Source organism: Sphaerodactylus townsendi, linkage group LG02, assembly GCF_021028975.2.
Source record: "Sphaerodactylus townsendi isolate TG3544 linkage group LG02, MPM_Stown_v2.3, whole genome shotgun sequence".
NCBI lineage: Eukaryota > Metazoa > Chordata > Lepidosauria > Squamata > Sphaerodactylidae > Sphaerodactylus > Sphaerodactylus townsendi.
The window spans coordinates 168,795,426-168,867,010 of NC_059426.1; the positions used below are offsets into that span (position 1 = coordinate 168,795,426).

Consider the following 71,585-nt stretch of genomic DNA (forward strand, 5'->3'; position numbering starts at 1 on the left):
CGAGAAGCCCATGCACGCTGCCCTCCGACCTCCAAGAGGTTGGAGGACAGTGAGGCGAAACCGGCCAACAACTGATTTAAATGAGAGAAATAACATGGCGTATTCCCAGCGGTGCTGTTAGCATACCCGTGCAGCGAGGAAGATGCTTTGTTCCCTCAAAAACCAACCCGCTGAGGGTTGTTTTTTGGCGACTGGCACCGCCCTGAGGAGAGGAAGAGCAGCCGAGGTCGGTGCTGCTTTCGCTTTCCAGCAGGTTGCCGCCTGTCTGGGCTGTGACCTGGGAAGTGGCGTTTTTTACCGCCCCAGGCGACGTTTTGGGCATGCGGAAAGAGCCTTGGGTTTTAGTGTGCAGTGACCTTTGATGTTTACCAACAGCCCACTTTTTTCAAACGAAAAATGCATTTTACCACCAGTGATAGAAAACCGGCCATCTTTAATTAAATCTTTTTTAAAAAAAGAATGCGTATGCAGGCAAGCTTCTACACAGAAGAAACAGCAAAACCTTGATCCATGGAAGAGGCTGAATTCCCACTGCTCATAGCGGTTTGAGGGCCCTTACTAACGGTTTCATCGACATCCTCCCATGACTTCTGTGGCAGCAACGTTTCTGGCGGCTCGTTAAGCGTTAATCCGCGTTCTGGCGGGAACCACCGGATGCAAGTGTAGTTCAGACCCGTTATCTGATTTCGGCTGTTCGAGGAACAAGGTTTGGAACCTGGAGTTGTTCCCGCTTAAGAGTGTGACGTGCGTTCGCGCAGCCAATCAGATTGATTTGACCCGCTGCCAGTCTACTTCGGGTGATGGAGCGATCGTTTCTGAGCATATTACAGACCACAAGTAGCGATGCGCTGGTAACCCGGTCGCAACAATTAAGCACCACCAAAGAGAAATAACGCTTTACTGTAAATGACAAGTATTCATAGTGGTTGCACTTCAGCGTTACTTCAGGTTTTAATGAATTGCATGGGTAGTGTTTCTGGAAATTGGCTAACGGGTCTGTAACTAATCAGATTAGAGACAATGAAGCGTGATCACATGGCTGTGGGGATTGCAACGATGCCTGCACCCGGGAGTCTCTGCTGTGTGTTCGCTGTGGTGGGGAGGGAGAAACTGCGATGAGGAGAACACGGATTCACAAGGAACAGGTTTGGATCCGCTTGCAATTTCAAGTGGGGATTCGCCCAAAAAAGACCTTTATTCAACAGATCTTAACTTCCTAGGACTGTGCCATTCAGAACGCTGAGCTGGGACTGCTTTTGATTGATCCAAACAAACCAAACTTCACGACACATGGAAAACTGTAATGCAAGAGAGGTGGCTAGGCTATACAGGGAAAGTATTCAAAATACTCAACAGCATTAGATTGTCGGAGGTTATGGAGCCACTAAGAGTTGAGGAGACAAGTTAGAGGGGAAAAAATGGGGTTTTGCCTCAGAGGGGGTTTGGGGAAATGACACAGAAACAGGGAAAACTACCCTTACCTCACCCCCACCTTGGGGTCTCTTCCAACTCTATGATTCTATGCTTCCTAAAGACACTTGTCGGGGCCCCGAAAACCACAACAACCACATTGGGTACCCCATGTACTCGCGGAGGTGATACAGAGCAGGAATAGAGCAGGTAACTTGCGTTACCTTTGAGAAATAGTACCGTTTCCCCCAAAATAAGACAGGGTCTTATATTAATTTTTGCTCCAAAAGATGCGTGAAGGCTTATTTTCAGGGGATGTCTTATTTTTTCCCATGATTTTGCGCCCCCCACGTGACGATGAATCCATGCACAGGGAGACTGTTGCTTAGCGAGGGGCTTATTTTTTAGAGCAGGGCTTATATAACAAGCATCCTCCAAAAATCCGGGAAAATCAAGTGCTAGGAGCTTATTTTCGGGGAAACAGGAGGGTAGGTTAGGGACTCATGAAGGGATTGAGGGAGTTATCCCAGTGGTGGGATTCAAATAATTTAACAACAGGTTCCGGTGGTGGGATTCAAATTATTTAACAACTGGTTGTTTACAAGCACCATTTTAACAACCGGTTCTGCCAAAGTGGTGCGAACCTGCGGAATCCCACCCACTGAGTTATCCCCAAGAGCGAGAATAACCCGTGGCTTCAATAGTGCTGAGGCCAGCTCGGGTTTGAAGGAAGTCCCGAGTGAAATCAGTCTTGCTGTCTCTCTCAGCTAGAAAACAGCCTGTCGGTTCATTAAAGGGGGGGAGGGGTGAAATGATAACTTTTATGACATGCAGAGTTTCTTCTTTATCTCTTGCTGCCGAAAATAACTTGGTAGGATCTCTTACGCATCCTCGTGCCTGATCCACTCCAACCGGCTTAAGCGTTGAAAGGCCCTCGTCTAAGGAAGAGACAATAAAACTTATTCTTTTGTTTGTGAAGTGAAGGCTGTGTTGGCTGGAAGGCAGAGGTGGAGGGAAAGTACTAGAGATTACTCTCAGCATTCCTACTCTCTGCCTCTCTCAGGGATCCTTCTGGTAATTAATGCGTGTGTGGCGTAGGAGCAGCAGTGGCGTAGGAGGTTAAGAGCTCGTGTATCTAATCTGGAGGAACCGGGTTTGATTCCCAGCTCTGCCACCTAAACTGTGGAGGCTTATCTGGGGAATTCAGATTAGCCTGTGCACTCCCACACACGCCAGCTGGGTGACCTTGGGCTAGTCACAGCTCTACAGAGCTCTCTCAGCCCCACCTACCTCACAGGGTGTTTGTTGTGAGGGGGGAAGGGCAAGGAGATTGTAAGCCCCTACAGTCTCCTGCAGGAGAGAAAGGGGGGATATAAATCCAAACTCTTCTTCTACTGTTTAGTGCTGCCACTTTGCTCCTGATTCACGTTGACCTGAAGAATCGTTTTCCTCCAAAATGTCCCACAATTAACCCTCTTCTTCAGATCTTGCAAACAGAGAGCTGCGGCTTCCTTTATGGAGTCAATCCATATCACGTGTTGGGTCTTCTTCTCCTGATGCCTTCACTGTTTTTCCAACTTTGCTTAACACAGCCACAACCCAGCATGGTTATTTGTTCCCATTGCCTCACTAATCGCTTGCAACCCACACCATAACTAAAATCAGCTCGGTTGCTGCTAAAGGAAGGCTTGACAGGAGAGGGTGGGGGAATCGAAAAAAGCACTGCATATTGTGCCAAAATATTTCCTTGTGCCTGTGCTGGAATTAAACATATTCCTAGCAGAACTGGTATACACTTTTGTGTGCTTGCATACAAAAGCTGGTATCACAAAGGCTGATTACCCACTCAGGCTGTTCCCGCCCTCACCCAGCTCTGGCACGAAAAGTCACGCCAGAAGTGCGCTCGCTTTCCCCACAGAAAGTGAGAATCATGCAGTGGGCAAGAGGAAGTGCGCCAGGACAGGAAATCTTGACCCGAAGTGCCTCCTCTCGGCGCACCGTGAAGAGGAAGCACGCCGGGACAAGATTTCTTGCCCTGACACACTTCCAGTTCCACAGTGCACCAGCGGGTAAGCAGCCTGTGGTGGAACGGGCTTGCATTGCCTGGCAGGTCCTATTCCACTTCTAAGGGGTGGACCAAGGAGCAGCAGTGGCGTAGAAAGTTAAGAGCTCGTGTGTCTAATCTGGAGGAACCGGTTTGATTCCCAGCTCTGCCGCCTGAGCTGTGGAGGCTTATCTGGGGAATTCAGATTAGCCTGTGCACTCCCACACAAGCCAGCTGGGTAACCTTGGGCTAGTCACAGCTTCTCGGAGCTCTCTAAGCCCCACCTACCTCACAGGGTGTTTGTTGTGAGGGGGGGAAGGGCAAGGAGATTGTCAGCCCCATTGAGTCTCCTACAGGAGAGAAAGGGGGATATAAATCCAAACAACTCCTCCTCCTCCTCCTCCTCCTCTTCTTCTTCTTCTTCTTCTTCTTCTTCTTCTTCTTCTGGTGGATTCTAATCTGAGTGACAGAAGCTTATCTGGCGAAACCAGATCTGTTTCCGCACTCCTACACATACCAGCTGGGTGACCTTGGGCTAGTCACAGCTTCTTGGAGCTCTCTCAGGCCCACCCACCTCTCAGGGTGTTTGTTGTGAGGGGGGAAGGGCAAGGAGATTGTCAGCCCCTTTGAGTCTCCTGCAGGAGAGAAAGGGGGGGGATATAAATCCAAACTTCTTCTTCTTCTTCTTCTTCTTCTTCTTCTTCGCCTCTACCAGGGGTTGCCACCTTTTCCTGGAGAGGGCTTGCTTACTTTCTGGGCAGATCGCTGCCACCACCTGGCCGTTTGAGGAACTGCCCACTGGGGAGGGTCAGGGCTCCCCAGCTTCCTTTGCAACCCTGAGGCCTGGGCCTCAGTTTCCCCTGTCTTGGGTTCCACAGGGCAGATTGGAGGTCCCGGAGGAAAAGTTGCTTGCCAGCTGCCAGCCTCCCTCCCCCCTCCTATGTAGATAGCGCACCCAAGACGGTGGAGGCATTCGTGGTACAGAGAACTGTTCCCCGCATCTAAGGTTCATAAAGTATTTATTAAAAACAAAATGGTCACAAGTATGCACTGCACCAGATCGAGCAAGGGTTTCCAAAACAAAGGAGATATAAACACAAATCCTCTATCCCTCTCTCTAAACATACCCTAGCAGTTGTTGGAAATAGGGCAGGCCCTCAAAGCTTAGACGGTTACAATTCTCAAAGAGTTCCCATTACCCAGAAGGCTGAGTGTGATTCCTGGGTGAGCACATGGCCCCAAAATGGCTGCTCTCTCCAGAGTCCAGGCAAGAGGTCTGGTCCCTTCAGTGTCCCAGCAGAAAGAGAGCGCCCCTCTCTGCTCCCAGAACTTTTATCAGTTCCCTGGTCCCACCCTCTTTTGACCTGGTCAGGCTGGATCAAGATATCTTTCCCCCCTAGGTCAGGTAGCTCTTCCTGATGACCCCCTGGTATTTTCAAGTCCTCCGAATCTATGGCCCCTTCCTCACACGCAAAATAATGTGTTTTCAAACTACTTTCACAACTGTTTGCAAGTGGATTTTGCCATTCCGCACAGCCTCAAAGAGCACTGAAAGCAGTTTGAAAGTGCATTATTCTGCATGTGCGGAATGAGCCTATGATACCTGATTGGAGAAGGGGAGGGGGAAAAAGTGTGGGGGGGAGGAGCCATTCCTCCACACAGTCAAATAAAACTTTGTTGGTCTTAAAAGTGCCAACTGACTCAAATTTATTTTCTGCTGCTTCAGACCAACATGAACCTAGAAGAGCTGGTGATCACACCCTAGTAAATACAACCTCCTCCCTCGACCTCACAAATATAAGGAAAAAGGAGGCTGGGAGATTGTATGTAAAAGAAAAAAAACTCTTTTAAGGAAAAAGTATTAACCTAGGACCAAACCCTCTGAGAGCGAGTAGTAACATTTGGGTTAAGAGTTCAGAATGGTCAAGGCCTTGAAGGGCCATGATACTAAAATGCTGCATTTTCTCTTCTCCCACCAGTAGTGCCTAGTTGCATACTGGGTTAGGCGGCAGGCACGGGCCAGTGAGAAGCTACCAAATCACCGATCTGCTCGGCTTGCTGCTTTCACTAAGCCTCTGCAAAAGCTGACCGCGGCTTTTCAACTCCCATTTTGAAAACACATCAGGGTGCTACAAAAAGAAAACGGAGACAGCTGCATACATTCCATGTTACTTTATTTAGCTCTCGAGACATTCTATGATAATTGTGTCCGTAACAGGGACTCTGACCCATACTAGTTAACATTACTGATTCCAGGGTGGGTGTAGAAACAGCCTCGGCCTTACTCCGCAAGCACGTCCCCCTAGATCCCCGCACAACACACAGAATCCTCTCCCACAAACTTACACCGATCGACACTACCATTTCTAAGTATTTCTGCTGGTTTATGTAACTGGAATGTGGTTGTCTGTTTGGAACATGCTGCTGGGTGAATTGGAGGCATACTCCGCGGTGAGCGTTTCTTTCTTTTTCCCCAGATGGTTTGGGACGACGGTAAGTGCTTTTAAACTCCAAGCAAGGCCCAGGGACTTCCTCCGTGGTATGCTAGCTGTGCTGAAGGTCATGCATCAACGATTGGTGATCCTAGATTTTTCTGGAGGGGGGTGGGCGGGAAGGCGTTCCCATCTGCAACAGCCACCTGGATAAACATGGGGTAGGGCAGTGATGGTGAACGTATGGCATGGGTGCCAGAGGGGGCACTCGGAGCCCTCTCTGTGGGCACACACACACAGAGTTCATAAGAACATAAGAACAAGCCAGCTGGATCAGACCAAAGTCCATCTAGTCCAGCTCTCTGCTACTCGCAGTGGCCCACCAGGTGCCTTTGGGAGCTCACATGTAGGATGTGAACGCAATGGCCTTCTGCGGCCATTGTCCGTCATGTGGGGGGCAGAAAATCGCCCCCCCTGCCCTCCCACACATCTAGGCTGGCCTTGGCCCCTGAACACGACGTGCATGCACCACAGTGAGCATGGAGGACTCGGCTGGCGGGCCTGGTGCCTGTGCTCTGGGTGGCTGTTCCTGGGGGGGGGGGGGGTGCAGAGGAGGCAGAGATGCTAGAGAGGCACAGAGTGGTCTGCGCGGGACTTGCTGGAGGCTAGAGCAGGCTGGCCCCTGCTCAAGCGGGTGGGGCGGAGGAAGAGGGAGCCAACCGGTTTTTTCTAAACTAAAACCTCAGCATTCAGGTTCAATTGCCAGGTTGGCACTTTGCGATAAATAAGTGGGGTTTGGGTTGTAGTTTGGGCACTCGGTCTCAAAAAGGTTCGCTATCACTGGGGTAGGGGAATGCACCTAGAGGCGCCTGGAAGGGTTAGGGTTTTATACAGATCTTTTTCCCCCCCTGGATCAGATTTTTTATTATCTGTTGGAGAGATTCCTATTCATTTTGGCACAAACCAGTCACATTGCAAGAACAGTGCTTTGGAACATCGCGCTTCCTGAAATGAAAATGCCATTCTGTTGAACTCACGGCGCCTTCCTGGCCTTCTAATCTTTCTGTGCTGCTTCGTACAGGAACGGCAAAAGTTACTCTTTGATTTCAAATCATCGCTGTCCGTGTCGGATCTCCGAAGGACCCATTCGATTCAATTTCAATTTAGCATTGCCGAGCCGTCTTATTCTACAGACCAGCTTACGCTTCGAATGAGTTTGCTCAGGCAAATGAAATAAATGGACGGTTGAAAGATGGAGTCATCAACGAGCTTTCCTAAATCTACCACACAGAACAAACTATTAGCCTGTGGTACCATGCAGCAAACAGCCCTCGTTTTTAAATTCTACTTTTTGGGGGGGACAAACAAAATGCATCCGTGTCACTAACATGCAAATTTAAGATACTGACAAGACACTGCAAACTTCCAAAGGCCGTTCCTACTCTTTCATGCCAAGTTGAAATACATCATGACTTCCCCTAAATCTTCCTACAGCATACATGTTGAATTTCTGGCAGGGGTGGGCCAAGTAATTTTAGCACCTGAGGCAGAAAATCCCCTCCCCGCCATTAGCGATCGTATTAAGATCATTTGATCCCGTTATTGGCGCTCAGAGTCCAGCACGCGGCCGTTATCTCCGGCTGCCTGGTGACAGAAAAGGTCCAGACGACCAAGGAACGTCTGCGATCACATGAAGCTGTTTTGCTTATTCTGATCCAGAGCCATTTCGTTCACAAGCTGTTCGATGGATGACTGAATGGCGGCCTTGACCAGAGAAGCGGCTGTTTCGATCAGAAGTATCTCTTGTTGCTCTGGAGTCCGGCGCTCCTGATTGTTTGCCCCTAAGGGCGACGAAACCTGGGAGGCAGTTTTCCCTTCCCTCGTATGGCCGCTGCTCCCTGCTCTAGAATGTACACCTTTGTCTGATTTTTTGCTCCCTTTCTGTTTGCTGGTGTGAGAAAATGGGAAGAATTCACAGGCCGGGCTGGTCTCCTCTTCGTCCTGGAATTCTTCCGCTTCGGTGATAGTAATAACTATGCCCGCTCCAAGAGACAATTTATTTTCTTCAGATTTCACTTCCTCAGGGAAACAGTTGGGCACATTCAAAGTCTCGCCGGCTAACACGCACGGGCTACAGTGGAGGAGGACTTCCACGGAATGACTTTCCTTCGCCACGTTCTCCTCTCCAACATTGATGTCCTTTGCGGATATTTCCAGTTCCACCTCTTCGGTTTGCCTGTTGATGGTACTTTGCAGTTCGACGACTGTGGGTTTGTCTTCTGGAAGGTCTTGAGAAACGAGAGGGCCTATCTCGACGCCAAAGTCGATTTTATGGTTCTCTGCTTCTTCGGGACTTCCATAAAGGCTTCCATGATGTAACTGAAAGATCTGCTTCTCCTGTTCCGTTTCGAGAACGGTTTCAGAATGGATTATTTCCGACTGGAGGAGGCAGTCTGTGTAGTGGTCAGCGCAAGGTCTCATCTCCACTGCCAACGTGTTCTCTCCTGAGGAGATAATCATGTCCCCGTGGGTAATTTCAACACCACGGTCAGTCTCTTCAGGGCCTCTGGTACAGGACTGTACACTGCTCACTGAATTGTCCGTGACTATGCTCTCGGGCTCATGGTTGGCTTTGTTACTGAAAAGGTTTGTTATTTCGTTTGTTTTCTTGTCCTGGTCTGGCTCCTCCGTTGTTTCGGAAGGACTAGACTTCTTCTTGCCTCTGGAGAACCTCAGGCAGGGGATTCGAAGTCCAGAACTACCCGGTTCCTTCGGCAAATGACACAGGCTGGAATCTTCCACGCTGCTCTCCACTTGAACCTCAGATCCTAACTGATCTTCCTTCTTCAGAGCAAATCTGGACCGCCTTCTCAAGGTCACAAGACGTTTGAAGGCCAACCAGGCTCCTCCTGATGTCCAAGATGGCTTTGGTTCCTCTTCTTCACTGTTCAACACAGTGCTGGAATGCTGGTTGGTGGACTTCATGTCTAGTGACTCAGATCCCTGGTCCTCATCTTTGTCTAGTCCATCTTTACAGGGTTTCTTCCTTTTCTTAAAGCAAAAAACAGAGGCCTTCTTGACTGGGCCTTCATTTGGAGGGAAGGTCTTTGCTCTCTTTGGATCTTCTAATGGCTGTGTACCCTCTTTCTGAACGTCTGTAGTGGCTTCATCCATATTTTGGACTTGCATTCTTGTTTGTGGAAATTAAATTTCTTTTCTGTGGCAATGTATTAGAGGAAAGGCACACTTGGGGCAAAGCTATACTACCCATATATCCATTTTATACCAGCTTCATTGTCATGGCTACCCCCCACTGGATCCTGGGAAATAAAGTTTGTTGACAGTACTAAGGATTCTTTTTTTAGGGACCTCCTGTTGACAGAAACACAGTTTCCAGGAATCTCTGAGAAGAAGGAATCTCTGTCAAGCCCATTTATATGTGTAGTGTAGGCTCACCATTATAAAACTCGATGTACTCTCTCTTCGCAAAGTCTTTTCATGATCTTGAAATGGCTAGAAGCAATCATAGTAGTCTTATCTTACAAAAATGTCTTGGGGAAGACTGAAAAATCAGTGTTCTCTTTTTCTTAATATTTTTGTTAACAAGCAATTTTAATAGCAGGTTGTTTTTTTCTCTCCTGTATCTTACTGAAAAGATTCTGCTCGACGTCTGCAATCAAAAAATTGTATCATCTCCTTGATGGGATGGCAACGGTTTTGTCATCGGTGGCTTGCTCCTTTAATGGTTTAACATAGATTTCTGATCAAATCCTGACCTTGTTCCATTAAGTACGAACCCAGGAGACAAGACCCGGTTGCGATTATAAATATACTTTCGAATTAAGGATTTTCTCTGAGACCACAAAAGAATATCTCCAGAAGCTCTGCTCCTCCACCAGCTGGAGACATTTCTCCACATGTACTTCCTTGTTTGTTTCTTCTGGCTTTTAGAGTCCTTTTTCCAACCCGCAATCTTTTTTCTTATCAAGCGTGACAATGTGCTTCATTAATGCGATCGCTTTGTGGGCATCTGCAGGGAGAAAATAAGAGGAAAAACAATATGCTAATTGTATTCACACAATAAATCTTTCAAAGCATTACTCTGTTTTGTTAAAAAAAAATCAAATTCAACCACACGCTACATGCACATCCAAGCCAACTTTCTCCATTTGCCAGAAATAATCTCTACCTTCTATTGCAGGGGTCTTCAAACTATGGCCCTCCAGGTGTTCATGGACTACAATTCCCATCAGCCCCTGCCAGAATGGCTAAGTGGCAGGGCTAATGGGAATTGTAGTTCATGAACATCTGGGGGGCCATAGTTTGAAGATGCCTGTTCTATTGTTTGTTACCTGTCAATAATTGTCCCCATTTCTGCTTTTGGGGAAACACACAACTGCTTATGTTTATTTCTTTATGTATTTACTCATAGAATCTCACACTGCCTTTTTGCCCAATCAGGGCCACCAAGGGGATTAACAATTAAAAGCAAAACATAGTAAAATTCTCATAAAACCACTTTAAAACCAGAATTATATAAAGAAACACAGGCTCAGCAATGAAAACACGGTGCAGAAAAGAGCAGTCTGGCATGGAAAACTGCAAGGGCTATATACCCTGTTTCCCCGAATATAAGACATCCCCGAAAAATAAGACATATTAGAGGTTTTGCTGAAGTGCGAAATATAAGGCATCCCCAAAAAGTAAGACACAGCAAAGTTTTTATTTGGAAGTATGCCCGACGAACAGAACACAGAAAAATAAGACATCCCCTGAAAATAAGACATAGCGCATCTTTGGGAGCAAAAATTAATATAAGACATTGTCTTATATTCGGGGAAACACGGTATTGCTGCAGGGTTTTTTCCCCTCTAGGATATCATTTACCAACAGAACAGAAAATTAGAGGTGCCCAGCTGGTTCACAACACTGGCCCATCCTGTCCAACCTCCTGTGCAACACTGGCCCACCATGACCCACCAATTACCCTGTAAGGTCAACAAGCAGGACATAGAGGCTTCCTATGATGTTACCTCCTAACATTGATATTTAAAGGTTGACTGCCTTTGAATATGGGGGCTCCCTTTAGTCAACTTGGCCAGTAGCCTTGGACAGGTCCAATCTCCTAGAAAACAGACAAGGTACATAGAGAAGGTACACAAATTCAGCACACAGCAGAAATAATCCTTTACTGAGTCTCAGTGGATTTTGATTGCTTCTGTTGCAATTTTAAAGGTTTATGCACTGCTTTTTTATTGGTACTGCTGCCTCATTGTTTATATTTTTTTTGTTTGCTTTCAGCTACTGATATTTGTCATATGATCCTGACAGTTGCCTCAAACATTTTTCCCTTCCAGGACAGTGTGCCCTATAAGCACTGCAAATAAATAAACAGCGGAGGCGGCTCAGTTGGTTCATATTCTAAAGAAGAATCTGCAGCTGGGCTTTTTCCGTGGCTCACTGGTTTCTGCGGCGCAACAACTTGAGCAGAACAAGCAGGGCGACCTGAATATCCCATTGGCTGTTTCTCCAAGGCCCATTAAACCCTGTTGTTTGGAGCCACGCTACATTGCGGAAAGTGCCATGTTTTATGAAGGAGCAACAGAATCGCACAAGGGAAGCTTATTTATAGTCTTGCTTCGCCTTCCCATGGCAACTGCAACATGAATCATTAAGCCAACGCAATCAACCCATTCAGTAGATCTGTGAGCAACGCCGGGGGCATGAATCCCCTCAGCCAGGGCTGCCGGTTCAGATCACAACGGGGGCAAAGAAGAGGTTGCAGCAGAAGGGCAAGATCCGCAGGGAAGGCTGGATCTTAAATGGATCTGCAAAACAGTCTTAAGCATTAATGTTTTTAATACCCTTAAAAAGTACTCTTTATCAGCTACTGCCATGTGACTAATAGCTAGAAAGCAGTTTGGACTGTTGGCACCATATGCAGTGACGAAGGGAGGAGAAACTGTGCCTGGGGCATGAACTGCCTGCGACCCCCCCTGCCCCCGATACGTGATGGCAATGGCGGCGCCCGGGAGAAGCCGCCCCAGATGTCCCCATTGCCACTACGCGTCTGCCCATATGCCTCATACTGAAGCTATTTAATATGCGCAAGTTGAATCCATTTAATTGTCATTCCTAGGTTGATTCCGCACTTGCATTATCGACCTAAGTTCGAGCTGCGTTCAACCTAAGTGCTCCGCACAACCACTGGGATCGACGTGGTTTTGTACCAGCACTTTATATGGCCATGTAATGGTCAAATTTCCCGACTCCGGTTAGGAACTGCTACTTTTCAAGGGAACCCGCGCTCTCGAACTCCAGCTTCGATTCCAGTAAAGTGTGGAATCTCTGGTACCAGAGGAGTCCCCATTCAGCCAATCACAGCTGAGTGTTTGGTGAAGCGATACAGCTGGCCAATCAAAAGCACGCGAAGATCCTCCATTCCTGTGGCAGTTTTAAAAATAATGTGTGTGGGGATAGAAGCGGAACATGGCCGTAGAACAGTAGCCAATTGGAGCGGGCGGCGAAGAGCTGCACAGGATGGTTCTGCCCTCGAGCTGGGATCAAAGCTGGATTTGTGTAAAAGGAGGAATTTGCCATGGCCTTAGAAAATAAAAGGCTTTGTGGTAATAAAGAAGTCCATTTATTAAGACATCTTAGAAAGCTCAAAGTACCGCGCAGTGGCATGAGAATGACACTTCATATGCCAAACACAGGTTATAATACCAGGCACCCCATCCCCTTCCTGCTTCCCATGGGAACAAGGAGGCTTTCATCTCAGCGCCGAAGATGAAGTCTTCGCGCGATGCATCTGGCCCATCGCGCCGGGCTGTGGAGATAACTCCAAAGGTTACTTCGCCATGCAACACCATTGAATCGCTTTACACTCTGCACTCCCCTAAAGAAAACCCCTTCCCCAGGTTTGCATGCGGAAGGCTGGCGGTGGAAAAAAGCGGCTTAATAAGGAGTGGGGAGAGCTTCAATGTTTTCGGAATAAACCCATTGATTATGCCAGAGGAATATCCCACCCAAGAAACTAAATATTGCAAAGCGGTTCGCGATTAAAGCGGGGAAGTCAGGATAAACGTCAATTTTATCGTAGTGCTTGTGGCCCATCAATAATAGTCCGGAGGGAACCTCTCCGAATTAGGTCGAACCTGATACAGGCATGTCGGAAGCGGGAACCTCCTTGAAGCAAGCTGGAATAAGGAAGACAGGATGGATGTTACTGAGAGGATTAAGAGCAAATCTAAAGCGGGCAGTGACATCATTAATCACTTTAGTAATCTGAAAAGGTCCCACAAAATCTCTTGCCAAGGAGTTATGGAAAAATTTATACGCGATCTCTGAGATTTTGTTGGCGAATACCCAGAGACCCACCAGGGAACGCACCGCGGAAATCTGGCGGAGGTGTTTATCCGGCTTGCAGTTTTTTAAAGGAGTCCGCTTGCTTGCTGTAAAGGCGGTCTGGAACCCGACTTCCATCCCTCGACTAAGGGATGAAATCCATTGTTAATGAAATTACTGGGGAGTCCAAAGCTGCTGCGCGGGTAGTTGTTAACCTTGGCCCGGAAAGGCGATGGAACACTGTAATTTCAAAGGGTTTTCTTTGTGCCTACTATGAACACGCATTGTTGTAGGCGTACTCCATAAGCAGCGAGATAAGCTACGCCACCAATTGTCTTGGTGGTAGTTCAGTTGGTAATAACAACGTAAATACTGCTCCTACCGGTTCTGTTACGTTCTCTCCGTCCTGCGCCGTCACTTTGGTAAAGCGTATGGTGAGGGGAAGCGCGTGACGGAAGGCGCTCTAATAACCTTAAAGCGCTTTCCCAGAACTTTGAGGATGAATTAGGGGGCAGCGGTCGAGGAGACCACCTTATGCCTGGTAGGAATGGGACGGTAAACATGTTAGAATAAACAGCAAATAAACAACTTAGAATGCCAGCAGGAGGGATGGAAGCACATGGCGGAATGAAATGGGCTTGCTTAGAGAATGAAGTCTACGCACCACCCATAAAAGGCCAGCGTTGCCATGACTTTTCCAGGGCAGAATCTGTAATAGAAATCCATGGAGATGAAGCTTCCCAAGAAGGGCTGCAGGAGAGGTTTTGCTGAACAGTGCCTTATGGGGGCTTTCAGGGATGGCCTTGGCTTCTGCACAAAACCGAAGGCAGCCTTTAATGTAAAAAAACCCTCAATGTCTTTTCGCGTATGCGCCACCAGAACTACCCGAGGGCTAAGTGCAGAGTTTTCAAAAAAGCCAAAGAATGTCCAGCGACCCGAATAAAGGCATGGTAGCTTAGCAAGAACTGCTGCAGCGGAGGAGACGCGGCATTAACATTCCCCCCCCTCGCCATGAAGCTCCATTTCTCCAAAGCGGTGGGAGTCCCCTTCAGTTAGCTGGAGGCTCATGCAGCCCGCCTCCTCCAATTCCGTAGCGTGGGAGAAAGGAAGCTGAGACTGGGAACGGGGGGGAAGTGGAGGAGGGCCGGACGTTTGAGATCGGGTGACAGCCAACTGCCCCAACTGGGAGGGAAAGAACAGTCGCGTGGAATGTCTGCGCATAGAGGCAGCTCCACCTACCGCTACGGAGGTAGGCGATGGCGCATCAGCCAGTTTGTTAGTGGTTCCCAGGAAAAAAATGGACTGTAAAGAAAGCGAGAAAATACGAAATCATTGCCCAGTTGTTGTCTGAGACAGTTCTTGAGGGGGGGGTGGAAAGAGCTCGCCCCTGAGTTTTATGATCCGAAATTAAGAAGAAAGGGTTGGCTTAGCCCCTCCAGCCGAAATTGGCGCCAGAAGTGGAAGTGCTGGCTGCTGATGGCGCGGTCTCGCTTGTCTCCCCACAGTCCAGTTGAGTTCGCACCAGAGAAATTTTTTAGACAAATAAGCACATCAGAACCAGTCTACGGTCTTTATTTTTTCTGCAACAGGGCTGCCCCCGGAAGTGCTTTGTCCGGCGTCCGCGTCAGAACCACAAGCGGAGATCTGGGTTGGGGTGCCTTTAGGATAAGGTTCGGTGGTAAAGTAGCGCCAGATTTTAACAGTTGAAAGGCTGTTTGACATTCCTCAGATCAGACCAAAGGAGGGGCCCGGCTTGGCGGACAGTGGAATCTTACTTACCTTAGTGCGTAAGAGGTCTGTGAGAGGGAGAAGTCCAGTTCTCAGCAAATTGGGAGTATAAAATCCACGAGTAGAAATTAGCAAAAAACCAAGAAGCGACTGGAGTTCTTGGCGGTTGGTGGGAACCGGAGCCATTGTTGGAGGACTGCGTCAATTTCGCAGGATCCATTTTTTAAGCCCTCGGGTGAGATCCGGGTAACCCAAATAGTCAATGGAGGTCTCGATGAAAACAGCATTTTGGAGAGTTTGGCAAAGAAGGGAGTTGTCAAACAGCCGCTTCAATACCTCTCTCGACCAATATTTCATGCTCTTCTATAGTTTGGCGATTAAATTAAAGCGTCATCTAAATATAACAACTCCCGTAGTGTACAGTAAATCATGGAGAACTTCGTTGATAAGTGGGCCATGAAAGCTCGAAGGCCCCACTTAACCCGAATGGCATTATTAAATATTCAAACTGTCCAAACTTTGTATTAAACGCAGTCAGGTGTTCATATCCTTCAGCTTAATTCTGACTCTGTAGTAAGCTTCTCTCAAGTCTAATTTAGTAAAATCGTCCTTTGCCGGAAAGTGCATCTAAAGGTCCTTTTGATCAAAAGGCCAAAGGATATTTATTGTGGACAGGGAGACCGCATTGAGACCTCGATAATCTGTGCAAAGCCGTAAAGACCCATCTTTCCTTTTTTTGACAAACAAACGGAGCAGCGTGTATGTGTGTTTGGTAGCCACGCCCGTATTAGGAAACGCGAGCAAGGTTCTTGTCTAAGAAAGCGCTGTTCACCGGCGAGTTCTCCTCATTGGGACTCATCTGGCGGTAGATTCTACCTTGGGCAGTTCGCCCCTGGTTGTATGACAATTTTACCAGTCAGTGTGTCTCTGTGGGGTTGGCAATTGATAGCATGATTCTGCCTCCTATGAAAACTCTTGGTTGTAGATCTGATATTTTGCAGGTGGGATGTCAATAGAATGGAACAATCACTCACCGAGGAAATGCCAGAGGGGGGTCAAGGTCAGGAGGCGTTGGGTTTTCTTCCCAATTCGTGTATTCTACGCAGGAGAGCATCCAGTAGATTCTAGGGATCTTGTGATCCTTTTCCAAATGAATTTTGGTTTCATGTAAACAATAAATCCGGGTATGCCCAAAACTATGGAGTGTCATTACTGGCCAAAATGAAACTAATTTTCTCCCAATGGTCGGCGTATAGCGGAAAGAACCGGCTGTGTTTTATTGGGCGGTCGTCCTTCGCTTTCGAGGGGCTGCCGTCCATTTGGGTGAATGGTATGGACTTAGCCAGGGGAATTCGGTCCAGACCTAGCTCCTCTCACCACCTGGGGCATTGCAGTGGGAGCAGCGAATCCACAAGGGCGAGAGGCTATAATGCGCAGTGTGTTTAAGCGGGGTTGGCCAGAAATGTTTGAACAGTAATGGGGAGCTGCCTTCACTCGAATCGTCAGGAGTGAGGCCCATGTCCATGGGAATGAAGAACAGACAGACAGCTGCTTCCCTCATCTGGGTCGCCGCCGGTCACCGCTTTAGACTGAGAGCCAGTGGGAGGCCCGGCCCTGACCTGCAAATTGGTGGTTTGGCAGGCCGATAAGCGAGCTGGAATGGGCGGTTGGTTTTGCTTCTTGGGACAGTTGGCGGCTAGATGACCTGGCCCTCCGCAGTAAAGACACAACCAAATTCGGGCGACTGGCGTTCAGAATTGGTTTCGTAAGAGCCGCTGGAAGCTTTGACTTGGTGGACACAGTAGTGGTTTTTTGGTAGGTAAGCGGCCTCCTTGATCGGTAGCGTATTCCAAGCGAGACGTTTTCGCGGGACTCCAACTGGATCCGATCTGCAATGGTGCGAGGAACCCTAATTAAAAACACGTTTCCGTGAAGCTTGCTATCCACAGCATCCGGTAAGGAAATTACATTTCATGCGTTCCAGGCCACTCAGGAGGAAGCTCTTCGAGCAGCCCGCATCGCAGGGAATCTTCCACCGGACAAAATCTGCAAAGCGAGGCGGATTTGCCTTGCTGGATGGTTTTGATGGAGTGCGGATAGCTTCATTCACAAGCGCCTACCTGGATCTTGAAAGCGGCTCTCAAAGCTTGATGAATCGCAGGCAGCACAATGCGCGAGTCCTCATCCTGCAAATCCAAAACAGTCACCGAACCAGTGAAACGTTTGCCGTTTCCATCTAGGACTGAGCAGATGTCCCCTGCATTTTATTTTTTCGCGTTCAGACCCGGTATAGATCATCATAGTCTTCCCAAGTGGGCATTGAGTTGCAAGATGGCGCAGTAGGAAGTTTGGAAGCGGTCCCATCAAAAGCGTGGCTGGTACTCGGAGGCGGAAGTATTCCCGTTCGGGCGGCTCTTAAGCGCTTCTGCTGGGGAGAGTATGGATTTGGCGCTTGGCTGACAGGTTAGACGGCGAAGCGGCTGTTGTACAGGGAGGGCTGGAATCGGGGAAACTGGCGGTCGCTGGCGTTTCAGGTGGCAGGACCCGAATAAGTAGCCCCCTCTGGCACCCGCATGATCAGTAACAGCATAGGTTCCAACTTGGCGGCCCCCCCTGGTCTGCTGCACTCCTTAGTTCCTCTCCAAAAGCAGCCAGCTCCTCTCCTTATGCGAAGTCAATGCATCTTGGTGCGCGATGCAAAGCAGCTTTTCTATAGCCCTAATTTAAGCAGTTCGTCCCGTTTAAGGGCTTCCAGTGACTACCACTTCGTGCGCAGAACGCAGCCTGAGCAGCTTTCGGCGTTTACTGGGTTAATGTAAATCCAGTCTGGACTGTTCCAGGACTTTATCTGGTGGACTGACAGGATTCGCTGGGCATATTGCCGTTGGAGCGCGTCTTTTAGCCGCGGTCCAACTTCGAGGCCCTGGACTTCTTTGGTTAAGCTGTTCCCCGGTCCCTCTGCAGGGTTTTAGCTCTTGCTGCAACTGTGCCCGTTCACTCCTCCCATAGCTTCCAGCGTTCCACGGTTCCATGCCGCTTGGGCATCTCGAAGTCGCCCTACTTCCTCATCCCAATCTTCTCTCGATGGGAGAGGAAACCGGTCCCGGGTTTGGGAATGCAGGCTTCTCTTCAGACCTTCGCAGTCATCAGAAGCGGCGAGCCCCTCGGAACACCGTGCAAGTCAGCCGCCGAATTAGCCACCGGTGGCTCCTCGGAGGCACCTCCAGGTCGCCGGTCGCCCGGACGGGATGGGGGGGGGTCCCGATTGGGAAGCGGTATGGATACCCTCAATTCCAGAGTTGAGTCCCGGTGTCCACTTTGGGCCGGGCCCCAGTGCTGAATGCGCAATGCGGTATTGGTTCTTTGGGAGCATCACCAAAATCACGAGTCCAGGAATCGTTCAATGGATTCCTGCTGCCGCGTTGCATATGAAAGGTGGTCAAAGCCCGTCTCCTCCATGACAGGTTGCATCTGAGGGTTTGTAATCCACCACGGAAACGGGTAGAAAATCGATCCACAGGCGCTCGCATCCATAGGCACAGCTTCCCAAAGCGACTTCACGGAAGTCCCCATGGTCGCTGCCGTCCGTCCCTCGCTCGCAACGTGGAGTAAAGGAAAGGAAGCACTTCGCGCACCAAATCACGCAGGGACGGGAAAAGAGCCACCACCAGCGGAGGGCTCCGTTCTCCTGCTGGATTTCCTCCAGATTCAGAAGGAAAGGGAAAGATTCGAACCCTTCTTTGGAAGACTACGCGCTTTTACCTTCCGCAGTAAAAAAATTCAACCTCTCCATGCGCGGACAAAGGAGTCCACTGCACAGGAATATATAGATATGAATTAGGATTCCTGCCACCAATGTAAGGGAATTCGCATAGACGCCAGAAATAAAAGGCTTTGGTAGTAAAAGTCCATTTATTAAGACATCTTAGAAAGCTCAAGTACTGCGACGAGTGTAGCAGGAATGACACTTCCGGCCATGGAAGCACAGGTTATAATACCAGGCACCCCATCCCCCCCCTTCCTGCTTCCCATGAGGAACAGAGGGCTTCATCTCCGCGAACGAGATAAAGTCTTAGCTCGCCGATGCATCTGGCCCATCGCCTCGAGGCTGTATGTGAGATACACTCAAAGCGTTACTTCACCATCAACACCATTGAATCCTTTACAGGTTGCGAGTGAGAGAACAACAATAGCCAGGTTTACCTAGGTTGAGTACTGCCCTTCTCCAGGAGAACTGGAGTCGAGACCTATTAATGGTACTAGTGGGTGGAAATTGCCCCTAGTTAGGGAGCCAGGGAGCTGATCGGGAGGAGAAGAATCACACGCCACAGAATAGTCACACGTGATTTGAAACTGGCCCAAGAAACAACTGCCCCTAAATTAGGGTTCTCAAGACTCAGGTGAGGGCTGGCATTCTCCGGGAACTGATCTTTGGACTACAAACATCAGTAACCTTTGAGAAAACAGCCGATTTAAAAGGGCAGACTCTACAGCCTAACATAATCTTGCAGAAATGGAATTTCCTCCCCAGGTACTGCCCCCTTGATCTCCAAGAATTTCCAGAGCCTGAGCAGGTAACCTGAAATTGCTCCCCTTGCCATCGGTTCACACAGCAATTGGTCAGGTTACCCAAAATACGGCACGCGCATCCGTTTTTATGTCCCCATGCAGATTATATTTTGTGCCCTCTGTTGTAATTCTGTTTTTAAAGCTTATAACATTTACAAATGCAGTGGTGCGACCGCACTTGGAGTCCTGTGTCCAGTTCTGGTCGCCACATCTCAAAAAGGATATCGAAGAGATAGAAAAGCGATGTCGGTGAAGGGGCAACTGCAACGAGGATGATTGAGGGACTGGAGCACCTTCCTTATGAGGAGAGGCTGCAGCGTTTGGGACTCTTTAGTTTGGAGAGGAGATGTCTGAGGGGGGATATGATTGAAGTCTATAAAATTATGCATGGGGTAGAAAATGTTGACAGAGAGAAATTTTTCTCTCTCTTTCTCACGAAAATACTAAGAACTTCAAGGGGGGCATTCATTGAAAAATGCTGGGGGAGAATTAGACCTAATAAAGAAGGAAACACTTCTTCACACACAAACATGTGATTGGGTGTTTGGAATATGCTGCCACAGGAGGTGGTGATGGCCACTAACACCTGAGATGGCTTTAAAAAGCGGGCTTTGACAGGATATTGATTGGAGCAGAAGTCAATCTATGGCCACCAATCTTGATCCTCTTTGATCTGAGATTGCAAATGCCTTAGCAGACCAGGTGCGCGGGAGCAGCAGCAGCAGCAGCAGAAGGCCATTGCTTCCACACATCCTGCATGTGAGCTCCCAAAGGCACCTGGTGGGCCACTGCGAGTAGCAGAGTGCTGGACTAGATGGAATCTGGTCTGATCCAGCAGGCTAGTTCTTATGTTCTTATATTTTATGCCCTTTGTTGTAATTCTGGCTCATTCCGCACATGCAGAATAATGCACTTTCAAACTGCTTTCAGTGCTCTTTGAAGCTGTGCAGAATGGCAAAATCCACTTGCAAACAGTTGTGAAAGTGGTTTGAAAAAACATTATTTTGCGTGTGCAGAAGGGGCCTCTGTTTTTAAAGCTTATAACGTTCATATTATGTATTGTGTTGTATTGTTTTATGTGCTTTTATTTGTAAGCTGCTCTGTGTCCTTCAGGAGATTGGCGGGGTATAAATGCAATAAATAAATAATCCAGGCACTAGCTGGTGTGTTTCATGGTCATCACTGATCTGAAGGAGTTGTTGGAGGTACTGTGTAAAAGTTTAAATCAGGGTCCCCTACAATCCACTGACCCGAGGGCCAGGAGGTGTGACCCCCACTGAAGGCATTTATCCGACCTGCCAGGCATGGTGACTGAGCGACTCCATTCATGTGCAGTGGGGACTCGAGGAGAGAAGGAACTGGCTAACTTGGTCGTTGATTGCAGTTACATGATGGCACCCCCAAATCTCCATGCATTTTCCTGACCCAGAGTTGGAAACCTTACATGTGGTAACGCCTGCTCCACTTCCCCTCTCCCTCCTCGAAGCTACTCCATGTGTTGCTCTCAGGCTTTCTGTTCAAGCCTCACTCCCATTGGCATCAGCCAGGCTGGCGAATAAATCGCTAAGCTGGCTGCTAGGGAGGAAAGAACCCAGGAAGATACCTGATTCTGGGTTAGATGGAATGCCTCATTCGGAAAGTTCTGCTTTTTTTTTTTTTTTTACAGGGGAAGGTATTCCACAGCCTCCCCAACAATATTTGGAGCCCACCCTGTACTTGACATACTTTGGTCACTGTTCTAAAAATAGACCATGACAGAAAAGGTTGAAAGGTGAAATCAAACATTTACCACAATCATTTTGTGCATAGGAATTTGTTCATAGTTTTTTTTAGTCCGGCCCTCCAACAGTCTGAGGGACAGTGAACTGGCCCCCTGTTTAAAAAGTTTGGGGACCCCTGGTTTAAATGGTCCATTAAGGACCATTTTGTTTAGCTAAAAGCTTCAGAGGTGAAGGTATACAAAGGGAGTAGGATTGGAGACATGTGGTACTCAACTAAGTGACCCAGATTCAAATCTCCACAGGAACTAATTTCTCTCAGCATAATTTACCTCACAGAGTTGTGAGGATCAACTGAAGGCAGGGAGGATGACATAAGCCCCTTTGGGTCCTGATTAGATGGAAAGTCAGGATATAAATGAAGTTTGCAAAATATTTTTTTCACTGCTATTAGAAGAAGAAGAAGAAGAAGAAGAAGAAGAAGAAGAAGAAGAAGAAGAAGAAGAAGAAGAAGAAGAAGAAGAAGAAGAAGAAGAAGAAGAAGAAGAAGAAGAAGAGGAGGGAGGGAGGAGGAGGAGGGAGGAGGGAGGAGGAGGGAGGAGGAGGAGGAGGAGGAGGAGTTTGGATTTCATATCCCCCCTTTCTCTCCTGCAGGAGACTCAAAGGGGCTTACAATCTCCTTGCCCTTCCCCCCCTCACAACAAACACCCTGTGAGGTAGGTGGAAGAAACAGGCAGTATCCCTTGGCTCCGAATGGCACTCTGAGCAGAGACTGTACAGGGAAGTTTCCTGATTCTGCGTAGTTCGATACGGGGATCTTCAAATGGATGGGAAGACCCAGGTCTGGGTCACCAAAAGGCAAAGAACAGGTAGAGATTTAATTGTTTCCTTCCTCCCAGGTAAGTGAAACTGTGCCATTCACTCCTACTGGGGAGAACTGAAGGCCCCTTCTGCAGATGCAGAATAATGTACTTTCAATCCACGTTCAATGCACTTTGCAGGTGGATTTTACTGTGCGGAATAGCAAAATCCACTTGCAAACAATTGTGAAAGCGGAGCGGATTGGTGAAGTGCAATTATTCTGCAGTCCTGCATAGGGGCCAAAAGTGCTGGCGCTTTAGAGCAAATGTTGTCCTCCCCATCACTGAGGCAGGGGATCCCAAGAAAGAGTAAACTTATCAATCATCTCACTATCAATTAAATAAGCTCTGCCTCTGCTCACACATAGAAATCAGAGGATCTGGAAGGAAACAATGGGATGGGGAAGGAATCTTTTTTTAAAAAAAACCTCAGAAATTTAGGCGAACAATGGGGAAAAAACTGGCATGGACCATTTTCTCTTTGGGAATGAGCAAAATGCGTTTAAGACAAGGTTTTCGCTCACTTGAATGGTTTCCGAGATGATTTTTATGTAAGCCAGTCTACAGCATTACATAACGATCCACAAGAAAGTAAACAGACATCCTCAGGTGGGTTGTTTCCATTTCAAACGTTTTGTTTTAAACGGGTTCTTGTGTGAGTCAGATCCTCAACCCCTGAACGTGTTAAGCACCCAAAGTTCAACACGAAAACAGACCACGGTGTGTCATTCACTTATTCTAAAACTGGCTGTTTATTCTTTTATGTTTTTAAAACTTCCCTTCTGTCTCGGTTTCGTCTGGGCTCCAGGTGAAGTAATGACTAATTTTGTTTGCCTTCCCTTGGAGATAGAAAGAAACCTGATCTATATCACCGTATTTAAAACTCTTCTGCTTTATTATATGTCATGAGCAATTTGTTTCCTAACGTAGGCAATGGTCTCACAAAACAAAGATTTTACTTTAATGAGGTTTACAATGACAGATAAGTATGCAGTTTTGGAAATGAGATTATGCAGTCATTCTTCCGTATGATACTCTTCTGGCAATGGTATTTGTTTATAATGATATTTATTTACACAACTTCAAGACTGTCGTCTTCTCTCTTTTGAAACACAAACTACCACTCAACATGAACCTTTCAATGCAGACATAATACTTTTAGCCCTGCCATTTTCACCTACATAAATCCATAACTGTTGTTTGCAACAATTAGGTTAGAGTTAATGCTTTACCGCCAGAGGGAAAACATGAAAAAAATATTTTCCACTAAGCCTAGCGGCCTAAAGCCACACTGGCTAAAGGCCAGAACAAAGAGACCAGTGTTACCCAAAAGTCTCCATCGGGCCTGGAAAGGACGTGTATATGTGGGTGTGCTAATATTTTACATGGTTTTCTTCCTGCTTTTATTTCTGTTAAGACTTCTAGTGTACCCCCTCAGTGTTGGATTTTATTGTTTCCGCCCAATGTGTATGTGCTTATGTCTTGGCTAGGTTTTCAGCCAGTGTCGATTTAAAAGGTTTTCTGCTATTAATGCTAGTTTAGGATATTCTTGTTTGTGCTCTTTTAATATAATGTAAGTTCTGTAGGATTGCATCTAATGTTTACATTAGAAAAGTTATTTTAGATATTTGTATCTGTTAGTAAAAGCAACAGCTTGTAGCAGCTGATATTAAGGACCAAGGAAGTTAAGTCCCTGGAATTCGGATTTAGACCAACAACTCCGGTGTTAAATCTCTTTAGCGAAAACAAAGACCCTTTTGGAATTACAAATTGAATCTGATGACGGCACCTCAGAGGTCCCAGCCGTTGAAGGACGCACCAAAATCACCATTGGACCATTTGAACTTTCTTTCATTGCGGGACTGAGGCGCGGGAGCCTCAGGTCATAACTCAAGGAAGCAGCCCATCTGATAACCAGATACCTGGGTGCATTAAACAGTTTTATGAATGGACACTCTTCACCCCTTTCTGCACTATAGTAAAGTCTCACTGGAAGACGCCTGACAGCGAGATCTCATGGTCCCATTTACAAAGTTGTAACTATACCTTTCTTTTTGTGTTGATGTTTCTTTATTGGTGCAAGGTAAGGGACCTGCCCCCTTACCGCCCCACTTGCCCTCTTTTGATCTGTGTGTATAAAAGGTCCTGCGCTTGGCTACGAGGGCGCAATTCCCCTGCCTGAACTGTACCAACCACTTCCGAATAAAATACTTTGCTTTTGAAGAACACCGGCTACCTGCACCTCACTACGTTGCCTGAGCTGAAATCACTTAATGTTACCCGAGCAGCAGCGGTAACAAGGTCACGACTGGGAAATAAAAATCACCCAGTATTAGAAGCTGTGTGCAATTCAATTCTATTTATTTGTAAAAAGGAAAGGGTCACTTTGTACAAAGGAGAGAAAGAGAAGAGCAACATGAATATACTCTTTTTGGGCAGGGCAGAGAGGCTCTTTGATATCATATCTATTGGCACGAACAGCAGGGGAGATAAAGAATCCCTTTAGATCACGCTGATTTCTCAATGGGAAACTTTCATTCTTTTAGTTTGCCATAAAGGGAAACCAAGGGACGGATCCCACACTAAAGTTTTGCAGATGATGGAGCTTCAAAGGGAGATCTACTGCAGGTAGAATGAACAGCGAAAAACCCCTCTTTCACCTGTGGAACTCCACCACGGGAGCTAACCCCAAAACAACAGACAGCAATGCCAGTCAATTTGAATCTCTGGAAAGTAAAAAAAACCACCCAACCAAAAACAACCAATTTCAACAGACAACTAAAAGGACAGTTTTGTTCAAAGGCAAAACCATCGCAATAGCATAAAAAATAATCTGAATTTGGCGTCATGGACAAACGACTTGGGGAGAGATGAAATGAGGCTCCTCAAATATTAAAGAATTCCCAAACTGACAATATGCAAGCTGTGCTTTCCTAATATTTTCTATCAACACAGGGAGCTACTGACAGCAGGCCGTGCCTCATAATCTGTTGTGCCGCAAGGCTAATATTCAGCGTTCCCCATGAGTTATAATGAATTCTTCCCCCCCCATACAGTTGACTCCAATGCATTATGATTTTATCCTTACAGAATTTGCAAAGGCCTTTCCACAAAGCACAGCATGCCCTATAATCATTACAGAGGTTATATAGCTTTTAATTAGCACACATACCAACAAAACAACAGTTTAAAAGGGAAACAGTCCTCTATTCCTTATTTTGGGAGGCCCCACCATAACCATTCCTACCTGCGTAATATGCAAGGCTCAATACCTTTCCTATGATAGTACTTGCCAACTACAATTCATCTAGCCACTCAATGCACAAAACACTGTGCTTGTGCAGAAATCCATCAGCAAAAGACACTGATGAACACAGTTCTTTCCTACATTCCCAACGGGCCCCCAAGTCCCATATGGCCATTCATGTATGCCCCAATGGGGACCCAAAATTACTTAAATCATTACCTTCTTTTTTTGTTCTTACCAACACCCAGCCAACTCCTTAGCAAAGCCAAAGACCCCCTTTGGACTTGCAAATCAAACCTGATGGCAGCACCCAGAGGCCCCCAGCCGTTGGAAGACGTGCAGGGACCACCATTGGACAGTTTGAACTTTTCTTTGTTGCAGAGATGAGGCGCAGGAGCCTCAGGACATTACTGAAGGAAACAGCCATCTGATAAAGAAGATAGCTGGGTGCGGTAGCGAGCCCACCTAGAGTTCCTGAATGGACCTTATCGGCTTTCCTTTCAGCACCAGTGCGAGATCTCGCGGGACTACAGCGGGATTTCGTGATCCCATTCAAAAGTTGTAATTGTATCTTGCTTTTGTTTTGTTGGTTTCTTATTGGTGTTTGGTAAGGGACTTGCCCCCTTACCTCCCCTTTTCTACCTGCCCCTTTGAAGTTTGGGAATAAAGGTTCTTGCACTTGGCTGCAAGGGTGCGATTCTCCTGCCCGAGCTGTGACTATCACCTCCAAATAAAACCTTTTGCTTTGAAGAACGCCGACTTCCTGCGCCTCATTATGTTGCTGAGCTGAAATCACTTATTGTTACCTGAGCTGCAGCGGTAACAAAGGGATGCCATGTCGAAGAGGGAGCAAGCTTGTTTTCTGCTGCCTCAGAGACTAGGACATGGAGTAATGGATTCAAGGTGCAGGAAAAGAGATTCCACCTAAACATTACGAAGAACTTTCTGACTGTCAGGGCTGTTTGACAGTGGAATTCACTGCCTCGGAGAGTGGTGGAGTCTCCTTCTTTGGAGGTTTTTAAACAGAGGCTGGATGAACATATATTGGGAGTGCTTTGATTGTGTGTTCCGGCATGGCAGGAGGCTGGACTTGGTGGCCCTTCTGGTCTCTTCCAACTCTATGGTTCTATGGCTCCCTTCTGCAGCTCAGTTGCTCAACCGACTTGGCAATTTGTCCATGTGGGACCGAGGACCCCAGGATGGAAAGGGACTCTGGGTGGAGGAAGATGTGGGAAAGACCAGTGATTCTTATTCCCATGGATGGTTTGATCCAACCCACTCGACCCCCAAATGTGACGGTCTTTTTCCATTGTAACACCTTTTTGCACTAATTGTGCCAAAAGAGACAACAAATGGGTTCTAGATCAAATCATATCTGAACGCTCTGTAAGTGCGAAAATTAGTCAACTGAGCCTTCGACAATACTTTGAAAATTATTCAATTGAGGCTATTGTACTTTGGTCACGTTATGAGAAGACAAGACTCACTTGGAAAGACAATAACGCTAGGGAACGCTGAAGGCAGCCGGAAAAGAGGGAGACCCAACATGTGTTAGGTCTTGGACCTTTAGCCAATAAACAGACTCTGGATTCTTGATCAATAGCCTTTATTGAAAGGCAACTTGAGGAAGCCAGTTCTGCCAGATCTGGTTTTCCTGGTTCCCTTTATCCCCAAACTGGTTATCCAAATTATCCCCATTTTCCGGGCTGAAAAATGCCCCCCTCGGCTTATAAGCGAGTCATGGAGGCTGCCCAGCTGGCTGGGGAAGAGGGGAGATCTTCCCCTCTTCCCCAGCCAGCCCAGCGACCTCCGTGCAAGAGAGGCGCCCAAGCCATGCCTTGAGCCTTTGTGGGGGGCAGTATCCAAATCCAATAAACTAAACTAAGATGCTGCGTTTTCCACCCTTGGCTTATACGCGAGTCAATAAGTTCCCCCAGGTTTTGGTGGTAAATATAGGTGCCTCGGCTTATAGAAGTAGAAGTAGAAGAAGTAGAAGTAGAAGTAGAAGAAGAAGAAGAAGAGGAGGAGGAGGAGGAGGAGGAGGAGGAGGAGGAGGAGGAGGAGTTTGGATTTATATCCCCCCTTTCTCTCCTGCAGGAGACTCAAAGGGGCTTACAATCTCCTTGCCCTTCCCCCCTCACAACAAACACCCTGTGAGGTAGGTGGGGCTGAGAGAGCTCCGAGAAGCTGTGACTAGCCCAAGGTCACCCAGCTGGCGTGTGTTGGAGCACACAGGCTAATCTGAATTCCCCAGATGAGCCTCCACAACTCAGGCGGCAGAGCGGAGAATCAAACCCGGTTCCTCCAGATTAGATACACGAGCTGTTAACCTCCTACGCCACTGCTGCTCTTATACACGGGTCGGCTTATACACGAGTATATACGGTACCCCTCAATCATCAGGGGCAGCCCCTGACAACATGAGATGGATTGTCCCTGTAAATCAGGGGCGTCGAACTCGCGGCCGTCATGCTGGCAGGGGATGATGGGAACTGTAGTCCATAACATCTGGAGGGCTGCGAGTTCGACACCTGTGCTGTAAATGAAGCCACGGCTCTCCGTTTGCAAGGATGTTAATGAGAGGACTTTGATTCGTACAGTCCCCATGAGTCAGAAGGGATTTGATAGCACTTAAACAAACAAACTCACTGCTTGGAAAAGCTACTGTTGATCCAATAAGAACATCACCGGTTGAAGCGATGCCTGTAGCTCATGTGCCTCCGCCCAGTTTAACAACACTTGCAACAGTTAACAAGTATAGCAGCAGCTGCTAATGATGGTTAATCAAAGAAAGTATATGGGGAGGAGGTCAGAAGGTAGCAGGGGAGGAAGCTGGTGGACGCTTCAGTAGTAAGGAGGGCTTTCCCGCACTGCCAGAATTTTCAGGAAATTTTACTCAGTATACTGAAAGGGACTGATTGTATGTGACTTCGTTTGTTGTTGTTTTAAACTGCAGCAAATAAACATCAAAAGCTGTTTACAGACCCTAGCTGGTGCAAGCCCTTTCTTCTGCAGAGCAGTTGGGAAGGAAGAAACGGGACGGGAAAAGTCACTCTGACCGACCGGCGAGCTCTTCTTATCAGTCTCCTTGGAGACGAGAGGCCAGAGGTGCCGATTTCAGCCACCAGAACTTCCATACACTCGCACACAATTCTTTATCCCTTGAAAGAAGGCAGGTGTGGTAACCAAGCTTCGTTGGGGGTGCTGGTTATTTTCACTACTTTGTGTTGACAGCCATGGCTGATTACGCAGGAGGTACCCGCGGCACGCTAACCCTTGTACATGAAGAAAGTAGAAGTGGCACACGGCAAACTTCTTTGTACCAACATACAAAGAAGTTGCCTCACGCCTACTGCTCTTGCTCTCAGCTTTTCCCATGAAAACAAGAGTACCTCAGGTGTGCGCCTGATGATGCGGCGGGGAAGAGAGGAGGCAAACTTCCCCATCTGTAATTGGCCCATAGCTCCTCTTCGCCCATACTCTCCCCTCCTCTTCCTGTTCTTCTACACAGGTATCCTCAAGTTGTGAACAAACTGAGTTTCCTGTCCTGGGATATGAAGATGATAGCCGAGTCAGAAATGAATAATTCCATTTCTGATCTTGCTGTATCAGTAAAAGTGAAACTATGTTTTACTTCTTTATAAGTTAGATAGGAACAAGTTTTATTAGGTAGAATGTAGGAATTACTGTTGTATTTTGTATTTGTGTCTGCATGGAACCTCCTTTGCTCAAGGCAGGAATCCACCCCTGCTCCACCTGGGCACGACCCTTTCATTTGCTAAAACCATGAATGGACGTTTGACAAAAGGGACCCCAGAAGAAGCGCCTCCATCTGCCTTAATCCCACCAGCAGGCAGATAAGGGTGCCGTCGTCCTTAGGTTTCGATTCCTGGCCCCAAGCACCCTCTTTTGTGTTTTTCCCGCCTGTGCCTACGTTATCGCCTCGCCCTGCTTCGGCCGCGAAATTCAAGAAGGGATTGCCCACTGGACTCTAATTGGTTCCTATGTATTTGTAGATGAATGATTGGTTCCTGTGTATTTTGTGAATGAATGATTGTAGGTTGTCCTGTACCCTCCCGGATTCCCGGGCGGGAGACTGTGTATAAAAGTTGCTGTAAAGCTGCTAGGCAGCTGCAGCTGCCGTGGTGTGGAGGTGCTGACACATAGGTCAGCATCTCAATAAACTCATTTTTATTTTCAATATTCCTGCTGTGTTGGGTCCTGTTTCTGTTCCTCTGCGCTGCTGAGAGCTGGCGGATCTGGGGAAATAAAAGTTACTCAGGCAGCGCGGTAACAAAGAGATTATGGATTGCCTTTGGGCTAGGGCAGAGGTGCGCAGATGTCAGCAGAGGACACAAACCTAGTCGACGGGAGTCCACCATCTTGACCACCACACCAAACTGGATCAATGCTCTACCACCAATTCTTACTGGCTGTTCTGCGTGCCCACAGCAAGCCTGACCATACGAAGCCCTCTCTTATTCATTTGATTTCACTTCAAGGAAAGAGATCTGAATACATCATTAAAATTATTCTTTACTGAGTGTCAACAAACATATATATTCAAGGGTGTTCACACAAACGTGTAACAGGAGAAGAGGGAGAAGAAGAGTTTGGATTTATATCCCCCCTTTCTCTCCTAAAGGAGACCCAAAGGGGCTTACAAACTCCTTTCCATTCCCCCCTCACAACAAACACCCTGTGAGGTAGGTGGGGCTGAGAGAGCTCAGAAGAACTGTGACTCACTAGCACAAGGTCACCCAGCGAGCGTGTGTGGGAGTGCCCAGGCTAATTTGAATTCCCCAGATAAGCCTCCACAGCTCAAGCGGTAGAGTGGGGAATCAAACCCAGTTCCTCTAGATTAGAGTACACCTGCTCTTAACCACTACGCCACTGCTGCTCTTATGACCCATGCAAATAAAGGCCCAAGAAAACCGTAACTGAAGTGTGATAATAACATTGTTCTTCCACGCTAAGTTCATCCTCCCCCCTGTATTTTCTTCATAGTTTTATCAAACAAACAGCAGTATGTTCATTCTTTGTAATCTCTTCTCCCATATCTCCTCATTGACTCCAGCTTCTTTCATCCAGTCCACATATATTGTCCATATCTTCAGAATTTCACTCTGTTTATCTTGCTACAAAGTATTTGTTTTGATTAGAGTATGCTCCGAAAATGTCCAGTGTCACTTGTTCCCAGATATATTCCAACCATTTCTGGATTGTCCATTTGTTCTTTTCTTTCCAGCTTAAAGCTATTGTTGCATGTGCTGCTTTGATCATTATTTTATACAGATAGCTATATTTTTTATCTACCCTTCTATCCTCCATTACACCCATGAACATTAAATCATTATTTATCCCAATATTAATCTTCACCAGTTTCTCGATATATAACAATACGGTTGTCCAAAAATTTTTCGCTTCTATATAGTCCGTCCACATATGGCTATAATATGCCTCCTGTTCTCCGCAGTGCCAGCATTTAGGACTAAGTGCTTTAATCATGTATGCTACCCTGTTTCCCCGAATATAAGACATCCTCGGAAAATAAGATGTAGTAGAAGTTTGCTGAAGTGCAAAATATAAGGCATCCTCCAAAAGTAAGACGTAGCAAAGATTTTGTTTGGAAGCATGCCTGACGAACAGAATACAGAAATATAAGACAGTGATGGCGAACCTTTTTGAGACCGAGTGCCCAAATTGCAACCCTAACCCCACTTATTTATCGCAAAGTGCCAACCCAGAAATTTAACCTGAATGCTGAGGTTTTAGTTTAGAAAAAAACAGTTGGCTCCCACTTCCTCCACCCCACCCACTCGAGCAGGGGCCAGCCTGCTCTAGCCTCCAGCAAGTCCTGCACACACTGCTCTGTGCCTCTCTAGCATCTCTGCCTCCTCTGTGCCCCCCCCCCAGGCAGCAGCCACCCAGAGCACAGGCACCAGGTCCGCCAGCCAAGTCCTCCCTGCTCACCGCAGTGCATGCACGTTGTGCTCAGTGGCGCAGGCCAGCCTAGATGTGTGTGTGTGGGGTGTGTGTGTGTGATTTTCTGCCCCCCACATGATGAACTCTGTGTGCGCGTGCCCACAGAGAGGGCTCCGAGTGCCACCTCTGGCACCCGTGCCATAGGTTCGCCATCACTGATATAAGACATCCCCTGAAAATAAGACATAGCGCATCTTTGGAAGCAAAAATTAATATAAGACACTGTCTTATATTCGGGGAAACACGGTAGTTGTTTTGGTGTTCTATACCATTTCAATATCACTTTTCTTTCCAACTCTATATATTTCTCAGGCTTCCTAGATCTTGAAGAAACAGATGAGAATTACTTCTGCTTGCAGCCTTCCTATGCATAATTATTTCACTCTGAACCCCCCTTGATTTAAATGGGGTCAGACTGGATAAACAGGCATAGGGCTTCACCGTTAAGAAGTTAGATTTTACCCCTGCCACCTCAATCAATACCAGCTTACCTGCCAGATCAACAATAGAGTTGCTTTGGCCCATGGCATCTCCTGCGGTCTCACTCCTTAACATCCTGAATCCTGTACATGAGAGCCATGCAGCTCCACCAATCTTGTTCCCAGAACTAGAGGGACCTTACTGTCTAGGGCTGTGGTGACGAACTCCTTTCCGTTCCCCCCTCACAACAAACACATACACATCTAGGCTGGCCTGGGCTACTGGGCTCTATTATTAGCATTAAACCTAAGACCTAGTTTTGGGGAGCAGTGTAGGTAACCCTGTTAAACACTGTTAAACCCCACTGATTTTCATGTGAAGAACTAAAGCATGATCCTTTACCTGGGAGTAAGCTCGGTTACTGGCAATGGGGCTTGCTTCTGAGCAAACCCTCCTAGGGTCGTGATTCACCCGTTGGAAGAGTTGTATGGTTGCTTCAAAGCAAAGCCACCGACTGCAACCAAGCTTTCTCCTGAGTAACGCACGCCTCGGAGCCAACCGTTTTTCTAAACTAAAACCTCAGTATTCAGGTTAAATTGACGGGTTGGCACTCTGCGATAAATAAGTGGGTTTTGGGTTGCAATTTGGGCACTCGGTCTCGAAAAGGTTCGCTATCACTGGTCTAGGGTCAACTCAGTCTGCTCCTCCTCATGGCTTTTGGTGGACATTTCTACATTCCACAGTGCTTCGTGTTGGCTGCCATGTTTCGAAAAAGAGAGCCAGAATGACACGGCTGAATCAATTGCCTTGTCTAATGGGATGCGTTAGGAATATCTGTTGGGATTTTGCAAGCGTGTGTCACGACTCAGTCATAAAAGGGTTAACCGTTTGTACGTAAAGAAGTTGCTGAAGTCACTGTTTATGACCTGATCTACTGATCAGCTATCGGTCAGTCAACTAGCCACTGCTTACATTTATTTATTTATTTTTATATTTCGAACTTGTAGGCCGCCTCTTCCCCAAGAGACTCCTGGCTCAGAACCAGCTTCCAATATAACTGTTCTCCGACAGCAAACTCAACAAACACAATTTAGCTTACTCTTAAAACCAGCAGCAGATGCATAATTTAAAAAACAATCTTAACAATATGGCTGTTCCAAACGAGGTTCCACAATCATTTCCGAACAATTCAACGGTCGGTCTGGAACAGTTTAAAACAGCTTAAAACAGTTTAAACAGGTTTAAAGGCGAAGCCCATTCCCAAAGGCTAAAAGGGAGGAAAAAATACATAGTAGAGGAAAAGAGAGGGAGGGAGGAAAACGGGCCCCAGATGGAGATCAACAGTGGCCCGACCGGAGGTGGACAAAGGATGGAAAATGGCGACACTCGGTTTTAGTTCCTATAATTTCAGTGAGGGAGACAGTAAAACCGCGGCCAGCCTCCCGAAAGAGCCGGTGGAGATAACCACCGAACTGTTTGGAGAAAGCCCTGCGGGAACCTTGCCATATCCCGCTTAGGGCCCGAGACTGATGAGGAGATGGGCATTCGCAGAGCAGGGGCAGAACCCGGTAAAGGGACCTCCTGGCCGAAGATCGCTCAACCAGCCGCTGTCGTCAGCGGGGCTAGGGTCACCAACTTAGTTCCGCCACACGCTGAGCGTAGTGGCCTATGATGGGGACATAAGGGTGATCACGGTCCTGGTAGATAGAGAGGGCCCCCCATGCAGCTGTAAAAGGGCCTTTAAAGGTTATTTACCAGCACGCTTGAAGGCGATCCGGAACTCCACTGGGAGCCAGTAGAGAGCCGGCATAAAGCACACAGGGGTGATGTGGTCTGAATAATCTACCACAACCTGTCGCAAGTAGATTACGCTGCATTCTGGACCAGCTTCAACTTCAGGATCAATGCGTAGCGAAGGCCAGCGTCTACAGAGAGCGAGTTACAGTAATCCAACCTGGGTGAATTGAGCCGTCGCATGGATCACAGTGGCCAGGTCGGGCTGGGAGAGATAGAGGGAACCCAACACGCCCGTGCCTTCGGCGAAGATGAAAACGCACCTGGGTATATGGGCCACCTGGCTCTCCAATTTGACAAGACGCAGAGTCCAGGCGGACTCCCCAGACTCGCCATGGACAGGAGATGTCGGGAACCCAGAAGCGACCCCCTCTTCCAGAATAGGCTGACTGAAATTCCCATGGTCTCTCCCCGGTAGCCAGCCAAAGGACCTCCTCCGGTCTTTGTTGGATTAAGTTTTAACCCTACTCTGCCCTCCAACCATGGCAAGCGACTCCAAACAATGCTGTAGAAGCCACATGGGGCAGAAGTGGCCCCCCTCTCCATCAACCAGAATGAAGCTGGGTGCCATCCCGCGATCATTGGTGACAAACCATGCCCAAAGTCTCGCACCAGCTGAGTAGCAAGGTGTCGCATGTAGATGATCGGCGCGGCGGGAAAGTAAAGGAAACTCACTGGGGAACCCACACAACTAAAGTGGAATTACTTTGGAAACTACCTCATCCCCAAGACCACACACCCGCTTATATGACCCCTAATTCCTGAGACAGCGAGGCAATCCATTGAAGGGCGGTGCCCACTCCAGAACTGCCGAGGTGCCGTTGTATGGTGGATCAAAAGGTCGCGTGATAGTAATTGCCATCAGGCGCTATGGCGAGATCAAGTAACACAAGGCGGCGCCTTTGATCTAGCTGCCAATCTATGGAGAACATATCTACTGTGATAAGCGATGAGGGCCGGTTCTCCGATCCCATGCCCAGCACGGAAGCGCGACTGGAAGGGATCGAGCACCGAAGCGATCGTCCTCCAGGAGAGCCTGAAGAGCTGCTCCCAACACCCACTCTCTCAATTACCTTTCCCCAGGAAAGCGACAGAGTTCGAAAGCGGGCGGTAATTGGCCAGATGCTCCAGGGATCTAAAGATGGTCTTTTAAGATTGGTATGGACTACTGCCTCCCTTCAACCCACACTGGAAACATACGCTTGCTCCAAAGGGAGCAGTTGACTATATTCAACAGGTAGAGTGCGTAACTCACTCCCGGCGCAAGCTTTTGCATCAGCCAGGAGGTTACGATCCAGAGGGACAGGTAGTAGGTCTAACAGCAGCTAGGGCCACATTAAACATCGGACTTCGCCAGAGTAGAAAAACCGGTCCCAAGATTGGACCCAAAGAGGCAGCGAAAAGACCTCGAAGTTCGCTTTGACTGTATCAATTGTGAGTCCGGAAGGTCCCCGGTAGCGAGAGACGCGACTTTATCTACAAAAAAAGCTCTGGAATGCCTCACAGCCGATAGCCAATTGAGAATTTAGTAGACCCATCCACCAGAGAGAGTGAGGATCGGACAATCCGGAAATATATTGTGTCGAGGCGAGCGCTTAGCCAGATGCTACGAGGAGAACGAGCGAATGGAGCGTCTTCTACGCCCTCCGTGTAAAGCGCTAACTCGCATAGGCTTTCATAAGCGTCCTACTAAGTTGTTCAGCGCCAGCGTCGGCGGAACTTCCTCAGACACTCTTCGCTCTAACCCGTCTGGAGTTCCTGCGTTCATTTGGCGAAATTCCTCCTCATTATACCAAAGGAGCTGCGCAGTGAGCGGAAGCTAGCCAGAACTTTGCTTAGGAGCTAATTTCCTCGATGGCCTCTGGCAAGCCTGGTATTCCAGTCACCTGCCGCATAACTGTCGAGGGTAACAGGAGAAGAGCTCAAGGATCCGCCAAAGCATTCATACAGGAACCTGTCCGTTCCATAAAGTCTTGGAAGGACGAAATAAGTCCAGTAAGCCTAGAGCAGAAGGTTGAGGCGGCGGGTCCATCCGGACTTCTTCAGGGCAAAATGGTCGGACTGTGGTGCTGTGTGGTTTCCGGGCTGTATGGCCGCAGTGTTCTAGCAGCATTCTCTCCTGATGTTTGCGCCTGGCGCTCTGTGGCCTGGCATCTTCAGAGGATCCTGATGTTGGGAAAGCAAATTGAGTATTAGTATAATCTGTTGGAGTGTCCAGGGTGGGTGGGGAAACCTTGTCCTGTGAGTAACAAAGGCGGCAACCTGTGGTCCAATAGTTAGAGGAGACATCTGAATAGAAGTATGAGTAACAATGAAGAAGATTATAGCCTGGGAGTAACCCTGTAGATAGCAAAGGTCACTGGTGGGAGCATCTGAATAGAAATTATCCTTGGCCTTTTGTTTTGCTTTTGTCTATATGGTCATCCTGTGTTTGTGTGGAGCTAGTTTGACACAAGCCACAGTCTTGACCCTAGTATTTTTTTTCAACACTGGCAGTAAAGTTCTGTCTTCATTTTCATAGTTTCTTCCTTCCTGTTAAAATTGTCCATGTGCTTATGGATTTCAGTTAAGCTTCTCTGTGTAGTCTGACGTAGTGGCTTTCAGAGCGGTCCAGAATTTCTGTTTTTTTCAAATAATATTATTCTAAGTGTCCAGGTTGGTTTATCATAATAATTTCTGCTATTGCTGATTTTTCTTTCTGGCTGAAATAGTCTGAAGTACCTTTTGTGTTCTTTGATGCGTCTATGCAATGCGCATGCGTTTGGTGGTTCCTTTATGTGGAGCTTGTCCACAGCTGCATGGTATCACGATAGACTCCTGCAGGTAATGAAGGATCCCTCTTATCCTTTGCTGAGCGTAGCATCTGTTGAATTTTGCTTAGTGGGTCTGTAGATTGTTTGTGGGTTGTGCTTCTTCATCCAGTTTTCCTAATGCGATCAGTGGTTCCCTTGATGTATGGTAAGAGTACCTTCCCTCTAGATAATCTTTATCTTTGTTCATGTGGCTTGATGGCAGTCTTGCAGCCCTTGCTGCGTTTCACCATGTTGGTAACCATTAGCCTGTAACAGGAGCCCTGTTTAGGTGATTCAATTCATCTACAGGCGCGGAACCTGCGGCTCTCCAGATGTTCAGGAACTACAATTCCCATCAGCCCCTACCAGCATGGCCAATTGGCCATGCTGACAGAGGCTGATGGGAATTGTAGTTCCTGAACATCTGGAGAGCCGCAGGTTCCCTACCCCTGATCTTGTAGGAGGTGAGGTTCACAGAATTCCTACCAGGAATTGTGGTTTGATCTTCAGATTTGGCTAAATTTACATGGGAAAAACCATACACTTCAGGAGTTTAACTACAGTTTCTTGGATTTCGTGTTTGTTTCTCCCCCATCTCCTTTTATTTGTTTACAGAATTTGTTCTCCCCGTCAGAGTAGCCAAGGCATCTAACATGGAGAGTATCTTTTTAGCGCCGTGGTGGCGAACCTATGGCACTCCAGATGTTATGGACTACAATTCCCATCAGCCCCTTCCAGCATGTTCAATTGGCCATCCTGGCAGGGGCTGATGGGAATTTTAGTCCATAACATCTGGAGTGCCAAAGGTTTGCCACCACTGATGTAACCAAATGCATAGTAACGAAGACAAGGTACAGGAAAGAAAGGATTCCTTATTTTATCTCCATGCAACCCTCCTTTATAGTTAGTAAACATATATAGAAAGCAACTGAGAATCTGTCTTTTCTATTCTACTCATATACTTAGCTGAGTAGAATAGAAAAGTATTTGGGGAGTCTTGCTAGAATCAGCTCCCCACATTTATATATCCTACAATATTCAAAATGGCCTTTCTCTTAGAATCATAGAACCATAAGAGTTGGAAGAGACCCCAAGGGCCATCAGGTCCAACCCCCTGCCATGAAGGAACACACAATCAAAGCTCTCCCGACATATGTTCATCCAGCCTGTTTAAAAACCTCCAAAGAAGGAGACTCCACCACTCTCCGAGGCAGTATATTCCGCTGTCGAACAGCCCTGACAGTTTGAAAGTTCTTCCTAATGTTTTGGTGGAATCTCTTTTCTGTCACCTTGAACCATTACTCCTGGTCCTTGTCTCTGGAGCAGCAGAAAACAAGCTTGCTCCCTCACCAACATGACATCCCTTCGAATATCTGAACATGGCTACCATGTTACCTTTTAACCTTCTCTTCACCAAACTAAACATCCCCAGCTTCCTAGTTTAGCATGGTGGTGGTTGCGGAGGCTTATGTGGCAGAGAGATGTTCCGGAGCTGGTGGACCCTGAGTGACCCAGGTGGCCAATTGCCCGCACAGGACTCACTTCTGAGCAGCAGTGGCGTAGGAGGTTAAGAGCTCGTGTATCTAATCTGGAGGAACCGGGTTTGATTCCCAGCTCTGCCGCCTGAGCTGTGGAGGCTTATCTGGGGAATTCAGATTAGCCTGTGCACTCCCACACACGCCAGCTGGGTGACCTTGGGCTAGTCACAGCTTTCCGGAGCTCTCTCAGCCCCACCTACCTCACAGGGTGTTTGTTGTGAGGGGGGAAGGGCAAGGAGATTGTAAGCCCCTTTGAGTCTCCTGCAGGAGAGAAAGGGGGGAATATAAATCCAAACTCTTCTTCTTCTTCTTCCAGCCAGATGTCACACATGGCTTGGCTGGAAGTGAATCCCGAGCAGCGATTGGCCAGGAATGCATTGTTGCCACGCTTTCCGTTCATACTGAATTGTGTCTTAGGATAATACATGATCGCAGTTCTACGAAGGAAAAACATGATCATTGACTTACACTGAGTTAAAGTCCTAGTGCGTCTTGGTCAATACTGTTTACACAGACTAGAAGTGGCTCTTCAGGTCTTTCACATCACCTCCTGCCTAGTTCTCTTAAATGGAGACACTGGGGATAGAACCTGGGACTTTCTGTATGCCAAGCAGACGTTCTGCCACTGAGCCAAAACCTCAGACTGCTGGCCCATTGAGGCCAGTATTGTCTACTCATGGGGGTGGGAGGGAAAAAGGGGGGAAAAGTATATTATGGTTGTAATATAAAAGTGAAATATGTTTGTAAGAATGATCCAAATATACCAATAAATTTTTTTAAAGTATTGTCTACTCAGACTGGCCATGGCTCTCCAGAGTCTCAGGAAGAGGGTCTTTCATATCACTTAATGCCTGGTCCTTTTAGCCAAGGGGTGTCCAACTGGTGCTTCAGATGTTCATGGACTAGAAGAAGAAGAAGAAGAGTTTGGATTTATATCCCCCCTTTCTCTCCTGCAGGAGACTCAAAGGGGCTGACAATCTCCTTGCCTGTCCCCCCTCACAACAAACACCCTATGAGGTAGGTGGGGCTGAGAGAGCTCCTAGAAGCTGTGACTAGCCCAAGGTCACCCAGCTGGCGTGTGTGGGAGTGTACAGGCTAATCTGAATCCCCCAGATAAGCCTCCACAGCTCAGGTGGCAGACTGCTGCTCCTAATTGCCAATTGGTGCCATGCCAGTAGGGGCTGACAGGAATTGTAGTCCACGGACATCTTAAGCGCCAGAGTTGGACACCTCTGTTTTAGCTGGCATTGCTGGGGATTAAACCAGCGATTTTGCTGCATCTAGCCACAGCCCCTATAAAAACAAAAATCAGTGACTGACTGTATTATGAAACAGTGCGTAAAATAGTAATGAAGTTCGCATGGAGAACATTCAATCAAGCGTGGTGGGGCCCATTTATTGCACATTTATTGTTAGGCTGACAAAAATAAATCTCAGTTCATTCCCTAGATGGAAGGAATCCCAGGTTTTAATGTGGGCAAATCTCACCAGCCAGTCATTCGTGCAAGTGTTAAGCGCTGCCAAGATGTTTCCGACTCATGGCGACCTTACAAATCAATGTCTTGCGGTTAACAGCCTTGTTCAGGTGTTGCAAACTGAGGGCTGCAGTGTGCTTCACAGAGTCAATCCATCTCATGTTGGATCGTCCTCTTGTCCTGCTGCCTTCAACCTTTCTTAGCATTATTGTCTTTTCCAATGACTCTTGTCTTCTCGTTATAAGAAGAAGAAGAACAGTTTGGATTTATATCCCCCCTTTCTCTCCTGCAGGAGACTCAAAGGGGCTTACAATCTCCTTGCCCTTCCCCCCTCACAACAAACACCCTGTGAGGTAAGTGGGGCTGAGAGAGCTCCCAGAAGCTGTGACTAGCCCAAGGTCACCCAGCTGGCGTGTGTGGGAGTGTACAGGCTAATCTGAATTCCCCTGATAAGCCTCCACAGCTCAGGCGGCAGAGCTGGGAATCAAACCCGGTTCCTCCAGATTAGATACAAGAGCTCTTAACCACTGCTTATACGCCACTGCTTATACGCTGTTTCCCTGAAAATAAGACCTACCCTGTTTCTCCGAAAATAAGACATCCCCTGAGAATAAGACATAGTAGAGGTTTTGCTGAAGTGCTAAATATAAAACATCCCCCGAAAGTAAGAAGTGGCAAAGTTTTTGCTTGGAAGCATGCCCGGCGAACAGAACACCAGAGAACCAGAATTCTTCTTCATGGAAAAATAAGACATCCCCTGAAAATAAGACATAGCGCATCTTTGGGAGCAAAAATTAATATAAGACATTGTCTTATTTTTGGAGAAACACGGTAGCATGATTTTTTGGGGATTTTTGGAGGATGCTTGAAATATAAGCCCTACTCCAAAAATAATCCCTAGTTACAGATTTCCCCCCTCACCGGGGGGGGGGGGGGGGGGCGGCGGCACACAATCATGATAAAAAATAAGACATCCCCTGAAAATAAGTCCTCACACATCTTTTGGAGCAAAAATTAATAAGACCCTGTCTTATTTTCAGGGGAATACAGGAATGACCAAAGTATGGCAGCCTCAATTTAGACGTTTTCGCCTCTAGGGCACAGGTGTCAAACTCGCGGCCCTCCAGATGTTATGGACTACAGTTCCCATCACTCGCTGCCCCCATGATGCTGGCCGGGGGTGATGGGAACTGTAGTCCATAACATCTGGAGGGCCGCGAGTTTGACACCTATGCTCTAGGGATAGTTCAGGGTTGGATTTAATCCAGAACCCACTTATTTGATTTTTTGGCAGGTCCCGTGGAAGTCGGGGTTACAGAGTTACTCTCTCGGGCTCCTGTTGGTAATTAGGATTGTTCATGTCCACCACCGCACCTCCTTGGTCTGCCTCTTGGACTCCAGAAGTTGCAGGTGAGGCGCATCATGCTCAGCTGAGACTGCAGAAGTTGTCCGTCCACAATCTCAGCTGCAGGACAGCAACAGAAACACTCAGTACCAACAACCTGTCTGGGGTTTTGACCATCTGTTGAATCCTGCAGCTGCATCTAGACATAAGTGGATGCCACGTTATCACAACATAATCCAGTTGTAAACGACTGCTACTTAAAAACAGGCAAACAAGTGTGGACATACCCAATAAGTGGGTGGTTGCCAGTGGTGGGATCCAAAAATTTTAGTAACAGGTTCCCATGGTGGTGGGATTCAAACTGTGGCGTAGCACCAATGGGGCTGGGCAGGGCACCACGGGGGTGTGGCTGGGCATTCCAGGGGCGGGGCATTCCTGGGCAGGGCTGTGGCAAGGACGCAGCCGCTGCGCCGGTCCTTGGGCAGGAAACGAATGCACGCAGGCGCAGGCTGCCACTCACGCCAGTGCACCTCCTGCTAGACTGCTTCAAGTTCTGTGCGCTACTGCTGAGAGGAGGGGCGTAACTAAGGCAAAAATCACGTTGGTGGCTCGCCGGAGTGGTAACCCCCTCTTGCATTTTATACAAATGAGTAGTAACCTACTCTCGGGAACCTGTGAGAACCTGCTGGATCCCACCTCTGGTGGTTGCCACATGTTAGTGACGTGAAAATTGCCACTAAGTCACAGTAAACTGAAGGGGACCCCCCCCCCCCAAAGATTTTCAAGAGGTCCACAGATATGGTTTGCCACTGCCTACATAGCAGCTCTTAACTTCCTCGGTAGTCTCCCGTTCAATTAGCAACCATGACCAACCCATTTTAGCTCCTAAGATCTGACAAGAGGCAGCTATACCCTGTTCAGGATAAAGATGACAGGATATTTGAGAATTCATCCACCGTTTCCTGGACCCTATTTGTTCTAGAATCGCCGCTTGGATCCTAGTGCAGTGGTTCTCAACCTCCCTAATGCCGCGACCCTTTAATGCAGCTCCTCATGTTGTGGTGACCCCCAACCCTAACATTTATCCATTTTACAGATGGAGAACACTGATGCAGAGAGTCTTAGGCGACCCCTGGGAAAGTGTCGTTCGACCCCCAAAGGGGTCCCCGACCCCCAGGTTGAGAACCTCTGTCCTAGTGCCTTGGGGACAGAATTAGGTAGGCACTAGGACCCAAACAGAGAATTCAAGAACAACGGTCCAGGAAATGGTGGATGAATTCACCTGTCCTGTTATGCTCTTTATGGTTTGGGGTATAGCCTGGATGTATCCAGGTCCAGTGGCGACCACGGCTGAAGACGCCTGGAGGCTGGCGGGGCCGGAAGCAGGCCTTCCTACCACGGCAGAGTCTTCTGCCCAGCAAAACTGGTGACCAGGCCGGTCGACAATATTGCCGAGTGAGTTGAGGGTATTTGTCCTGTGACATGCAGGAGTTTGGATATCCTAGCATCCAGTGTGGTGTAGTGGGTAAGAGCAGGTGGAGATTTGATTCCACGCTCCTCCCCCTGAGTGGCAGAGGTTTACCTGGTGAACCAGATGTGTTTCCGCACTCCTACATTCCTGCTGGGTGACCTTGGGCTAGTCACAGTTCTCTCAGGACTCTCTCAGCCCCACCTACCTCACAAGGTGTCTGTTGTGGGGAGAGGAAGGGAAATGAGCTTGTAAGCCACCTTGAGTTTCCTTACAGGAGAGAAAGGTGGGATATATATCCAAACTCCTCCCGCTCCCGCTCCCGCTCCCGCTCCCGCTCTTCTTCTTCTTCTTCTTCTTCTTCTTCTTCTTCTTCTTCTTCTTCTTCTTCTTCTTCTTCTTCTTCTTCTTCTTCTTCTTCTTCTTCTTCTTCTTCTTCTTCTTCGGTAGAGAAGGAATAGCTGCTGCCGCAAGTGGCTTGCCTCATACCTAAAATGTCTTCCTAAGTGCAATTTCTTTTTTTGCAAATGCACAATTTTTGAAAACACACAGGGCTGAGAAATAACTCCTGCTGCTGCCATTAAGAAAAATCAGAAACCGAGTACTGATTTTAGCATACATATGGAGGGGAACAGCAACTGAGACACTGCTGGGATTTTTCATGCTAGATTGGAGTCCAGCAACACCACAGAGATGAACAAGATCTCCTGGCCGTAAGTTTCGACTGTTCCAATCTTTGACTCTTAGAAGCTTGTTCTCTGGAAATCTTGTCGGCCTTTAAGGTGCTACTAGATTCCAACTTTACTCTTTTACTGCAAACCAACATGGCTACCCAACTGAAATCTACACGCTAGAACAGTGGTGGCGAACCTATGGCACTCCAGATGTTCATGGACTAAAATTCCCATCAGCCCCTGCCAATTGGCCATGCTGGCAGGGGCTGATGGGAATTGTAGTCCATGAACATCTGGAGTGCCATAGGTTCGCCACCACGGCGCTAGAAAGATACTCTCCATGTTAGATGCCTTGGCTACTCTGACGGGGAGAACAAATTCTGTAAACAAATAAAAGGAGATGGGGGAGAAACAAACACGAAATCCAAGAAACTGTAGTTAAACTCCTGAAGTGTATGGTTTTTCCCATGTAAATTTAGCCAAATCTGAAGATCAAACCACAATTCCTGGTGCTGGCCTACCTGTTAGGGCTGTTCTGCTTACTTTCCCATCCCCATCTCAAACCCACTGAAGACAAAGAGTTTGGATTTATACTCCTATAAAGAGACTCAAGGCACCTTACAAGCTCCTTTCCCTTCCTGTTCCCACAACAGACATCTTGTGAGGTAGGCATGGCTGAGAGAGGTCGGAGAGAACTGTGAATATAGGAATATAGGAGTAGGGAAGCAAATCCGATTCACCAGATAAGAGTCCGCTGCTCATGGGGGGGAGTGGGGAATCAAACGCGGTTCTCCACATTAGAGTCCACCTGCTCTTAACCACTACGTCACGCTGGCTGTGAACAGAAGAAATGTGAAGAGCAATCATGAAAATCAGGATTCAGCCTTCCGCAGCCCTCAGACCGTCACATTCAAGGGATGCCCTCCTTAGAAACAGCAGAGGAGCTGGGCGAAAGGACACATCCCTGACTAAGTGACCCAATTACAATAGTCCCCAATAACACCGAGAACTGCCAAGAAAGCCTGCGTCCCACGCAGCCAACACCATAGGCTGGTTTCCAGATGCCAAGAAAAGCACCCCCCTACCCCGAGTCCCTGTGCACGGGGGCATCTATGTCCCCACCAGAACAGAGGAAATTGATGCTCCCCGTTCTCACTGGAGAAGGACTGAATCCTGAACAGAGGACTTCTGGGCAAATTATGTGGTGTTGGCAGGAAAAATGTATAAATCGCCATCTGTGCCGTGGTTGCCTCTCGTCCCCCCAAAAACAGAACGCAGGCTAAATATAGGAATATCACATGTAAAAAGAAATCAATTAAGTAAGGTGAAAGGATGCTAGCTGCTGGTACTCATACGGAAAACAGAAAGCAGTTTTTTTAAAAGTAAAAAGCATATAAAAATGGCCACAAGTTGACATTGCCAAAGCCATTTTTGCCCTAATTTCCAAAGCCATTTTTGCCCTAATGCCCTAATCACCCTAATGATTCAACTCATGTTACTTTTAATGACAAAAAAAAAACCCAAACAGGCATGGATGCTGGTTTTTACTACTGAAATGTCACTGATTGGAAATGTCACTAATTTTTACTACTGAAATGTCACTGATCTCTTTCCAGAAACCAGTCTGGCTGCAACAGGGTCCTAAGTGAAAAAGAGCCCCAACACAATCGTGGAACCGAACCAGGGTACCTGTGAAACTTAGAACGCGTCCCTGTTTACAATTACAGTTGCCAACCTCTAGGTTAGGCCTGGAGATCTTCCAGAATTACACCTGATCTCCAGACTCTAGCTCAGTGATGACGAACCTTTTCGAGACTGAGTGCGGTTACAGCCCAAACCCCACTTATTTATTGCAAAGTGCCAACATGGCAGTTTAACCTGAATGCTGAGGTTTTAGTTTAGAAAAAATGTTTGGCTCTGAGGCATGCGTTACTCGGGAGTAAGCTTGGTGGTAGTCGGTGGCTTTGCTTTGAAGCAACCGGGCAACTCTTCCAACAGGTGAATCATGATCCTAGGAGGGTTTACTCAGCAGCAAGCCCCATTGCCAGCAACCGAGCTTACTCCCAGGTAAAGGATTGCACTTTAATTCTTTGCATGAAAATCAGTGGGGTTTAACAGCACTTAACAGGGTTACCTACACTGCCACCCCAAAACTAGGTCTTAGGTTTAATGCTAATAATCAAGCCCAGCAGCCCAGGCCAGCCTAGATGTGTGTGTGTGTGTGGGGGGGGGACTCTGTTTGCGTGTGCCCACAGAGAGGGCTCTGAGTGCCACCTCTGGCACCAGTGCCACAGGTTTGCCATCACTGCTCTAGCTATTAGCTCCCCTGGAGAAAATGGCCGCTGCAGAGAGCAAACCGAACGGCAATATGCCCAGCTGAGATTCCTCCCCCCAAACTCCACCCTTTCCAGGTTCCACCTCCCAATCTCCAGGAATTTCCCAAACCAGAGTTGGCAACCATATTTGCCACCCCCGAGGCAGCTTCCACGTTCCAAGCCCCCCTCCCATCCACTCCGACAGATAGCGAACAAGCAGCCTCTTGTGCACAGGGCGTAGATGCCGCAACGCCATGAGAAAGGAGCCGGGATCAAAAACTTCTGGCACTTTGGATCACCCCTACCGGCGGCCTGCCGGCTTTGAGCATCCCTCCGCCCCCTTTCAAAGGCGCTCCCTTGCGTTCCCATTTCACAGACAGAGCACTGAGGCCGAGAAGCGGGGATTTGGTTTTGCGCAGGGGGAGAGGCAGAGACACAGCAAGAGCACATACCGAGTTTGGACCAAGTCCGACAGGGGTAATTTGATAACCCCACGACCTGCCCACAACCTACCGCCGTGGGCCAAATCTCTGTGCTACTTTAACAAGAATAAGAAACAGGGAACAGGATCCTCCCAGATTCATTCAGGAGGAACAGGCGGATCAGGCTGTGATATGACTGCACAGAACTGCATTTCCTATACACCACTCGCGGCCCTCCAGATGTTATGAACTACAGTTCTCATCATCCCCTGCCAGCATCATGCTGGCAGGGGATGGTGGGAACTGTAGTCCATAACATCTGGAGGGCCGTGAGTGACACCTGTGCTATACACGGTGCATACATCCCTATGCAGCAGGGGCTAGTGTTACCCCGATCCTTACACCTCTTAGACCTTAGACCTGTGGCATGTGCTTTCGATATGTGCATGCATTAGATATGCTTATGCACATTAGGATCTGTTCGGCTAGGGCTGTGTTAGTATATGCATGGCACATGCTTAGACACAACAGGGTAGCACAGTATATACTGAGACACATATGCATGGTATAAGCTAAGACACGCAGCAGGGTGGCTGGGGATATGCTCAGACACAGATACATGGTAGAAGCATGGTTTACGCTTAGACACAGCAGGGTAGCATGCCATATGCTTAAACACAGATGCATGGTATTTGCATGGTATATACCACAGGTGTCAAACTCGCGGCCCTCCAGATGTTATGGACTACAGTTCCCATCATCCCCTGCCAGTATCATGCGGGCAGCGAGTGATGGGAACTGTAGTCCATAACATCTGGAGGGCTGCGAGTTTGACACCTATGGTATATACTTAAGAACATAAGAACAAGCCAGCTGGATCAGACCAGAGTCCACCTAGTCCAGCACTCTGCTACTCGCAGTGGCCCACCAGGTGCCCTTGGGAGCTCACATGTAGGATGTGAAAGCAATGGCCTTCTGCTGCTGCTGCTGCTGCTCCCGAGCACCCGGTCTGCTAAGGCCTTTGCAATCTCAGATCAAAGACTTAGCGACAGATGCATGGCATATGCATGGTAAATGCTTAGCCACAGCAGGGTACATGCTCAGACACAGATGCATGGGATATGCATGGACACAGCAGGGGAGCATGCTTAGCCATGGAAGCATGGTATTTGCACGGTATGTGCTTAGCCACAGACATATGACATCTGCATGGTAATATGCTTAGACACAGCAGGGTAGCACGGGATGTGCTTAGCCACAAACGCATGGCATAGGCACAATATACCGCCAGACGCATCGCTGCACCGAGGAGGCACACACGCCCATTCAATGCCGGACCGGTGCGCGCATCTCTCCCTCGGCCCCCACATGCCGCGCCCGCCCGCCGCCCGCTCCTCTGCCCCGCAAGCGACCCCTCGGCCCACTCGGGGGGGCTCCTCCGCATCGCCCCGCCGGCTGCCCGGGACTGGGAGGGCGTGGACCGGCCAGCCCCTCCTTTTGCCCTCCTTGCCCGCCAAACCCGCTCGGCTCTGCTCCCGCGCCGGCCGCCCGGCCTCCCTCGCTCACCTGCCCGCTCCGGCCGGCTCCCGGCGGCTGCTCCGGCGGCTGTGGCGCCGCAGCGCTGCGATCCGCCCACCCGCCCACCGGAGGGAGGGAGGGAGGCAAGCAGGCCGGCCCTGGCCCGGGGTGACTCCGGCGCGACGCCTCCCGATCCGGATTCGCGGCCGCCTCTGGGTGCCGGAGCAGGCGAGGGCGTTGCAGGCAGGCATGCATGCGTGCACGCTGCAGGCAGGCATGCGCTCCGTGCCTAGATCGTGCGGACGCGCGCGCACGTGTGCGCTGCCCTTTCGCCGGTTTTGCGCGCAGCTGGCGCTGGAGAGCCACATCCCGGGCGGAGGCGGCCTCCCGCGGCTGGAGCGGATTGGGTGCCCTGGCCTCGAGCCAAAAAACGCTCTTCCCTCCCTAGCCTGACCGACCTTCAAGGGTTGTTGTGAGGCTGGGGAGGGGCGTGGCGGCTGGACTCGAAATGTGGGCGAAAAAGGAGGTGCGCAGTTCGCCCGGGTTGCGGGTTGACTCTTGCCCTGGACGGTTGGGGGTTGAACGTCTGAATTGGCTCCACCGGTACTGGCTGAGGGGCTGCGGCTCTGTGCTGGGGTGTGTCAGATCGCGAAGCGGGAAACAGCAGAAGAAGACAGGCAGTCTGCCTCGGAAAGAGCTCTGGAGCCGCCACCGAGAAGGCCCCTGCTGGGTTGGCCCCTGCTAAGTCTCAGAAAGCGGGGCCACCCGAAACAAGGCCCTGAAGATGACGGCGACCTTGATCAGGAGGGTTAATAAGAAGTATTACAAACTATGAGCAAAAAATGCAGTCCGTTCCTGCTGCAGGACATTTTTTTGTCCTTGGAACGGCCTGGATGCAAAACACCCCTCAGATGTCTTAGGGTTGCCAACTCTGGGTTAGGGAATTTGAAGGTGGAGTCCGGGAAGGGTGGGGTTTGGAGAAGTGGGAGATCAGCAGGGTATAAGGCTACCCGCAGTAGAGCCCGGAATGCTAAATTGCAAAGAGCCCATTGGTGGGGAGCCGAGCTACTTGGCGCCACTCTGATCGTGTTGCTTTGGAGAAACGTTTTGATCCAACTTGTGATTGCATCGGTAATATCAACTCTGTTTATATTGCAAGTCTGTTCTCCCATTTAAACGCCAAAGAAGACCGTAAACACATCAAAATTGCTTCGGCTACGTTTTAATGTTGTGTCTTGTTTACATTCGCGTGAGGTTTGTCTGCATCACAGATCTCCAGGACCCTCCTGGAGGTTGGCAAGCTTGGTACTAAATGTTTGCTGTTGCGTGTGTGTCTTTGTTGAAGGGAGTAGAAACAGCCTGCACTGTCAGATTTGATGAGGGGGTGGGGGGGAAAGAGTGAGATGGTTTTCCCTAAGTAATTGTTGGAGATTTGGGGAGTAAGGTTGCCAACTCCAGAGTGGGAAATTCCTGCAGATTTGGGGAAAGGGGCTACCCGCAGTAGGGTTTAAGGAGGGAGGAAGTTGTCCCCACGCTATAAAGCTGTAGGAGGAGTCATTTTCTCCTGGGGATCTGGTTTCTGTGGTCTTTGAAGATCAGTTGTAATTATTTCCCTGCTCCTACACATGAAGCCTGCTGGGTGACCTTGGGTTATTCACAGTTCTCAGAACTCACTCAGCCCCACCTACCTCACAGGGTGTCTGCTGTGGGGAGGGGAAGGGAGTTTATAAAGCCACTCTGAGACTCCTTACAGGAGAGAAAGGCAGGGTATAAATCCAAACTTCTTCATAATCTCATTAAAATTTTTCATTTCAGTGGAGTTGATGTGCAGAGAGATTCTAATTTGCCTCTGCCATGCTGGATAGCAGACCAGCATAATTTGGGAAGATTCCCACTTATGACCCCTGTCGCCTAAAACACGCATTTTTCTCAATTCAAACTGAAAATCCACTTTATCCTGAAAACCTTGGAAGGGTCATATTTTTCAAAGAACCTACTGAAGAGCCCAACTCCCAGGCCTCCACGTAACTGTCAGCCTACAGTGCATCTTCTCACAGAAAGGAAGTCAGAACAGTGACTCCTGCAGAGACACAACAAGCAGACAGCCGCTGGTCCGGTAAGGCTGTTCTGTTGCACTGTACCCCAAGTGACTCGATCATTTCAAGTGCAGATGAAGAATTTCCTGTCCCCGGCAAGAACGGCTGATCAGAAGGGCAGGGCAATAAATTAACGAAAGGGCAGATAAATAAATCAAGCAGGCTTCTCCGCGGGCAGACAGGCGCCTTAATTTCGTTCATTGCTTCTGACCCTATTCTCGGGCGTAACGTTCCCTGCGGGAGGGCATCCAAATGGCCGAGCCTCTTCTCTTGAAGACCCTCCCCACACCTGCTCCCTGCTCTTGAGTTGAATTAAAAAGAATTTGAAGGCACCGTTCGACGTCGTGATGAGGCGTTTTGTGCCGCTAACAATCCAATAACCGTTCCATTAATTTCCCCCTCTCCCCAGCACCTAACTATATATAGCTGGCATGAAACAAACCTGACGCCTACACCCGAACTCCACCCTTGTCAAAGCAACCTTAGAAACTTTGAAATTGTTCATTGTAATAGGATTCGATATGATTATTTCCCACTTTATGAGGCAGGAACCTGAGCGTACACTTGCTAAGGGCTGCGGTCTCTCCTTCCTTCTCTCAGGCGGGCCGTCCCAAGACACATCCGTGTTTGAAAACCTGCGTTTGTCTTTATTCATGCGCGAGGGAGGGCTGAGAGTGTGGTGATGCCAGAGGGTTTTGAAAAGGATGGAGAGCTATGGCTGTGAAGTGTGGCTGTGAGGAGGGCAGAGAATCACATGTGAGATAGTGGTTGTGTTGCTTAGAGATGTGTGAGTGCAGTAGAGAAGTTGTGAGAAGGATGGAGAGGAGCTAATGGCTGTGTGAAGTGTGGCTCCGTGAGGGAGGGGCAGAGAGGAGTGTGTGTGAGATGAAGGTGGTTGTGTTGTTAGAAGTGTGTGAGAGTGCAGTGAGAAGAGAGTTTTGAAAAGGATGGTGGAGGCTATGGCTGTGCGGTGAAGTGTGTCTGTATGAGGGAGGGAGCAGAGAAGGAGTGTGTGAGATAGAGGTGGATTTGTGTTGAAGATGTGTGGAGTGCACAGTGAGAGAAGTTTTACTTAGAAAAAAAAGGATGGAGGAGGCTATGGCTGTGCGGTGAAGTGATGGCAGCTGTGAGGGAGGGGTGCAGAGAGGAGTGTGTGAGATTAGGTTGTTGTGTTGAAGTGTGTGAGTGCAGTAGAGAGAGTTGTGAGAAAGGATGGAGGAGGCTGTGGCTGTGTGTGGAAGATGTGGGTTCTGTGAGGGAAGGCAGAGCTGGAAGCCAAGGGGAGAGGGTGGGAAGGAAAAGTTTGTCACAGTGGAGCGGGGCAGCGTTTGGCGCTGAGCGACTGAGGCCGCTGGGTTAGGATGAGAGTGAGCGGGAAAGCAAGGGGGTGGGGAGGGGTTGTGAAGTAGCAGCGCAGGGAGGCTACGTCTTTGTCCCTTTCTCTCGGAGGGGAGCGAACGTGGCAGCTGGTGGAGGGGAGTGGACTGCGTGGCTGCTGGAATATGGCGTGGACAGACCGCTTCAGCGAGGGATGAGGGGAGTTTGAGGCATGCACAGAACGTGTTGGCTGGAGGAAGGGGTGTGTGGGGAAAGAAACAGCAAGTTCTAATGGACGCAGCATCTGGGAGGAACACACTGGGGCGCGGGATAGAGGCACGAAAGCGCGGCTAGGCCGGATTTGATGGCTCCGTGACGGGTGCCGGAGTCATGTAAATGTTGCTAAACACTCTCGCTTGGCAGAGTGACGTGCCTGGGAAGTTTGGGAGGAGTTCGTCCAGCAGTTTATGAGGTAGCCCCTCAGAGACAAACACACTGTTAGATTTTTATATATATAGATTACGCAACGCATGTAAACAGAAGCGCCAGGTGGCCAATAGAGTTAAGTCGACGCATAGAATTTTCGGGTTGGAATCCCTCACCTCATGACATTTGCTGGGTGACCCTGGGACAGCTACATTCTCGACTTAACCAACTTTAGCTTGGGTGAGATAGGCCGGTGGATCCAGAACCACCCTGGAGGGAAACGAAATATTTTTCTCTGTCTAAATTTCACTTTCATGTTTCTTTATAAGCTGCTCTGAGATCCCGGAGGGGTGTGTGTGTGTAATAGACACGAACAAAATATTTGAAGAACTCTTCTTCCCCACATTTGTGTTTAAAACATGGTTGATCCTCAACGTGAATCGTCATGGTTACTAATTTTCACAATGCCTAACCTTAAGGGATCTGGGGAAGGTTATGATGCTCTGATCTCCTTGAGAGGCAGTGTGGTATAGTGGTTAAGAGCAGGTGGATTCTAATCTGGAGAGCCGGGTTTGATTCCCCACTCCGCCATCTGAGTGACGGAGGCTTCTCTGGTGAACCAGATGTGCTTCTGCACCCCCCCATTCCTGCTGGGTGACCTTGGCCTAGTCACAGTTCTCTCAGAACTCTCTCACCTATCTCACACGGTGTCTGTTGTGGGGAGAGGAGGGGAAAGGAGTTTGTAAGGCACCTTGAATCTCCTTACAGGAGAGAAAAGTGGGGGTATGAATCCAAACTCTTCTTCTAGATCAGACCTGGGCATTATATGGCCTGCGGGCCACATGCGGCCCGCCGGATGACCCTGACTGGCCCCCCTGCTGTGCTGGGGAGCGAGGCGTCTTTGAAAGCCCCGCAGAAGCCGGTTGCCTTGGCTGCCGGCTTCTGCGGGGCTTTCAAAAGCACCTCGCCCCCCTGCCTTTTGGCCCGGCCCTTCACAATATTTTCTGTTTCTTATGCAGCCCCATGGAAAAAATAATTGCCCACCCCTGTTCTAGATGGACTAAAACTATCCGACATCCGTAAGATACCAAACCCCAATTGGTCATTTCCGGCTCAGATCTGCTTACCAAATCTAAACCCAGGAGACAAAAAGGGACGCGGCTTCGGCCCAGCCGTTTTGCTGCACTGCAGCTGCGAACGGCAACCATAATTTGTTTCCTCACCTTGTCGATAAGCAGGGCCTCCTGCCCACGAGAATTCTGGAGCTCATCATAAAAAATAAAAGTTCCTCTTCATTAATCACCACGAATACATTAAGACACCAGAGAACTCCTCCAAGGATGTAGAGGTTTATTCGCGCTAATTACAAGTCTGGCAGCAGTTACATGTTCATATTAGGGAAAAAAAAACCCATACGGTATGTTTTGGTGCTGTGTGCAGAAGACAGGCAGGCAACAGCTCGGATTAAAAACAGAATTTTGCACTTTTGGTTCATCCAAAAGGGAAAGCTTTAAAAACCCTGCAGAAAAATTTAAAAATCTGGCTCGGGATTTGTTAAAGGACAACCAGAGGACGCATTCTTTTCGTTGAGTTGCCGTTGTGGGAGATCCAGTCTCTTCTCAACGAGGCATCTTATCGATTTTTTAAAAAAACAATCAGGCTGGCACTTTAAATTTCTGTGCGTGATTTTGGTGTGAACAGCAAAGGCGACTGCGGATCTGGGCTTTCCAGGAGCAATTCCACCCTGACATTCCCAGCCCCGGACAGTCTACAGAACAATGGTCATGGCAAAGTGTTCCACTCTGTCTTGTTTATTTTCTCCACTCAACTGATGCCATCTAAATACTAGCAAATAAGTCTCAAGGGCAGGCGTCAACCGAAGTCTTAAGTGTAGAGATTCCTATGCTAGGTCCTTGTATTCTCAACTGGTTGCAGGAGAGCCACTCTGAAAAAAACAAAGGGTATTCTAGGGCAAACGGGTGTCCTCTGGGTGAAGATACACCCAGTGGCTATCCTGGGACACCGCCTTCGAACAGATGCCTGTAGTTGCTATGGTCAGGGCTTTAACATGGGCTTTGAGCACCCACCCGGTTTGGAATGTGTGTCTGAAAAGGACCAAAACTCAGTTTCGCATTTCTGCAACAACAGCAATCGTGGAAGCAACCCAAAGTTAAGTCTACAGCAGTTCGGAAAAGGCGCCTTGAGCATCCCTAGCGAAAACTGTATTTAAAAGCAACCAACCGTGCCGGGGCGAGGCCAGAATCTTGGAACTCTGCAGTGGCTGGCAACAAGATTATTGCAAGATTATCTGTCCCCTTTGGCTGCAGCGTGCATGGACTACAAGCCAGGTACAGCGTTTGTTCGGAAAGCAATATGGATTTTTAGCATTGCAAAAAAAGGGGGGGAAGGGATGGGGTGTGTATTTTAAGACACTGTTACCAAATGCCCGTTGCCACCTGGAAGATCCAGTCTCCTCACGCAGTGAGAGTCTTTGCGTACTTGTGTTCAAAAGCCATGAGCCTTGAGATAGCTGTTTAAGGGAGCAGCGTACGGGGTGATGCACAGCTCTGCCCTGACATTATGGGGTGCCGTCACCAGAGACAAGTGCCCAGCTGCCTAAAAGACACATTCAAGGAACGGCAAAGATGACCCATAAAACACTGAGCTCAATTCAGAGCCACCAGTAACATGGTGCGGCCCCATGAGATGCGCAGGGAGAAAATACAGAAGACTTCCAAACTTTTTGATGGGCTGCTTTCACAGGCTTACGTTAGTGGGCTGGTCAGCCAAACTAACTCTAGATTTCATGTCTGCGAGGAGCTTGGAATACGGGCAGAATTGCTAGCCTTCTTTCCAAAGGAATGTAACAGGTCCACTGTAACTAGATCACAGGCCACCGAGAAGATTAAAAAAACAACAACCCCAAACCCTCAGCCTTTATCAGAGACAAGAAGGTGTCTACTGACTACTGCCAGCCATCTTACAGGCCAATGTTTTAAAAAAGTTATCCGTATTTAAAAAGAAGGTTGTACAGACTTCCAGCTGTAGGGAGTGAAAAAGTAAATCACTCATTAAAACTGCAGTATTGCAGGTTTTTTAAAAAAAAAATATGCAGGAAGATAGTTTCCCAAAAGACTTTTAGTTTCCAGTGTTCAGATCTTGCCGTGCTGATTAACTTGTTCGGGCCTTGTTGAACTGACGTTACTAGAAAGAAATCGGAAAGGAGAAAAATTATGTTACTGGCCACAGTGAATGCAGCTGAAAACAAATATGTCGTCCGACACATAGGCCCCTTCCGCACACGCAGAATAATGCACATTCAATCTACTTTCACAATTGTTTGAAAGTGGATTTTGTTATTCCACACAGTAAAATCCGCTTCAAAGTGGATTGAAAGTGCATTATTCTACGTGCGTGGAAGGGGCCATACACACAGACCTAGGCAGGCAAAATGTAAGATTTAATGCAATAGCTTGAAAATAAAAAAGGAAACATAATATATTTCTCCAAGTCTGTGTCCAAGAGAAAAGGTTTCCAAAGTACCTACCAGCGGCCCTTAACATAAATCCGGAAGTTATGTACTGATTACATCAAGTGTTTCATCAACATCCATATGTTACATATGCTACCATCTTATATAGATCATTGCTATAACACCAGGAACACATTTTCCATTTCCTAAAACAAATACCCTCTTTTTGGAGCTCTTTTCATTCTTTACATTTAGCCATACCTATAATAAACTGCCTACTATTCACCCGAGATGAAAAAATAAGGGTTTAAAGTCTGAACAAGGCAAGACACGTAACTTCGGCCTCGTGCATGCCGCAGCTGAAAATACGCGCATAGCCCCTTTTAGACGGAACGGTGGTGGTACATATTGGGAGGATCCCATGCCGTGTATGCTTCCCACCCAGGGGGAAACCTAATTACTTGAAAAGGTTTCAGAGTGTTGTCGAAGGCTTTCACGGCCGGAATCACTGGGGTACTGCGTGGTTTCCGGCCAGCCACAGATGCAGGCAAAACATCAGGAGAGAATGCTGCTAGAACACGGCCATACAGCCAGGAAACCACACAGCACCCCAGGTTTCAAACTGTCTTGCTTGGTATGCTAAGGGGTCGTTGCTGGCGGCTATAGAAAGATTGTCATCCTGATTTTGACATGGGTATGTTGGAGCTTACTCTTTTTGCCCTTCTTGGCCATTTGGCCCCATTGTTTACATTTCTGCTTCCCCTTCTGTACTCACTGGCAGCTCTCTACCCAAGGCGTTTCCAGTTAAAAGGAGTGTAGGGGTGAGCCAGCGAACCTAGCAGAGCCTCAGACAGTGCACAGGAATGCCTGCGCCATCTGTTGCCCTCTGGGCGCGCACACTCACCTGTCACAAGACCCCCATGACTCACGGGTCATGGGATGCCCCGGACAAAGGGACAAAGGACACATACCCCCAGGTATGGATTAGGCCCAGACAGGAACGTTTCCTCCTGCACATACGCAGCCCCCATGAGTCATGTATTGTGCAACATTCTCCCGCTCTCCCGCCTTCCCCAAACCCTTAATAAAAGGTGCCAGGGACCCCAGCTCGGCAGATTAGCCAGATCCATTGATCACGCTAGATCGCCACTGGCTTCTCTCCACCGGATCCTGATATCGCTGCGTCTCGTCTCTTCATTGCGTCGTACGGAACGACTTCACTCAAGTAGCAGGTGCTAAGGAAAACTTTTATCTTTCTCAGTCTGGAGAGCTGCTGCCACTAAGAGAAGATGCTATTGAGCTAGATGGACCAATCAGTTGACTTGGTATAAGGCAAAATAGTTCATATATTAAAAATGTGTGTCAGCATGGTGTAGTGGCTAAGAACAGGTGGATTCTAATCTGGAGAACTGGGTTTGATTCCCCACTCCTCCACCTCAGTGGCAGAGGCTTATCTGGTGAACCAGATGTGTTTCCACACCTACATTCCTGTGAGTGACCTTGGGCCAGTCACAGTTCTTTGGAACTCTCTCAGCCCCACCTACCTCACATGGTGTCTGTTGTGGGGAGAGGAAGGGAAAGGAGCTTGTGAGCCACCTTGAGTCTCCTTACAGGAGAGAATGGTGGGGTATAAACCCAAACTCCTCTTCTTCGATGTATACAGGTACACATCAAGTTTCAGACACCACTTTGGGCATCATGCTGTGGCCCACAAACTTTACACCGGGGTCCCGAACCTTTGGAACTTTAACACAACATAGTGGGTACGGTCACAAAATGGCTGCCACAAAAAGGCTCCTGCAAGAGACGGAGCCAACCACAAAACTGTTGCCACTGTTTAACCTCGGCAACACAGTATAGATACTCGTACTGCAGAAGAAGAGTTGGATTTATATCCCCCCCTTTCTCTCCTGCAAGGAGACTCAAAGGGGCTTACAAACTCCTTTTCCTTCCCCCCTCACAACAAACACCCTGTGAGTTAGGTGGGGCTGTAGTGGCAGCTGCTGCCGAAGCGACAGTTTAAAAAATCGGCACAGCCAATCAAATCTCCAGTAAGTCATTCAGAAGCCTTGGTCCCGAACCTTTGGAACTTTAACACAGCATACTGGGTACGGTCACAAAATGGCTCCTGCAAGAGGCGGAGCAAAACCTGGCTGCCCCCACCAACTTCCTAAAAATACTCAGCAAGCACCAGAAAAGGTGTTGGTTGGAGATCATGGTGCCCATAGGCACAGGTTGGGGGGCCCTGCCATATACCATAGCAGATATGCTCATCTTTTAAGATGCTACAAAACTGCTTTTTTTTTGGCACAGCAACAGACTAACATGGTTTTCAATCAGCATTAGCTAGGATTCCTATTTTTTACTTGGCATCAATTGCGCAGTAAACGCTTTATGGAATGAGGCCAGGGACTCCAGAAGGGCCTTAATAAAGACTCGAGAGGGACTCGAGAGGAGCTTTAATGATAAAAAGTAAAATGCAGAGAGTCTAGTCAAGAGTGTTTTGGAAGGGAAAGAAGCGTTTGTGAGAGAGAAGACGCCTCACAACGGGCCCTCTTCATTTGTAAACACGCATGACCCTGAAGCACCCTGGGACCACCCCACAGGGAAGGCCCTGCTCACTCAACGCTGTAAGAACATGTGAATCCGTCCAGTCAGGAGGGGAGCAGAGGGAATGAGGAAAAGTGACAAGTAGAGAGCTAGTGTGGGACAGTGATTAAGAGCAGTGGAATCTAATCTGGAGAACGGGTTTGATTCCCTACTCCTCCTACTCCCTTATCTACTGAACCAAGTTTGATTCCCCACTCATCCATATGAAGTCTGCTGGGTGACCTTGGGCCAATCATAGTTCTCTCAGAATTCTCTCAGCCCCACTTGCCTCACAAGGTGCCTGTTGTGGGGAGAGGAAGAAGAAGAAGAGTTTGGATTTATACCCCACCTTTCCCTCCTGTAAGGAGACTCAAGGTGGCTTACAAGCTCCTTTCCCTCCCTCTCCCCACAACAAACACCTTGTGAGGGAGGTGCGGCTGAGAGAGTTCTGAGAGAACTGTGACTAGCCCAAGGTCACCCAGCAGGAATGTAGGAGTGCGGAAACACATCTGGTTCACCAGATAAGCCTCTGCCACTCAGGTGGAGGAGTGGGAAATCAAACCTGGATCTCCAGATTAGAATCCACCTGCTCTTAACCACTACACCACGCTGGAAGGGAAGGACTCATGATTGATAAAAGCAGTGTAAAAATCCAAACTCCTCCCCCTTTTCCAAATCAGCTCAGTCACAACAAGAACGAGGAAACTATCGTACTGTAAGGCCAACGATGATGTGCCATTCTCTGCAACGGCATCTCTTGCTTATTTAAGGAATAACAGTCATTTGGTTAAGTCTTGAAATACTCACTCTGGACGGTCAATTCGTTTTAGAACAGGCCGTTCACCTCTCCAGTCACAGGGTTCAGGTCGATGTCATAGAAGCAAGGCCTAGTAGGAAGTCCCGGAATTGTGCTCATCTGAAAAGGAAGGCAAATAGCGTTGAGATGGAAGCCAGAATTGGAAACTGTAAACGGGGAACCACTGATGTTTGAACTGAGGGCTCTGGGCGGTGAACAACAAATTAACACCACATAAACAGTAAATAATTAATATAAATAACATCATTAAAACATAAAATTACAGCGTTCTACAAAACCCACTTGGCGTTCAGTATTAAAACTATCATTAAAACCCTCCCAGAGAAGGGTTTTAATGAGATGGGTGAGGGCTGAGAGAGCTCCAAAGAGCTGTGACTAGCCCAAGGTCACCCAGCTGGCATGTGCTGGGAGTGCACAAGCTAATCTGGTTCACCAGATAAGCCTCCACAGCTGAAGTGGCAGAGCGGGGACTCAAACCCAGTTCTCCAGATTAGAGTGTACCTGCTCTTAACCACTACACCACACTGGAGGGCATCAGCAGTTGCCTTCATGGTTGGAAATTTCAGGTTCGGTTCTGAGTGGGACCCTTTGGAGGCAGCCTGCACAACGGCTTAGAACGACAACGCCTGGAGGTATTGGTGGGGCGTGTTTCAAGTGGCCGCAAAGCAGCAGCCAGAGGCCGGATTGCGTAGCAACCAATTCCAGCATTTGCTCAAAACGAAAGGCAGTATCGATTACATCAAGATTACATCCTCCTATGGAGGAGTCCGGTCGCTCCCTAGGGGAGGGTTTTAAAGGAAAGGATTTACCGGGTGCCTTTTATTATGATATTACCGCTGTTTTAATGTAATTTAGTATATTTTAATGTTGGAGCTGTATGGGTTGTTGTTGTTTTAATGGCATAGTTTGCCTTCTTATTTGTTTGTATTAATTTGTTGTGCACCGCCCGGAGCCCCTTGGGGATGGGGCGGTATAGAAATTGAAATAATAAATAAATAAATAAAAGTGAGAAAACAGGCAGAGAGACTCCTCTTTGCTGTCTTAAGAGAGTTCTGCAGTATCACACTGACAATATGGGCAGGGAAGGGCTCATTTCACCTTCAAGAGGCTCGGGACCAAAGGCGCTGGCTACAAAAAACCTGATTGGGTGGAAGAAGTCCAGACAAATGGCACGGAACAACCTCTCCCATACAGACGCTGAACCGCCCATCCATCTCATTTGTCATGGGATCTGTGCGGGAGAGGCGACCGAGGGGCAGTTGATCACATTTGCTCCCGTCTGCAGTCAGAGGAGATGCAGGCCAGACGCCAGTCTAACATCCTCTGTGCCACTGTTTGCAAGAGACAGACCTTTCGTGTCACCAGTGCACTATCTTTTCAGAAGCATGAATTAAATCTTAGGAGCATAAAAATGAGCCAATTCACTGCAGGCTTTTCAGTTCTCAAAAGAGGGAAGGGTCATTATTATTTATTTGCGTCTCTGTCCCAGCAGCCTTGGGAAATTGCTTCTGTCCCCAAGTGCCATCTAATCTAATTATGTCCTTCAAGATTATGCTACAAATTGCAGACTTGCAGCTATTCTGTTACGTCCCGAAAATCCCTCTCTTTCCACCCCCTGCCGCAAACCATGCGGACTGGAAATCTCAGATCATGGCTGGGTAGGTGCAGAAGAAAAGAACAGGCTGCCGACTTCACGTAGAGGAGATCACCACTGCCGAACGCCTGGAGTCTTCTTATACAGAATCAATTCTTTGGTCCATTAAAGTCAGTATTGTCTAACTCAGGCAGAGGGCTTTCCCATTGCTTACTACTTTGTGCTTTGAACTGGAGATGACATGGATTTCAATCTTCAACCAAGCGGATGCTCTACTGATAATCTACGACTCCCTCCCCACACACGAAGCCACTATATATTGAAGCAGATTCTTGGTCCACCAAGGTCAGTATTGCCTACTCTGACTGGCCGCGGCTCCCCAGAGTTTCAGGCCGAGGCCCTTCGCATCAGCTACAACCTGAACCTTTTAACCAGAAATGACAGGGGTTGAATCTGGGACTGTCAAGAAACTGAGTTCCGCTGTACAGTTACTTGTTCTTTCAACCATTAGTTCAGGCTTGAAGGCCTACATGAAAATAATAGGAGTGAGAACTTAGAATCATAGAGTTGGAAGAGACCCCAAGGGCCATCAAGTCCAACCCCCTGCAATGCAGGAACACATGATCAAGGCACTCCTGACAGACGGCTGTCCAGCCTCTCTTTTAAAAACCTCCAAAGAAGGAGACTCCACCATACTCTGAGGGAGTGCCTTCCACTGTCGAACAGCCCTTACTGTCAGGAAGTTTTTCCTGATGTTTAGGTGGAATCTCTTTTCCTTCACCTTGAACCCCCGCACCCCCTAGACAGGAATTTCCAAAGCTTTCATTTAAGGTAGAAGTCCTTTGCTGGATAAGATCAAAAAGGCCGCCTCTCTCCAAATTTTCAGCTCCCAGGACAGCCACAAGGAAGGCATGGAAAATATGGCCTACATTGGTCAGTTGCTCCCAACAAAGCCAGCTTTAAGCCAATTGGACCAATTGCTCCCAATTGGGTCCTACGCCTAAGGGGACCCCACACTAGGGTAATCTACTCTAGTCTTTTCAAGTACACACAACAACACAATGCCAACTACACCTAACATCACATAAGAACATAAGAAAGAGCCTGCTGGATCAGACCAGAGTCCATCTAGACCAGCACTCTGCTACTCACAGTGGCCCACCAGGTGCCTTTGGGAGATCACGTGCAGGATGTGAAAGCAAGGGCCTTCTGCTGCGGCTGCTGCTGCTCCCGAGCACCTGGTCTGCTACGGCATTTGCAGTCTAGTTGCACATGTATTACACATTCCGTTTGTTTACTCGTACGCTTGCATGTATGCAATTTGATATTAAAATGTTGCTTAGATCTGTTTGGTCTGAAGATGCCCTCGGATTAGGCCATCTTTCTATATGCCAAATAAGATGCTCTAGATAAAGTTTCCCCTTCAGTCGTGTCTGACCCTGGGGTCCCACTGCAAGCAGTGATTTCATAGGCAAGCCATTTTTTGTAGGGTAGTTTGCCATTGCTTTCCCCGGCTATTCTTTACCCCCTAGCTGTGTGATACCCTGTTTCCCCGAATATAAGACATCCCCGGAAAATAAGACATAGTAGAGGTTTTGCTGAAGTGCGAAATATAAGGCATCCCCCCAAAAGTAAGACGTAGCAAAGTTTTTGTTTGGAAGCATGCCTGACGAACAGAACACAGAAAAATAAGACATCCCCTGAAAATAAGACATAGCGCATCTTTGGGAGCAAAAATTAATATAAGACACTGTCTTATATTCGGGGAAACACGGTAGGTATTCATTTACCGACCAAGGAATGTGGCATACCAGCCCATCACTTAAGATTATGTATACAGTGGGACACTGCACAAAAACGTCACCGATCTACTGCTGCTTAATATTTCCCCGGCTATTCTTTACCCCTTAGCTATGTGCTAGGTAGTCATTTACCGACCAAGGAATGGATGGATGGCTGAGTTGACCATGAACCAGCTGCCAGGATATCTGACCCACAGGGGGCGTGAACTCCTGACCGTGCGAGTGGCAGCGCAAGCACTTAACCACTACGCCACGCGGCTCCTCTACTAAGATGCTCTACTAAGCCACAGTCCCTTCCCATAAACCTTTGCTGCTGATGTGGGAAGCAGATGTTCCCACAAAAATGATGGGAAGGATCACAAACTACGAGATTTTCAAATTTATCTGGGGGGGGGGGGACCACACCAGGGAAGGAGGGTCACAATCTTGTATTGAACAGCCTTACAAGGAGGGCCTCGTTGACAAGCTTTGCCTCCAAATGAAGCAAAGAAGCTCAAACCCACGGGCTCTGCATCATCTCAAGAGTTTCTGCAGCGACGTGAACGGGAGCGTTCGCAGCATGTTGAGCGAGTGGGCTGTAAAGATGTCAAGTTTATAAGGAAGGGGGTGGGGGTGGGGGGAACCCCCACGATTCTATTTAACAGTGGCATGACTGATATGCGCTCGTTACGCTCCCTCGTGGGCTGGTGGTTTGAAAACGAAACAATGGCCATAGCAGGGCACATTTCACGTTCAAGTCCCAGCCCACGCAGGAGGTGAGCCTGCGGGCCTAATCCTAGCTGTGGTTGCAGGAATAAAGGCTGGTTCCCCGTGCAGCCTGCAGCTAACCGGGAACGTGTACCCTGTTGCAGCCGCTCCTGAAGATATGCTGACGGCAGGCGTGCGAACTGCAGGGGAATGCGCGAGTTGTTTTCAAACACCTGAACTTGTTTGCAAAAGGCTACTTAAAAAAAAAAACAATCAAAGGGGAACGAAGTCTAGGCGACACTGCTGACATACCAGCCTGTCACTTACGATTATGTATACACTGGGACACTGCACAAAAACGCCACCAATCTATAGCTGCTTAATATTGTGATCTGATCGCTTGTCCTTCATCAAAACATTTGATCGTCCAAATGGTACGCTGCTTGTTGCTCTGATGATAGAGGCTTGAAGCGCTCCAGTTTCCAGATCTCACCTGCATACCATCCAGAGGTGGGATCCAGCAGGTTCTCACAGGTTGCCGAGAGTAGGTTAACTAATGATTTGTGTGTGTCGAGAGGGGGTTACTAATTGGTGATTTTGCCACGTGATTTTTGCCTTAGTTACGCCCCTCCTCTCAGCAGTAGCGCGCAGAACTTGAAGCAGTCTAGCAGGAGGTGCACAGGCATGCGTGGCAGCCTGCGCCTGCGTGCATTCGTTTCCCGCCCAAGGACCGGCGCAGCGGCTGTGTCCTTGCCACAGCCCCGCCCAGGAATGCCCCGCCCCTGGGATGCCCGGCCACGCCCCCGTCGTGCCCTGCCAAGCCCCATTGGCGCTACGCCACAATTTGAATCCCACCACCATGGAAACCTGTTACTAAAATTTTGGGATCCCACCACTGATACCATCTCATGAAATAAACTGGCATATTTTCATGAAGGACCAGCATTCATTTCATCCCAGTTAAGTCAATTACTAGAGGTCTGCTTGATGCTTATAACTGACTTACAAGGACTTCTGTGAAGGGATATTATTTATACAGAGACTCGTTATCTTTAGTGTATTCTTTGGGATCCCTTTTCTGTCTGTCAATGTCATCCATGTATTGCATTATTTCCCATTGTTTATATTTTGGCTATTGGATAGAGTGCTTGTAATTATTTCTATTAAAGGTTGTGGTTTTTCTTGCTGTTCTTTTGAGCCTTCTCATCTCTACCCCAGGGTGACCTTGAACAGTCACAGTTCTCCAGAACTCCCTCGGCCCCACCTGCCTCACAAGGTGTCTGTTGTGGGGAGAGGAAGGGAAAGGAGTTGTACGCTGCTTTGAGACTCCTTAAAGTAGAGAAAAGGGGGGTAAAAATCTAAACTCTTCATCTGATCTATTTAGCCCATATCTTCTTCTGTGCTTTATGGTTTGACAGAAACTCCAGTAAGCAAATGCTACCAAAAGACTCTTGTAAGAAGCTCGGGGACTTAAAAACCCACGGGGTCCAGGATCTGGCAAAGCCAAAACACGGCCCACTGTTTCAGTCTCCCGAACATTCCTGCAACATGTGCTTTTCTATTTTTATCAGAGTACGTTCTTTGCTAAAAGAGGCCACATCTTAGAAGAAAGCATCTTGGAGCCTTTCCCTTCCTGCTTATTTTATTTATTTATTTTACCTTAAGCCAGTGATATTTCCCACAAAAATTACAATGTCCCCGCCAACCATTTGGATAGAGATAATGACTAACTAGGGTGCAAATTTAATATAGTGCGTTGGAGATTTTTTTTTCCTTTTTAAAAAATAAAGAATATGTTAATAAAAATAAACAGGAATATATTAATAAAGAATAATAAAGAATGTATTGATAAAAATAAACACGTATGCCATGTTGAAGGAAAATGGTTTCAGGCACACAGGCAACCACACTCACAAGGTTAAGAACATAAGAACAAGCCAGCTGGATCAGACCAGAGTCCATCTAGTCCAGCTCTCTGCTACTCACAGTGGCCCACCAGGTGCCTTTAGGAGCCTCTCTGGGCCAGGAGGTGTAGATGCAATGGCCTTCTCGCGGCTGTTGCCTCAGGCGAGCACCCTGGTCTGCTAGGAGGCATTTTGCAATCTCAAGATCAAAGAGGATCCAAGATTGAGTAGCCATAGATGCGACCTTCTCCTCCATAAATCTGTCCAAATTGCTTACCCTTTTAAAGCTAATATCCAGGTTAGTGCCAAGCCATCACACCCCACACTCCTGCGGCAGCATGATTCCAAACACCAATCCCACTGCGTTCAGGTAGAAAGGAAGTGTTTCCTTTTATTAGTCCTAATTCTTCCCCCCAGCATTTTCAATGAATGCCCCCTGGTTCTAGTATTGTGAGATAAGAGACAATTCCCCAAGGAATTCCAGTACCCAGAGGGAAGGTAATGGCGAATCACCTGTTTGTGTCTTGCCTTGAAAACCCTTCAGGGTCACCTTAACTTACCTGTGACTTGATGGCATTTTTCTCCACCATGATGTCCTTACCAGATACGACCTCGGTGTTTTCAAGGTTCCCCCCGCCACTCCCCCATGCATCATGCAGGCAATGACTTTCACCCTGCCCAGGTGCAGCAGTAGCGTAGGAGGTTAAGAGCTCGTGTATCTAATCTGGAGGAACCGGGTTTGATTCCCAGCTCTGCCGCCTGAGCTGTGGAGGCTTATCTGGGGAGTTCGGATTAGCCTGTATGCTCCCACACACGCCAGCTGGGTGACCTTGGGCTAGTCACAACTTCTCGGAGCTCTCAGTTCAGACACCAAACAGGGATTTGGGCTTACTGTCACTCAGAGAACCCAAACTGTAGCTTGAGTGTACACATGTTCAGCCATGGCTCTGAGCCTCACGCCCATTCTGCTGTCCCATCCATCCTGCCAGGGTACTTTGGTATCTAGGCACGGTGGCCTTCTGGAGCCAGGAAAACTGCCACAAGGATGGCTCAGCAGCGTGGAGATCCCCTCCACTGTGGTTAGCCACTGAGCCAAAGAAAGTAGCCCTACTCAGAACACAGCTCCGAGAAGCTGTGACTAGCCCAAGGGTGTTTGTTGTGAGGGGGGAGAGGGAAAGGAGATTGTCAGCCCCTTTGAGTCTCCTGCAGGAGAGAAAGGGAGGGATATAAATCAAAAACTCTTCTTCTTCTCTTCTCCATTGAATTCCCGGTCACTCTCTTTCCTTACTATTAAATCAGCAGTAATGGAAAGTGCTGTCAAGTCACAATTGATTGCGTTGACTATGGAGAATTTTCAAGGCAAGAAACATTCAGAAAAGGTTGGATATGGCTTGTCCCTGCATTGCAACCATGGGCTTTCTTCATGGTTTGTTTGGCGTTCTGAGGCCTCGGTCACTGGCACTCTAAGGTTTCGGCCAGAACAGAGATAGACAGGAAGGACCAAGCAAGCATAGATCCCCACACGATGGGATCCAACTTTGATCAACCCAAGACTTTCAAGAGCAGGGTACTCACTGTTCCCACCAGCGGATACAAGAATCCCGCACCCACGCTGGCTCGGATGTCTCTGATGGGCAGGATGAAACCCGTGGGCACTCCTTTCAGTTCCGGGTCATGGGAAAGCGACAGGTGCGTTTTAGCCATGCAGATGGGAAGCAAGGATTTCCCAAATCCCCTGCTTGACGGAAGAAGGCGAGATAGAAGAGATCGCGAGAAAGAGCAAGTCCAGTATTTCAGCAGTGTGCAAAGACAAGAACATTATGCCAAATGCAGCTCCTAATTAAATTTGCTTGGCTTTGTCACCCTCGACCTGAACAGATCGGTCTGATCACGAATTGATTCGTTCACCCGCAGCCCGCCAGACTGTGCTTGTCAATCACTTACACATTCTGTTCTTTTCCGTCTAGTAATTAAGGGGAGACTTTTAAAAAGAAAAGGACTGTCACCGGTGACAACTGTTGTGAATGGGGCACAGGTAATTTTGTATACGTTGGGGCTCTGCACAAAAATGTTTCAATTCTGCTGCTATGAAATACTGTGATTTGATTTACAAGTAGCTTACACACACGAGAGCCAGCGTGGTGTAGTGTAAGTTAAGAGCAGGTGGATTCTAATCTGGAGAACCGGGTTTGATTCCCCACTCCTCCACCTGAGTGGCGGAGGCTTATCTAACGAACCAGAAGTGTTTCCGCACTCCTACATTCCTGCTGGGTGACCTTAGGCTAGTCACAGTTCTTCGGAACGCTCTCAGCCCCACCTACCTCACAAGGTGTCTGTTGTGGGGAGAGGAAGGGAAAGGAGCTTGTAAGCCACCTTGAATCTCCTTACAGGTGGGGTATAAATCCAAACTCTTCTTTTTCATATACACACAAACATGATTCCAGCCAGAGGTGGGATCCAGCAGGTTCTCACCAGTTCCCGAGAGTGGGTTACTAATTATTTGTGTGTGCCAAGAGGGGGTTACTAATTGGGTCTGCTTTTCTGTTAGAAATTCCATTAAGTGCAAAAATCATCAAGTCCTGTTGTTTCCTATGTGGCTGGTTAGCGAAGGTAGAAAACGGGATAATTCTCCCTGTTGGGCTGTTTTAAAAACAAGTTTTAGTAATATGGTAAAGTTCCTTGTTTAAGGAAAGTATCCTTCTTTTGATGTCTAGAAACAAAATTAAGTATTTGAAAGTATTAAGTATTTGACTGGCAGTCAATTAGAGGAGAAGTAGTTGTTTCTGTTGGCAGCAGACGATGGGACTTGCTATAATGAGTTTAAATTATGGACAGAAAGATACCAGCTGGAAATTAGGAACTTTTTTTTACAGTAAGAGTTTTTTACAGTAACAGAGAAATTATTAATGCCCCGTCCCTGGAATGCCTGACCACGCCCCTGTCATGCCCCGCCCAGCCCCATTGGCGCTACGCCACTGTTTGAATCCCACCACCATGGGAACCTGTTACTAAAATTTTTGGATCCCACCACTGATTCCAGCACTTTGGGAATGAAGCGGCAGCTAAGATCTTCAACTGAAATTAACCCATCCTTTCAGAAGCACATACTCTACCACTGAATCGTAGGCCCTTCTGAACCGCTTGACAGAACAGTACCATGGGACATTTGCTGCGTCATGAGATCTCTGCTCCTCTCCATGATGAGTTGAAGACCCATGCTTAGGAGAAACAAAGTCCTCATTACTAGGGTAGTCAATTCCGGGTTGAGATATTTCAGGAGATTCTTGGGTGGAGGGTGAGGAGAGAGAGGTTTGAGGAGGGGAAGGACTTCGGCCACAAAGATCAGTTTCCTTAGAGCAGGGGACTTCAAACTATGCCCCCCCAGATGTTCATGAACTACAATTCCCATCAGCCCTGCCACTTGGCCATGCTGGCAGGGGCTGATGGGAATTGTAGTCCATGAACATCTGGAGGCCATAGTTTGAAGACCCCTGCCTTAGAGTCCGCCCTCCAAAGCAGCACCTTTCTCCAAGGAACTCTGGTCTCTGAAGACCAGTTGTAATTCAGGAGATCTCCGGGTTCCATGCGGAGGTTGGCAACCTGACTTATAGAATCACAGAGTTGGAAGAGACCCCAAGGGCCATCAAGTCCAACCCCCTGCCATGCAGGAAGACACAATCAAAGCACTCCTGTCAGATGGCCATCCAACCTCTGTTTAAAAACCTCCAAAGAAGGAGAGTTCACCACACTCTGAGGTAGTGCATTCCACTGTTGAACAGCCCTAACGGTCAGGAAGTTCTTCCTAATGTCCAGGTGGAATCTCTTTTCCTTTACCTTGAACCCATTACTCCTAGTCTCTGGAGCAGCAGAAAACAAGCTTGCTCCTTCTCCAACATGAGATCCCTTCAAATATTTAAACATGGCTATCATGTCACCCCTTAACCTTCTCTTCTCCAGGTGAAACATATCTAGCTTCCTAAGGCACTCCTCGTAGGGCATGGAATCCAGACCTTTTACCAAAAAGAGTTGGATTTATACTTCCTCTAGACCCATTCCAGTTTGTTAATATCTGTGATGGAATAGTACTGTAAAACTAGCAAAATCACACATGACTGTGAAAAGCATCTTTGCCTCTTGATCTCCTGGAGGGAGGACAGGAAACTATGCAAAGGTGCCAGGATGAAACTTCAAAGGCCTAAGTTACCTCATGGCCTGAACAGAGTTTTCCTGGGAAGGGGAAAACAAAGGTTTTTGAATTCCATCTTGAGACGTGGTCAGGGAAGCATCTCTGGGCCATGGGTTCCCAGAGATAGGGGACAAAAAAGAACCCAAAAAGGGATATGACCACCCTAAGCAATCCCTTAACTGCATCTAAAGTTTTATTTCTTTGCTTTCTGTTTTTTCAATAAAAATGGTTGAGACCTCAGCTGGTTGGGGTTATTGGGGAAAAGAACCCAGGTTTTAATGAAACAAGCGTGGAGCTCCCAGGCTTGCTTTCATGATATGGTGGCAGCTTTTTGAGGGATCTTCAATACCCCGGTGTGCAAGCTGGTAACCAGAGGCTCTGAGGGTCGTTCAGAGGCCGGGATGGATTACCAAGGACCAGCATGAATGCTTGGAGAGGAGGTGAGCGGCCCAGCATCCCCTCTGAGAGGCGGAGGGACCAGGGCTCTAAGGCTTGAGCAGGTGGCCCCACCAGAGCAGTTCGGAAAAGTGAAAGGGATAGCTGGGCAGCGCTCTAAGAAGCTTTATGCTGGGTCAACAGCTTTTGGAATCTCTTGATGGCACATGAAGAATGGGGCCAGGAAAAACAATCCCCAAAGTTTGAGGCTGGAGGGGAAAAACCTCTCAGGACAGAGAGAGCCAAGCCGATGGCTGGAATGCAGTTCCATTCAGATGCAAGCTATGTGTCTGGTCGGGAGAAAGCGGGAGAGAAGCCGAGAACGAACAGCATCCAACCCAAAAGGGGGGAGATAGAAAAGCCTACAGCTGGGATGCAGTTTAGCCCTGAAGCAAGTGGTGTGCATCGTGCTGGGGTGGAGGAGAGAGAAAATCGGCAGCCTGGAGTATTTCAGGAGCGTGTGACTTCACAGGAGCCAGCAGCAGTGATCCAGCAGCAGAGAGTCAGTGGGAAGGAAGTAATTTCCCAGGAACAGAGACTCTGGGCAGAGAGAATGAGAAGTGAGCCAGTGATTCTGGGACAATCCATTCAAGTGTGTGGCTCAATAGAGACGGCATCAGATCTATCCTCCATCAAGATGAATCTACTGAAGGAAATCCCATACAAACATTGCGGGCAGATGTATGTTAAATTACTTGTGAAGTTGATGTAAAATTAATGGATTTGGAGGTGGAATTACATGTCCAGTTTTAAAAAAAAGGTTTAATGGGAAAATTCGTGTTTTTTGACCCATGAGAAAGGTAATAAAGGATTTCATAAGTGGTACTGACTGACTCTTTAGAAATGCACAAATGAATGTTTCCACTAACTCCCAGGAAAGTGTTTTTTTGTGATGGGGGTTGTGGAAGATGAAATAATGTGTGAACAGTGGAAAGGAGAAAGGGTTGACTCTGGCTGCCAGTCCTCCAGAGGAGCCGCAGGAGGGGATGGGTGAAACAGCTTTGCCAGAAGGGAATACTGAACAGAGGCCTTGAGATGCTCTCAGTGAATTGCCTTTGCCCAATTGTAGTGAGCTAGAGGGGGAGGGCAATGTTACTGAAGGGTTAACTTCTCTACCTGACAGTGATTTGCAACAGGAGCCAGAAGTTAGGGAAAAGCCTATCACAGCAGGATACCTGGAGATGCAGGCAGGCCTCTTGAAAGAGAGTGTGGACTTTCCACAAGGTGATGCAATTGTGACTTCACAACCAGTCAAAGCAGTCTATATTGACTTGGCAGATCCTGTAACTGTCAAAAGCAGCAGCATTCCTCTTCAAGCTAAGGGGGATGGAGGTAAAGTGCAAAGAGATTTCTTTTGGCCTGACATGCACAAAGATTTGCTAGAATTTTTGCGAAAGTGTGATGCTGTGTGAGAAATTTGGTAATTTTCCACAAGGTGATACAACTGTAATTACTGACAGTCACAACAGTATGTGTAAATGCCAGCATGGACTGGGAGAAATTCTCTGGTAGATGCAGACTATCAGTATGCTGTGGGTTGGTTCTGATATGCAGAAGCTGCAGCAGATTCAGGACTTCAATGCTAATTTGCTTTCAGATTTCAAAGATGTGTTTTTACTTTGACCTGCAGTGGGGAATTTGCCTACTGCAGTAGTGCCTTACACATTGAAATAAAGTGTGGCTGAGGACATGTTACAGATGTTGCATCATGGAAGTAACTCAGAGGAAGAGAAATTCCAAAGAGGAGAGATACTGTGTGTGGTTTCTCCAGAGAAAGAAGGTATCGGACTATGGTTGAAAGTTGAGCATGAGTCTTGTAGTTGAATGCTCAAAGAGTGTGCATTGCTTATTAATCTGAAGGTATGTATTAGTCTAGAAATTGTGTTTTGTGTTAACATGAAGTTTTCTTCTTCATTCTGTATTGTTATGACATATCATAAGGACTATGTTATGCATGAAAGGAATTGTGGATTAGCAGAATCTCCCATGCGTAGGTTAAAGATGACTGATGTGGAAGTAACACATGTAATCTTTTCTATATGGATAGATGAAATATGTAGCCAATTAGACTACAGATTTCCTCTCCAAAAGAAGTGTGATGGAATGATACTGTAAAACTAGCAAAATCACATGACTGTGAAAAGCATCTTTGCCTTTTGATCTCCTGGAGGGAGGACAGGAAACTATGCAAAGGTGCCAGGATGAAACTTCAAAGGTTTTGGAAACCTCATGGCGAGCAGGAAAAGTTTTCTTGGAGAGGGAACAAAGCCTAGGTGACTCTATCATGGGATAAGCTAAGAGAAGCACCTCTTGGCTGGAGGTCCCAAGAGATCCACAAGAAGCATTCAGCTGGTCAATTTCTCTAAACGCATTTATGTTTTATTTCTTTGTTTTGAACTTTTACAATAAATCTTTGAGAAATCAGCTGGTCTGGAGTTATTAGGAGGGAAAAGGACCCAGGACCGAGGTGAGATAAGGGTGGCTCTCCCAAGCTTAATCTCAGCCTCAGTCGTCATAATATCCTTCCTGAATTGAGGTGTCCAGCACTGGACATAGTATTCCAGAAAAGGTCTGACTAATGCAGAACAGCGTGGGACTATTACATCCCTCAATCCAGACACTCTCCTCCTATTGATGCAGCCCAGAATTACATTGGCCTTCTTGGCTGCCACATCACACTGTAGACTCATGTAATTATTATCAATGCTGGATGGAAGATGCAAGAGCCAGCTCCAACCACACGCTAACATAGGGGTGGGCAATTATTTTTTCCATGGGGCCGCATAAGAAACAGAAAATATTGTGGAGGGCCGGGCCAAAAGGCAGAGTAGCTTTTGAAAGCCCATGGCCCGGCAGCCATGGCAACCGGCTTCTGCAGGGAGCTTTCAAAGCCGGCTCCCCAGCAAGGCAGGGGGGCGGCTTGAAAACCCCACTTGAAGCCGACGTAGGGCAACCCGGCTTCTGCTTGAGGCAAGCTCTAACTAGGCAGGGGCCAGTCCAGGAGTCATCAATGGCGGGCGGATGTAGCCCTGTGAGGCGATATAATGCTTGAGTCTCTTGCTTAACATGATGTATTTTCTTTTCCTGGTAGATTTCTCTTCTGCAAAATGCTGTTTCTGCAGTTGTGTCCAACTCAGGTTGAGCACACGTGATCAAAAC

The 71,585-nt window shown here is 47.9% G+C and overlaps 1 protein-coding gene and 1 long non-coding RNA gene across 2 annotated transcripts; both read right to left on the reverse strand.

Annotated features, from left to right (window-relative positions):
- Nucleotides 1-6,636: 6,636 nt before the first annotated feature.
- On the reverse strand, nt 6,637-47,310 carry AKAP5 (A-kinase anchoring protein 5). Its single transcript, XM_048485771.1, has 2 exons — nt 47,150-47,310; nt 6,637-9,916 (listed from the first exon to the last, which is right to left on the reverse strand). The coding sequence occupies exon 2, from the start codon at nt 9,073-9,075 to the stop codon at nt 7,573-7,575; it is 1,503 nt and encodes a 500-aa protein (XP_048341728.1). The 5' UTR covers nt 9,076-9,916; nt 47,150-47,310; the 3' UTR covers nt 6,637-7,572.
- Nucleotides 47,311-52,273: 4,963 nt separating this feature from the next.
- On the reverse strand, nt 52,274-65,539 carry LOC125426917. The gene is made up of 3 exons (XR_007243598.1): nt 65,381-65,539; nt 57,809-57,917; nt 52,274-54,144 (listed from the first exon to the last, which is right to left on the reverse strand). It is a non-coding gene; the product is annotated as an uncharacterized LOC125426917 (long non-coding RNA).
- Between the last annotated feature and the right edge of the window lie 6,046 nt (nt 65,540-71,585).

Excerpts from the sequence above, each read along its gene's own strand:
- AKAP5 (XM_048485771.1), bottom strand. The coding sequence starts at position 9,075 with ATGCAAGTCCAAAATATGGATGAAGCCACTACAGACGTTCAGAAAGAG.